Below are 51,684 nucleotides of genomic sequence, written 5' to 3'. Positions count from 1 at the left end.
ATGGGTTGGTGAGAAAGGTAAATGTGACAATTGACGTGAGATGCCCAAATGTTGTATCCATTAGAGGCAGAGTGAATGTGATAAAAACAAAAACGAAAAACTACATGAATTGAAGGACCATATATATTCACTTTAAATGTGACCGCACTCCCATGCTGAAACTTGCAATTACTTCTCTCTCCCCCACAGACATTACACACCCCCTCCCCTCCCCTCAAACAACCAGAGAGAAAATACAAGGAAAAAGAACAATATGGATGGCATGGATCATCGTGGACACGGAGATGCCGTGTATGTCTGCGCATTGAAAGCTCACCATCTTAAATTAAATCGTTTATTATTTAATTAATATTCGCATTTTGTCAAACACCTCTCCTGCATCTTCAGACAACTTGCCGACTTTTGCCCCCCCATGCCGTCATCGCCATCGTCAACATTAAATTTCCCTCCCCCATCTCTATCTCTCGATCTCTGAGTTAAGTGTACCTTCTGTTTGTCGTACTTAATAGATAACCTCCGCTGCAAATCCATGCCCTAGTTTTTTTTTTTTATAGAAAAACCAGCAGTCATGAGCTTTTAAATCGTCATCGTTGGAAAGCACCGATGGATTCCCTTTGACTAACATTGTATTATATTTCCGCTTTCTCAAAACCAAACCCAACCCATCACATGTTTTTCAAAATATTTCCAACGCTCACAACTTTAAAACATGTTTTACAAGTTTATAACACGTTCATTAAATCTTTATAAGTTTAGCGTTGCAAGACTTTGCCGTCACATTAATTATTAATGAACCATTCCAATTCCTTCTTCTTATTTGGTTTTCCTTTCAATATTCTGTAAGGGTTTTTTTTTCTCTCTTTGAATTTAGGGTTTCTTTTTAAAGACAATATACACAAGCTAACACATTTGCTAAAGCTAAACTGTAATTATAAATTGTGCAGAGGAGAATGTCCTTCTCTTCTTTCTGGCTTTTGTTGCAGATTTTACAGTAGTACTCTTCTAAAAAGGCTATATCAATCATGGTTGAATCATTTCGATCTTTGTTTGAATTTTGATTTCAATTCACTGGGTCCTCTGCACAAGAACTTTTCTTTTTATTAAAGACTAGTCTTTTCAATCACTGGAACCTATGAACTTGACAAAACATGCAGCTGATACTGTATATATATTTCTATATAGTATATATACTATTCTACGTGCGTTGATGATTTCAAATCCACGTCCAGGCTTTTCTGGCTCCAGTCTCTATGACATGCGTACACTTGATTAGTTATAACAAAACATGAAATATATACGTACGTCCTTTTCATTTATGATGACTAGACTAATCTTTCTGAAATCTATTAATTTATTAACTAGAATAATCATCACTGTCTTTATTTGAGACTTCTTGGCTAGGTTTTTGGTGAAGTAACTTCAAAAGAATTGAGTTTAACTTGTCACGTTAATATCATGCAACTTGTGTTGATATTTAATGTGTGGCTTTAGCCTAGCGGTTATATCATCGGGCTTAAAGATGAAAGATCCCTCACACTAGACGTTCAAATCAATGAAATGTAATTCCTTGAAGTTTTTTGGGTTTCGGGGCTGAGGATCGGGGTTAAGAGCCCTATTCTGGGCCTCGGATAGTCTCACTTGCACACTGAACTTCAGTTCAAAACTAAATTGATGGCCCTCAATGAACATGTGGTGGTCTTTCCGAGTTTAAAACTGACCTAGGAGTCACAAGGAAGCCATTGGGTTAGGACCTTCCTGGTCACCAAAAACGTATTGCTATTTGCCAGATAGGTCACACCAAACACTAGAAATTATACAATGGACATGGCATACCGTGTCATATATATGTTGATATGGTGTAACATAATCAACAAGATGATGCTAATTCACCAATAGTTGATGACAAAGCATGGGTAGATGAGAATGAAGATAGGTAATTTGCAATTCAAATTTCAAAAAAATAAAACAAATATAACTGCCTATAAATTGGCAACGTTTGACTGGTTCTAATGCACCACATAATTAAGCATATGACATGTTATACCAAGACCACTAATAATTTCTGTCATTTTTTTTATTTAAGATATAAAAACTCAACTTGACAGTATTTTTGGAACATATATGAATACATGTCAAGAGTTTATAATTACCATGGTCAGTGTATTTGTAGTATGATCTCATATATATTCTCATGACATAAACGGTCCTCATGTACTATACCTCCAGACTTTGTTCTTCCTTTACTTGCTCCGTTTTCTTGCAACACTCTCTCCCCCCTCCCCTCTCTCTCTCTCCAAACCTCCCAGATTTACCGTGAGATATCTCCCACCACGCCTAACATATATCATCACAGATCAATCGAACCACCAAATAAAAGAGAGTTGATGGTGATAGTTTAGTCCTTTTCATATTTACTCCTTTTTTGCCATCCTTGTCGTTTCCCTTCACAATTCACATCTTTCTTATTTTCCCTCCTCAATCACAAATTTTCCATCACTTTCCAGGAAAAATGGGTGATAGTTTTTCCGATTTCTTCGACGACCCAGAACTCGCCGAAGATGATTTGTTGAGCATCTTTGAGAGTTTGGAGAGTTTTGAACAATTTCCTCCAGTGACACCCTCTGAAGAAATCAATCAAGTGGTGGGGAGATTGGAGTCGGAGACAGAGCTCGAGGGTGGCAGTATTTCCCCGAAGAGCAAGAGACAGAAAGTTGCAGGTAATTTGGATAAAGAAGGAAATTACCAAGATGGAGAACAAAGGATGTCTCATATAACTGTGGAGCGTAACCGAAGAAAGCAAATGAGCGAGAACTTGTCGGTTTTAAGGTCACTCATGCCTTGTTTTTATGTGAAAAGAGTAAGCAATTCTAGATCTACTACTACTTTTAGGTTACTCATCACTTGCATGAAATGTAAAATTCATTCTAAAAACATAAATTATAATTGCATAATCCTCAAAAAGTCTGTTTTTTGGCTTCATTACTCAATAAGAAATGTAGCAATCATGTGTATGTGTACATATTGGCTCTTTTGTCACTTTGTCTTATATCTTCAATACTTCAAACCATGGAGAAATACCTCAATTGGTTATATCTCTAAGCTTAGGATGGACGGTTGCTTTGTCATGTCACTACGGTCGGAAGTTCGAACCAACTGAAAGTATTTTTCAGAGATTTTCTTGGTCTCGTGGGCTTTAGAGTTGTCAACTTCTGGGTAGGGGTTAGGAGCCCTATTTTTTCCTGCGCATGGGATTCAGTTAAGTTTTACTTGTCGCAAGTGTGGTGCGGGATGCTCTGATGGCCAAGGGTTTACGCTCTCAGTTGTCCGAAGGGTATGCTGAGCTTAATGGTTCATTGGTTACAAAAAAAATCCTTATATCTTCAAGCCCTAAAATGGGCATTACACGAACAATCACTTCATCCTTCAATGGCAAAAAAGACAAAAAAAAAAAAAAACAAAAACAAAAACCAAAACCAAAATAGTGCTGCAATCCGCATAATATATAGAGATGATGTTTATACCTAACACTAATATGGTTTATTTTGCATATATCCTTTTTAGGGAGATCAAGCATCGATAATTGGAGGAGTTGTTGACTACATCAATGAGTTGCAACAAATTCTACAGTCACTTGAGGCCAAGAAGCAAAGAAAGGTTTACAATGAAGTTCTAAGCCCTAGAATTGTTTCAAGTCCAAGAGTTCCCTCAGTACCACTTAGCCCTAGAAAACCACCATTAAGTCCAAGACTTAACCTCCCAATGAGCCCAAGAACCCCAACACCCACCAGCCCATACAGGCCTAGGTTGCAACCCCCAGCTGCAGCAGCAGGTTATAACCTCTCACCAACAACAATTTCTGGTCCTAACTCTTTTTTAGGGCTTGAACCATCTCCAACTTCTTCTTCTTCATCTTCCTCCATTGAAAATGAACTTGTTGCAAATTCCAAGTCTGCCATTGCTGATGTGGACGTGAAGTTCTCTGGACCTAACCTTGTGTTGAAGACAGTCTCTCATAGGATTCCTGGTCAAGCTGTGAAGATAATCTCAGCCCTTGAAGATCTCTCACTTGAAATCTTGGATATCAACATTAACACTGTTGATGAAACCCTGCTCAACTCTTTCACTATCAAGGTAAAATTCCATTTCATTTGGAGCATATAAAGGTCTTAATTATTATTTTTCATATACCCATTTTGGGATATATATAATTAAAAAAATTTAAATTGATGCATTGGATTCATCACTTTGGCGAGTTAAGGGCCCTGCATTATAAGTCGCTACACGGAAGACAAGTCTATTTACCAAATTTAAAATATGTGATTAAAACTGCATCAACTTCTACTACGTAGATCCTCGTCCGCGTAAAAGTTGATTGCATGTTTTGAAAAACACAACATGTGTGTATGAAAAATAGGGTATCTTTTTGTCACAGTGTTCATTAAATTGAATTTCCTTCTTCCTTTTTTAATGTGTTGATTAAATTAGAGATTTTAACGAAGCTAATGGTGTCTGTTTCTTCTTTAACAGATTGGAATTGAATGCCAGCTCAGTGCAGAAGAGCTTGCACAACAAATCCAGCAGACATTCTGCTAATTTTGTTTCAAAGTTCCAAGTGATGATCCCAATCTAACAACTGAATCTGCCGACATCTCACCATTTCTTTAATTTCTAGTCACTTAATTGTACCAATAAAATAGGATGCACGAGTACTTGAGATTCAGTCCTCCTAGCTAGCATTCCTATATCAAACTAATGTTTTAATTTTAGATCGGATGATCTGGGATAGTGAATTGCACAGAGTGTACAATTTTCATCTAATGGTTTGGGAGGTGCGTCATATCACACCATACGTAGTTTCCACCGTTGGGTAAGAATGGTAAATTAACTTTGTGTAATTGCGAGTTCCTGCATTGTTTTAGATCAGTTCATCATGACTTGTTTTAGTAAGTGTAACCCTTCTTGATTATATATTGCAATTGAGAAGTTTCAAAAGTTTTCTTAATTTCCACCAATTATGCATTAGTTTTTCTTTCCAGTTCCCCCCAAAATTTCGATTGATTTATTCTCTCTTCGACAACATTATCAAATTTCTTGATTTTATTTCAGAAATTAAGGGTTCTGTTACTCTTCCTGAGATTTCGGAATTCAGACATAGATCGCCCACAAAAAAATTACTCCAGCGCCTTAAATTCGGCCTGGACCAGCAAATAACTTCTAGGGTAGTTTTACTCACACCTCGGTTTTTCTAAAGACATCATGTCAATTGATTTTACAAGGGGTGATCAATTTAGATTGAAGTGTCTTTAAAAAAAATCGAGGTGTGACTAAAGCTACCCTAATTTCCATTCTGGGAGTGGCTTCAGACTTGGGCCAGGCTTGTGCCTAGAAACGGGCTTTTGAAGCCTACTTGGATGGCCCAAAAATAATAACTTTTAGTCTTTTACTTAGAACTAGAGTCTAGAGGACTTGTCTTGTAGTTTGGACATTGGACCTTCTAGCTATCTAAAAGGTCTGCATCTGTATTGGGCATTCAGACAAGGCTTGGGCCAAGAACTGTAAGTCATTGGGCCAATAAATGGCCTAAATTGAAATTTTTGTTACCTTGGGCCATTCTGCACATGGGCCTTTCTTCCTGTCTAAGTCCACTTCGGGTTAATTTAAATTTATTTTGGCATGCAGAAACTAAAATTTAAGAGATACAGAATCCTGCTTGTGTTCAATCGAGTAAATTGTCGTAGAACTGGAATTTGTAATTAAAGATTCGACCTCACATTAATACAATTGCTATGATTAACAGGGAGAAATTCTTGAATGTTAACAAGATCGATCAAAACTTAATTTCTTCCAAACACTTAGTGCAGAAATAACGTTAAATCGCGTCAGAATGGATGTTAGAATGTGTGACCCCCAACGAACATGCATTAAGAGGTTCAAACTACTAATTTAACCATCTGAAACAATGATTTTTTTTTTGTTACAATTTATTCACTTCCACATACTTTGGATTGAATTAGGAAAAGAATCCAGGATTGTCAAATGTGAAGTGGGGATCAAACTCATGAGCATTCCCAAATTGGAAATCCAAATTACCAATTGTGGGAGAATTAGTACCTGAAGTTGCAGCCGATGAGGAGATTATCTCTGTCAACTGATCACTCTGAAAATTCTGGTAACTATTAAACCCACTTGGAGACGCAGAGAAATAGCTGGTCCCAGATGTTGCAGGAGACAGAAATGGAGGTGTGAAATTCTCAGCCAGATTGTTTTGCCAGTTTTGGATATTGGAGGAAGAAGGGTAGTGGAATGAAGGGATTACTGTGTTGTCTTGATGATTAGTGTGTAAGTCATCTGTTAGGACTTTGAGGCCTGTCCGGAAGTAGTTCATGAGAAGCTGTTCTTCCGACTGGTTTTGTTGAGTTGGTTGTTGATGAGTTTGATCAGCTGCTGGTGGTGGTGGTGCTGCTGCTGCTAATGATGATGAATTATTGCAAGTGTGGCTTCCTTTGTAGGAAACATCAAGGATTGTGGGGTCTTCATCTGATCTTTGCACTTGTTTTGTGGCTAGACAACCTCGGCCGTGTCGATGAGTGCATCTGTAGTATCCTCTGAAAGATACGCAAAATCCAATAGAATCTTTAGTATAGTAACGTAGCATTGACTTCTTTCTTTCTTTTTTATGCCTAATAAGACATAGAGTTGCTTCTACAGTTGAAGCAAACACTTTTTTAATGTAATTGGGAACAATTCAACAATCAAACGTGTTTTTTGAACAACTCACTAAGCCCAAACTCAAGTTGGACTAGACACGTGTAAACCCATCTGAAAAATTAATTGGTCTAAAACTCAATGCAAACCACCTGAAAATTGAAAATTAATGCACCAATTTAATTAAACTCTCACCTTCCCATGAGATTCTTTATGTTCTAAGTTCAGATAATCAGTTAGGCTAGCAAGTGCGTTGTCAAACACCCACTACCGATATATACATGCTCTTTTAGCTTTCATTCATGAACGACCATAATGATACGTTTTACCAATGACAAAGTCAAAGCATGCATATACAATATTCCTATGACTTATATTATTGGAATCTGTTAAATAAAAAATGTATTTACTTAATTATATGGTAGAAAGGGTCGTACCAAATTAAAGAAGAGATTTTGAGTTACCTTGGATGTTTGGCTCCAAGAATATCTTTCTGGCCATATTTTCTCCAGCTGAAACCATCCTCCAGAGGCCCTTCTATTCCCATTCCTGGGCCAACTCTCACTTGTTTAGTCCATTTTGGCATGCTCTTTCTGCAACAAATAATGCACATCAACAATCAAAATATATTACATTTATATGCACATAAATATTGTAGTGTATACGTATATATAGGAAAATACCTCTTCCCCAACCTGGTATTCCGGTGCTCGGGATCGGAGTCTTGATCGCTCCGGGGACTTCCATTTAGAGAAGGAGGTGATGAGGTACCAACACTGCAGTTCAGCATAGAAAGCGCCTTCTCATACGAAGCTATAATCCTCTGAACTAAAACTTCTTGAGTTTCATTAGGCGAAAATGGCAGATTCAAATAGCTCTGAAGTTGCTTTGCCAGCTCTCTTCCTTCTGCAAGCTCATTTATCAAATGGTTCTTTTGCTCCCAATCTCCCATTTTGTTCTTGATGTGTATAGATAGAGTACTATAGAAGGTGGTTCATGTGATGCCAAAATTGTTTGCCACTAAAGAAGTTGAATAATTGAAGAACTTGATCAAGAAGCAAAACTTGAATCTTGGTTTGCTGGGAAAATCCAGGATCATAAACCAAAACCAATGTAAAAGGAAAAATGGGTTTGTTTGTGATTGATGATGAGTTTTCTGGGTTGTGGCTAGCTATGTACAATTGGAAGAAGCTTTGGAGTTATATATACATGGGTTGGGTCTTTTTGAATTGAAGAAACTAGAGAGAGAGAGAGAGAGGGAAAAAAAAGTTTGACCGAGAAATTCTTAGTAAGACTGGTCGTTGGTCAGACGAAATGAGATTCAAAGTGATATGGGAAGGTCCAATTGCTGACCATTTCTCCTTCAGTACTTCACTGCTACATGGCCAGTGATTATTTAACCCTATTGATCACTATTATTAAACAATGAAACTAATAGTTATTAAAAAAACTAATCTTTCTTGACTTACTCGATCCAATGTATTAGCCTGCACACTCAATCACTATTTAACTAATTATGGGCATAAATCTATAATAGGCTTTGTTTTCACCCGACTAATTCATTTGACAAGTGAAATCTTTTCATGCTTATCCTTCGTACATCCGATACGAATCAAAGTCCAATGCATAACCACAATAACATTGATCCTAGTAGTAATTGACAATTCGAGGCCATACGATTACAGTTTTTATAAATGGTATGAGAACTCACATTCATTACCTTTCGTATGTGTACTAGATAAACCCATTGATCCGCTTAATATCTCTCAAATCACATGTACCATACAAGAACATGCTAATTCTATATACATATTTAGTAGGAATCGAACCCACAATGACGAAAGGATCCTTCTTAACAAGTTAAGCTAGGACTTAGGAGTTATTCCTATATAAGTTGAGACTAACAATTTCAAATTTGAACACGAGGGCGAAGGCATATCAATAAAATAAAATAAAATGTAACGTGTGTAGAGGAAAGGTTTTTTTTTCTCTATATTTGTGTTTGGGCAAGACAAAGAACCCACAGAAGTTAAGATTAAAATTTTATTTTAAGAAAGAAAAACTAGAAAAAGTTGCAATGAATAAAGGAAGGTGATCAGAAGAATCATGCATGGTAAGAGAGGAATCTTCAAACCTCGTTACAAGTTTGGGGTATAAAATAAGGAGATCATAATTCATACGTCTGATCAAAAAGGGATGACGTCAATGTGATGACGTATTGTGAACCATTTCTTACGTAGACACGGATGGTTGACCTATTTAATTCCATGCGAAGCGAGATTCATGGCCCCAAGTCAAAACGACGCGCTTCCGAATGTACAGATCTAAAGTAATGGGCCAGGGCTACTACCGGGCCCAAGCCCAAGACCGAGAAACAAAGGATCAGGTGGTGGATCATGCCACTGAATGTCCAGCTAGCACTTCTACCTACATTTTTATTCTATCATGGACCAATTCAAATTCAATGATTGGAAGAAGTGAGGAGAAAGAAAGGAAAAGTGTAGGCGTATTTTGTGGAAAAAAATAGGACGTGAAAGAAGAAAGTTGCGTGATCTCCCAAAAGAGAGAGTGGAATTGACAGGGTTTACCGAGTCATGGAGAAGAAGTAGCGAAGCAATTAAATGGAAAGCCACCACAAAAAGGGGCTTCTAGTTTCTTTTTTTGAAATAAGGTCTTCTAGTTTCTAGATGGTGTTGGGATGGTAGGATTCATGGGCCATGGTAGTTTTTACTAGAGCGGTTCTCATTTTAGCCATCTTGGGGGTTCAATTTTTTTTTGATTTAAAATTGTAAGTGTGTAGTATTCGGTTCAATGAATCGAATAATATATTTTTGTTTGAAACAAAAATCGAACTCATCGTTGATGTCGCTCAAAACTAACATTGGTTTCGAGGACGTCACAAGAGTTGAGACTAAAGATCGGATGATCTTGTTTAAGCTTAGAGCTAGCCTGTACAAAGAAACACGTAAGCTATGGGAGGTCCGAGGGTGTGTTCAAGAGAACCTTTCCGACGCTCAAGTAAGTATAACAGTTAAAAAAGGGATAGTGCTTTGTGCTCGAAGCTCTCTTCTCTCAAATTGTTATTAAGCATGTCTGACTACAATACTTGGAATTGCTAACCTCTGGTGGAGGGTCCCCTTTTATATTAGTTTGGAGGCGTCAGTTACGAGAGATCATGAGTCTCTCCTCATTAATAGGTTAATGGGTGAGAATGTTGGTTAGTGAACCCAACATTATTTACTCCCCTAGTAACTGATCTTTACACAGGCCCTTTGCCATGGGGCATGCTCTTCATACCGAGCATTGCTACCTACATTTTTGTTATATCATGGACCAATTCAAATTCAATGATTGGAAGAAGTGAAAGGAAAGGAAAAGCGTAAGCGTATTTTGTGGAAAAAATAGGACGTGAAGGAAGAAAGTTGCGCTATCTCCCAAAACAGAGAGTGGAATTGAGAGGGGTTTACCGAGTCATGGAGAAGAAGTAGCGAAGCGATTAAATGGAAAGCCACAAAAAAACTAAAAAAGGGTCTTCTAAGTTTCTAGATATTGTTGGGATGGTAGGTCAGATTGTGGGATGTCCGGATTCATGGCCCGTGCTAGTTTTTACTAGGGAAAATGTTATTTATCCCAATACTTTTGGTCCCAAATCTTCCCAATCCCATGTGGCATTGCCACCTAAGCTTATGACATGGAAAGCATGTTGACATGGATTGACACATTTGAAATTTAAATTTCTCTCTTTTCCCTCCATTCATCTTTTGTTCAAAATTTGAAAATTAAATACTCCATCCATATTCTCCCACACTTTCATCTTTTATCTCATGTCTTTTTGCACACTGTTTTTTGATCATATAAATTTAAGATTACATTATTTTTTCTCACACAAACATGTTATAACATTGTTTTTCTTTCACACAGACCTGCGTTTACATTGTTTTCAAAATAATGTCATTTCCAGAATAGGTAAATATATAATGTAAATTGTCAAATTTCCAGAACAATGTAAATTGTCAAACACATTGTAACACTATTTTCAAAACAATGTAAATTGTCAAACACATTGTAACACTATTTTCAATACAGTGTAACTTCCAGAATAGGCAAACACATTGTTACACTGTTTTCAATACAGTGTAACTTCCAAAATATGTAAAAAAATAAGTGAGAAAACAAATTACATTGTTGCTAGAGGTGGAGGTGGCCGGAGATATTGTTGAAGGTGGTTGGATGCACGGATCGACTGATACATTGTTTTTAAACAATGTATGTTCCACTGGGTTACCGGATTCCGACAGCAAACTGGCCGGAAGATGGGTGAGTAAGGTGTGCCTTGACGTGTGGAGTCCCGATATGTGGTCGGTTGTCGGAGATGTCGCCGGAGGTGGCCGGGTCGACGCGATTTGTGTCTCGGTGACCTCCTCCTTTAACTGCCTTTTTCAGACGATATGGGCGACGATGGGTGGTGTGAAGGGTCGGAAAATGACGATTGTGGCTGGGCGCTTCCTTTCGGTGAGTCGACGGCTCCGATTGGTGGCCGGACGGAGGAGCTCCGGTGAGTGGCAGTGTGTGTGTCGTGAGAGTGAGAGGGAGAAAGAGAGAGATGAGATTGTTTATATAGACAAAAAAGCCTAGGTGGCATGCTGATGTGGATTGTCATATAGGATTAGGAACAATTGGGACAAAAATTGTTGGGCTATTTAGCAAGGTTGTTTTACTAGAGCAATTCTCATTTTAGCCATCTTGGGGGTTCAATTTTTTTATTTTTTTTTAAATTTAAAATTATAAGTGTGTAGTATTCGATTCAATAAATTGAATAATATATTTTTGTTCGAAACAAAAATCAAATTTATCGTTGATGTCGCTCAAGAGGATCTCACAAGAGTTGAGACGGAAAGTAGGATGATCCTGTTTAAGCTGAGAGCTTACCTGCACAAGGAAGCACGTAAACTATGGGGGGTCCTAAGGGCGTGCTCGGGGGAACCTCTTTGACGTTCAAGTAAGTATAACAGTCAAAAAAGGGAGAGTGCTTTGTACTCAAAGCTTTGTTCTCTCAAATTGTTATTGAGTATGCATGAGCACAAGAGTTGAAATTGCTTACCTGTGGTGGTGGGCCCCTTTTATATGAGCTTGGAGGCGTCAATTACGAGAGATCACGAGTCTCTCCTCATCAATAGATGAGATCGTGGGTGAGAACGTTGGTTAGTGACCTTGGGCATTGGGCATGCTCTTCATACCGAGCATGTTTGCTTGGTGGAGTACAAAGGGTGGCTCTTTGGTTGTACCGAACAGCTCTTCTCCTCGCTCTCTTCGTATGTTCACTTGATGGTCTCCTTCTCATCATAGACAATGCTAGAGACCCTCAAAATTGGACCCCCAAATCTATGTGGCATTAAAATAATCATTGATTAAAAACACACATGTAGAGCCTATTTCACATCCAACACTCCACATTAAATGGGGGTTTTTTTGGGGTCTCAAGCACTATCCTTTGAGTTTATATCCGATGGTCTATCATTGTTATGCATTTTTTACGTTGAATTTGATTTTTTATTTCAAATAAAAAAAAATATATGGTTAGATTTCGTTGGGATAAATATATTATAATTTTTAAATGTCAAAATGTTATTACAGCGGCCACTCTAGATTGTGGACCTTAGGGACCCGCAAATCTGATTTTTTTTTATTTTTTTTTTGAAATCCCTTTTTGTTTTCAACTAATAAAATAAAATGGACTTGGTCAAAAGGACAAACGTGTGATTTTAAATTATGAAGTATTTGTCATTCAATTTCTAGGAAACCATCAACTCCAACACCATTTCTCCATTACCGGACAGTGAACAAGGATTCGCTAATTGGCCTTTTTCGAATGATATAAAGTGCTTGGGCCTTGCTGAGTTGTGGATTTGTCCATTGGTGAGCCTTGAGACTTGAGAGGTCTAAGTGAAATGGTTTTTGAGCTTCATGTGAGAACCAATGTGGATCTGGCCCATCTACCGCAAAAGGGAATTATGGGCCGGTTCATCAAGAGCAAATAGAGCCCAGCTCCGTTAAGCTGATGCCTCTAGTCGGCCCACCGCCCACACTTGATGCCTTAAAAGACGACAACATCATCAACTGGGCTTTTATACCAAAATTTTGGAATCGGTTATATGAGTTTATGAGGTCATCATCGGAAATCCATCACTGCTGCATTAAAAGGGATAATAAAAGAGTTCCATTAATGAATAATTAAACATCAGTTAATACAACTTGTAACCATTGAAAGATAATCAGTGTTTCAATTTGACCATCGAACTTTCAGATCACCGGAAGTTCAATTTGTTCCAATTAAGATACCGGACAAAATTGAGCAATTTTCGTCAATCAACCTGCTGAGATGGCAAGTTGACCATTAAACAAAGTTAGAGATTGTTATTTGGCAAACGACGTTTCACACGTGACAAACGTTGCTGTAACGGGTCAACTTGCCACCTCAACAAATTGACTGACCAAAATTGCCCAATTCTGCCCTAGTGTCTTAGTTGGAACAAATTAAATTGTCGGTGATCAATTTGGAACAATTGAAAACTCGATAACCAAATTAAAACACTGACCATCTTTTGATGACCAAAAATTGTATTAACCCATCAAACATGGTATGCATGTGAATAAAACAACTGCAGGCTACAGTTGATGCTTCTGTATAAAATGTCAAAAACAACACAGGAAGAATTACAAGTCAATTCATCCATGAAGAGAAGCTAATACAGACGAAACAATATGCAGAGATCCTGTGACAACAATAATGCTGGATTGGTTGCCTGATCTTCTTCTGAGAATCTGGTTTGCAGTCCTCATACAAACTTCTAATGATTTTTCAGTGGCCAACACTGTTCTTCGATCAGAATCCTTAGCAATGGAGTGCAGTTGCTCTTCTTCGTATTCCATCATTCCATCGTGAAGAAGAACACTGATTCCCAATTCTTTAGACGCTTGAATCCAGCAATCTCTTAAGAATGAAGCTGAAGTTGTTCTAGATGTTCCTCCAGCAACCTTAGCCTCTGTTAAAAAGACAGCCTCTAATTCTCTACCTGGAAAATCACAGAAAACATAATCAGGAACCACCACGTATCAAGATGACCAGGACCCGGAGAAACAACAAGTTAAAAACCTATTCACCCCATATCGTTGATGATTTGGTGTAGGATATTGAAGTGGCAAGGAGCAATACCTGAAAGAAATTCTCTGGCAAAGCCTAAATGGTCCTTGTCACTTGCCATCGCAACCACAAGGGCCAATCGTGCCTCTGGAAATGTCATCCGTATTGTATCTACTAAAGCTTTGGCGGATTCTCTAGTGTGAGCTGACAAGCATTAAAAAAAATCAACAGAAATCCAATTACGAAGGTTTGCATAACAGCAGCCATATGATGGATATGCCGGTTGAGGAAAAGAGAGATCGGAAATCATCTCCAATGAGACCAGAAAAAGTATCCAGCCTAAGAACATCTAATGGTTCCCTATTCAAATTGCATTCCTTTGAAAGGATTTATGGCCTCTAAAGCTAAAAGAACAGGTGGGAAAAGAGGAAAGCTATCAACTTAATCACACATGGAGAGTACATTAAGTGCATAGTATGAGCATGTGCACAGAAATCTGAATACGAGGACAAAGTAACAAACAGAAACTAAGAATTGACCTCCATCAAGTAATATTGTTGCTCCAGGGAGTCCTAAGTCCTCCGCATCCTTGGATGATAGGAATTGGCTTCTTCCAGGCAAGCTCGTGTTTTCTAAGCCAGCCCTTATAGACCCATCAGACATTTTCCATCCTGAATTTCCATTAAAAGCATGAAAAGTAACAATAAGAGATCCAATCAGAAAGGCTATCACACACTAATTGCCAAGCAAGAAAGCCGACAATATTTTTCAAAGCTGGGTATAAAATGAAAGACATCTCACGCCTGCCTTTTGGCAACAAAGAAGACAACAAAGATATATGATGCAACTCCAGAAACACCGTGAGACAGCTAAGGCATGAAAATGTAATGAAGAGACGGCTGCGAAGACCATTGATTCAATGATAGAATGTTTGAGGCCCAAAAGCAGCAACCATAATAACAGTTCCCATAGTGACTTATACATTCCCTGTGTGCTAAGTTTATTAATAACATGGGCCAGACTCCAGAGGAAGGAACTAAGCATCCACAAACCCCAAACTTACTTTAAGCTTGTTCTGGAACCACACAGAACTCTTCAGCTTTTAAGAACTGAACGAAAAGAAATAAAACAGTTTGTTTACACAAAAGCGATAGAGGCCATCATGTTGCCAAAGTTTTTATCACACACCCTGATCACGAAGACACAGTGCTGCCAGTGTTGCAGTTGCTGCATTTCGAAGTTGGTGACTTCCAAGCATGCTGAGTTTCACATCATCTAGCTCCACGTGCTGCATGGATAATACAATAAACAATATAAGAAAACTAACTGTGTCATGTTACCTCTAATCAGACAAGAAAAAGGAAAGACAATATAGCAATATATTGAAGGGTGCACGGTGTACCAAATTAACATCCCTCTCAACCTGTATCTTTATGTCAAAAGATTGGCAGGGTTTGCCGTCAAAAGTGTCAATGCCTTTAACATCCATTTTAATTCCCGTATCAGATGCCGATAGCACTGGTGAGCCCATTGATGAAGCTTTCTCCCGCAAAATACACTCAATATGGGGAAGAAATGGTCCACCCAGAACCACCTGAAAATTTAACCCACTTAACTGAGTAAGTTACTTGCTACTAACTGGAATTAAGAGAGAATAAATAAATTCCAGGGGTTATGGCACAAGTGAAGCCGAAACTATTGTCCTGTGTCATTAGATAGGATCCTAAGCATAATAAACTGCCAGGTATGTCTAGGCACAGTTAAGATATTAAAGGCACAGCCACATCAGAGGCAATAATCGTTTAGATTCCGAGCCTATGCCTCACTTGACCATATAATGACTCGGTAGTAACTTTGCAGTTGGAACATGTAAAGACAGGTAGCAATGCCATAACATCAAGATAGAATTCGAGTCCGCAAGGACATGGCTCTTACGCTACATTGAAATTAGTTCACATAGTAATGACTAATGAGGCCCAAAGAAATGTAGGAAGAACCACTTAACTGGGCGACCATGTTTAATGATTCCAGACTTCGCCATTGTAATGCTTTCCAATGAACCCCCTAGTGCTTCCAAATGTTCCTCACCTATTGTTGTTATTATCGATGATGCAAGTTCTGGAGCACTGATAATATTTGTGGCATCCCGTGCACCACCTAGACCAGCCTGTCACATTAAACACAAACAGAGAAAATGTTTGGGTGGTTATAAGTTCATTTGCCAGGCAAGTAAAAGAATGCCTGATTAGAAATCCAAACACATAAAATATGGGCTTGACAGCTAGTTCAAATGGTCTGGAAACTTATTCTAAGCAGCAAGACCACTCACTCAGTAAGTAATACCCGACTGTGATCATGAGAAAATATTGTTGCAAAAACAAGTAACACAAGAAAAAAATACATAACCTCAATGACTGCAATGTCAACATTCTCTTGAGCAAATAAGGCGAGTGCTGTCGCAGTGAAAACCTGAGAAATGTATTACTGAGTTTTTTTTTCCTTCAAAAGAGGCAGCTGACCCTGTGCTTAGAAATTGCAATTCGCAATAATCCCATGTATTGCTATAGAGGGTGATACCTCAAAATGAGTCAAATGTCCATTTTCAAGCTCGATTGCCTGGTCAAGAGTATCCTTAATCTTGCGGAGGAAAGAATTCAAGACCTTTGCAGATACTGGCTCGCCTAACTTTCCCACTGACACGCGCTCCCTGATACTAAGAATATGAGGGCTGCTCCGAGAAAGACAAACCCACTGTCAGAAACTAAAGGATGAAACGCTGACAATGAATCAATAACTATCAGCAGAAATATTATCTAGAAATAATTCCAAAGAAACATAGAATTCATATATACAAACATATACCTACTATAGCAACCAACAGAATACCCTTCTGCCCTCAGCATATTCGAGAGAAAAGCAGCAGTTGACCCTTTCCCTTTGGACCCAGCAATATGAACAGCCTACAATTGCTGTATTACTAATTAAATTTGCATTTAATATCATAATCAAACACGCATAAGTATATCAGAAAAAACATAAAAAGCGTTGATTTCCTTGGCATTGAAAATTCTAGTTTACTTGATGAAAAGATATATTAATCCACTGAACATCAAAACTAACAAGAGACATTTATGCTTAGATTGTATCAGTAGCCAAACATTAAAAAAAATGTAGGAAAAAGAAAAATAGTATATCTGCAGATAAAGCTCAAACCTTGAACCTTGACTGAGGATTTCCAAGGCGGTCCATGAGGCGCCGCATCCGACCCAAATCAAACCCTTCATCTGAGTCTGTGCCCGCGCCTTTGGGGATGCCGGATTTCTCGTAGTTCTTGAGAGAATCCATATAATGAATGAATTCCTCAAGCTCCGGATCCTCCATGAAAGTAGTGAAGAAACTTTGGGATCCTTTTAATCTACTGAAACTTAACCCAAGAGCAGCTGCGCTAGTTAGAGAAGAAACTCTGCCTTTCTTATGCCTGAAGGCGAGGCCTTGACCGAAGAATCTAACAGAATTCATCGGATTTTATCGGGAAAGCTTTCGCGGCGTCCATGAAACATCCTTTCAGACAATATTTCGCTAATTGGCGCAGCGGACTTTTCCGAATGATAAGTGTAAATAATTAAATTACAAATGGTTTTATTAATATCACTTCATTTTTCAGCAGGCCCAAAATTTGTAGCCCATGTGAACACCAATAGCAAATTCTTGCAATAAGCACAGTCTGGCCGGGCCTGGATTCAAATGGTCATGGATAGCCCAGACCTGCCGAGCCCGGCCCAAAAACTCAGACCTAGGCCCACCCATATCTCTTTTCTGACTGCCGAGGCCTGATGTTATTTCTGACTTGTGATGGCCTTTGGCCCTCGGACTTGGGCCGGCTTTTGGCCAACGGGCCCTTTGGTGACCCCGCTGTGCCCCAGCAATTCATCAAGCAGTGATCAAAATGAATTGTGGTTTGGTCCGGTTGGTCTCTATTGGGCTTGGTGTTTTAGTTTTTAGTATTTGTGCTTTAGTTTTCTCTTGTTGGGCTTAGTTATGTTCAACTTCAGCCCACTTTCATTCTATATTTCTTTAGTTATGTGTTAATGTATATTAAAACAAATTTTTTATTATTTATTACTTGTCATCTCAACACTACCGTTGAGAAAAGTATTAGTGTATTACAGTATAAGCGAATTTAAATGTACTCATATACAAGTTAGTGGCTCTTCGGTCGTTGGAACACAGTTTTACAATTAATGAAAGCTTCTTCTTCCTTTCTCTTCTTCTTCTTCATATGCTTACTGTAACTTAAGGCTGGGATCTTCAAAATATCTCTTGCCGTCGGAGCTTCCAGATCCTTCAAACATGTCTGTGGCTAATGGTGTTGCAGCTATGACTTTGTAAACATTATCTGAGGTTTATGACTTGCTCTGAGGTGCCCGGAGCCAGAAAACAGAGCATAAAACAATTAATGCAAGCCATTAATGTTCCCCCTATATATTGTTCCCAGTCATCACATCCAATCCAATGTTATTCTCCTTTTCCCTCAATTTTGGTGTTCCTACTATTGCATTATATTCTCTCCTAAAGTTGTTGGGGATGCCTTTGATATGGAGGATCGATGATAATGTTGGAGTAGAAGCACCATCCAGATTACTTGGCCTCATGTTAGAAGGCGGAAAAGAGCCTCTCTGATGCGGAAGCTGTTGCTGCAAACTCCATTTTTGGTGGATTACTGATCTGATAGTTGATATTTTGTTGAACCGCGTCACTCTCCTATCTCCTCTTCATCTTCATCCTCTGATTTTTCTCCACGCTCTATTTTCATAGTGTATAATTATTTATGAGAGTATGTATATATGTATTTGTAGGATGAGATAACAGTATGCAATTCTGTAAGTTTATATAGATATAGAGGTGTGTTGAATCTAAAATGTATGATAAATGCTAGGAATAACAAAACCACGTTTATCAACCCATTGTTTGGCCGATGGTTGAATGTAGGAATAACAAAACCACGTTTATCAACCCGTTGTTTGGTGGATAATGAAGTACATTCCACGTCATAAAAAAAAAACTCATTTACTAGCCCGTTGTTTGGTGTGTTGTTAATTGGATTTCACGTCACAAAAGAAAAGAAAAAACCTTCGATGCTGCAAGTAAAACAAAAACTGTGGGCGCTCATTAAATGAGTTACATATCGTTAAATTAAGAAATAAAGTAAAAAAACCTAGGGTGTCTATTAGGCAAGTTTTGATAATCCAAACCCTTGTAATTTATGTATAGTAAGGTGACAAAGCCCAATCCATCGTGTCCAGCAGCCCATGACCAAGAGAGGCCCATTTCTTATAAGGCCATTGTCAGGCCCGCATTCCAAATCCACTTGCAGCCCGTGAAGCCATCATTAATCACCCAAGCCCACCTTTATAAGTCCATCACATGCAAAGCCCACTTTTACAAGTAACCATGGTCAACCGATGATGTCATTAATTACATTTTTTATTAACTGTCATGTAGGATAAATAAATGTATATGCTGTTCTATTTAGTATTTAGATTTTCATGGTTTACTTACTAAGTTCATATATTTTACATTTTTATAATTTGGTTATTCAAAAGAGAGGAAAAAAGATGATAAACCTTATTATATTAAGTTACCCAATAAAATAGGTAATTGAGACCCCTAAGCACTCGAGCTATCATAAAGATGGAGTATTACCAGTAGGATTGAATTTTTTTTTTTTGAAAAACACAAAGACGACCATCGCAGAACACTCCCGGATGACAAAGTATTACACCGAAAATCATCCGACAAATGCTTCCATACTTCACCGATCTAAGTCTAGTAACAACTAACAAATACTGAACATAAAAAGCAACACATAGATTACAACTTAGATATACAGTAAGGATCTTAAATTCCCCTTCAACAAGGGAGGTGAATCTCCATCATATATGAAAATCTTAGCCCTAGTAAATTAATTATATGTTGTCAGAGCACACCAGAAACATTGATGATCGAATTTCCGCAACAGATGGAATATATTTATAGCTGGAGAAGATAAACCTTACAAAATCCTTATTCAACAAAAAAAAAAGATCCTACAATAAGAAAGGGCAGATCAAGCTCATGGGAGGAGGAGGAGAGTGTTTTTTTTTTAAACACTAAAAAGGGACACTTATTGCATAATTGTTAAACGTATCTGCTTTTTAAAGAAGACATATTTTAAACGGAAGGACTACACATCCATAAAATTTCATCCATAAACTTACATAATCTAGGTGGCATGCCTATGTGGCTTCTTTAATAAAGTTTATTTGTTTTTTTTAATCTATGTGACATGCCTCATAAGCATGCCATCTAGATTATGTAAGTTTATGGATGAAAAAATTATGGACATATATCATTTTGGTATTTTAAAGCCCTGATTCCAATAACATCAATTCGCGATTTTAAGTTCGCATTTACAATTTTTATGGTGTTTGAAATTTTGCTCTTTATTGATCATTAATCTTATATACAGGAAAAATGTAATTTGTTTCCTATTTGTACATGATTTGTAATTTTTTCTTGTTCCAATAGTGATTTTGTTGAATCTTTTTTAGTAAATACCGTGTCTAATAAAATATATGAAAATTGTTACTTAAAATAAAGGAAAATAGAAGAATTAAAATGTTAATCAAACTTTAGTTCGGTGCTTGTAGTTTTCAAAACTTTTTTTGTGACGTTAAATTTAATGGTTGTTATGATATTCGTAATTTTCTATATTACTTGAGTGACGTTAGGGTTAATGTTTACCATCATGGAATGAATTGATGAGATTTCAACATTTTAAAAAAATGTTAATAAAATTTCAACATTAGAAGAAAAGAAAGCCGAACAAACTAATTAAAAGTTAATTGTAATAATTTGTAATTTTGTCATAATTGAGAATCCAGCCTTCCAGCCTGTCTCACTCTTCGTAATCATCACTCACAGCTCGGAATTACAAGGAGAGAAAGAAAGAAAAAAGGAAAATTCGATTCTTGAGGTTGGTCACATCACATGGGCTTTATGGGCCCCGACCAATGCGGGTGGACCCTACATTCTGCATTCCCCTCGCTCTATCAGACGCTAGATATAAGGAGGAAGTGGCATGGCATCCATCCCATCCCCCACGTACCGCAATAGCCATTTTTACAATCTCAAAGCGTTCTCTCTCGTTTCTCTTTGTTTTCTCTGAGAGAGACTCTTTTTTGGCAGAAGGAGAGAGAGACGGCGAGAAATGGCAGTTGCTAGGGTTTCGTTTATTGTGTTTGCGGTCATTGCGGCTTTATACGGCATTATTTTGCCGGCCGCACATGCTCAATCTCCAGCTCCGGCTCCTGCGCCTACGAGCGACGGTCAGTAATTTATTTCCCCATATTGTGCGCTTTTTTTGAAATTTGTATCAAGAATTGCTTCTATCTCTTTTTGTATGTTATTTCTTCGAATTCCTTCGTTGTTTTTGGAGAAATCGATAGGATTCATCGCATTTTCAATCTCTCTTTAGATATTCAAGTCTAAACTCAGATCATCAAATTAGCGCACATAAATTTTCCACCGATAGATGTCTAATAAGACCTTGTGATTATGTGGTTGCAGGGACGGCAATAGACCAAGGAATAGCGTATGTTCTTATGCTAGTGGCATTGGTGCTGACATATCTCATTCACTAAACTCCTCCACTTTGTCTACATTGCTGCCTCGAATTTCTGAAATTTTTTGGAGCTTGATCATCATAGTGGTATATTAGGGGAAGATGAATGGTGGTTTTGAAGGAAGTAGTTTGTATTTGAGTTTGTGGAACAAGAGTAGAGATTTGATTTGGATATATTCTTCTATCAATTTCAAATAAAAATCCCATAACGCAGTTTGCCTTCTCTGTAAACTCTTTAAATGTCTTTTATTTCTAATAGCTACGGATATCAACCTGTTTTTTTTTTTGTTTTTTTTATGTCAGGTATAACTCTTGCACATGCAAGATGCAAATATACTGTCCACAGGTTTTGAACTTTAAACACCGCACCGTGAACAGAACTACACAAATAGTTAACCAACTGAGCTAAGCCCCGTGTATACACCAAAGAATACTTCTATTCCCTCCAAAGTGTCTATCATTTCGGATAGCCACAAATATACTGCCAATAGGGTTTGAACTTTGAACGCCGCATCGTGAACAAAACTACATGAATAATTAGTTAGCTGAGCTGTACCCCGAGTATGCGCCAAAGAATACTTCTTTTCCCTCCAAATGGCTATCATTTCGGATCACCAAAAATCCAACAGTCCGTTATTCAACACAAAATTACAAATGGCTATGATTTCGGATCACCACAAATCCAACAGTTTGTGCTATTCAAAACAAAACTACAATAATTCGACGAAGCAAAAGCTTCTTTTTCCTATTGCCCTCTGGCTTATGCTGTTTTGAAGAATTTGAACTGATACCATACATTGCTATCAATCCAACTGTCACTTCGTTGACTTCCAAAGTTCCAAGATGATATGAACAGAGAGAAAGAGACACCCATAACCAGATAACCTAGTATAAAACCTAATTTCTTCAGTCTTATCCCTTGCATTCCTAATAAAAGCTCTTGCCACAATCTAAAAGTAGCCACGAAAGACTGCAGCCTCCACACTAACCAACTATAAAGATATAAATGCGAAAACTGAGATTCATTCTCAGGGGAAAAAAAAAAGGATCTATTAGAGAATTACTCAGAAAGATACAAAATTTCTGCTCTGCTCTCGAGCAATAACTTACAAGGAAACAGAACAGCAAAACTGGGCTTGGGGAAAAAAGGACATCTAGTCTGCAATAGCAGCCCTAGAGAAAAAGATGTATGATGGTATCTGTGCAAAATGTGATTTGGGTTAAAGCTTCTATTTATTTATTTGATGTCAAGTGTTGCCCTACGCCATCACCAAACATTGTTCCAAGTGTAGAAGGAAACCCTTGTATTATGAAGTTGCAAACTGGTGATGTAGAACATATTTCATTACTTCATAAAACGAAACCACGATCCCAACTGAGGGTCCCGCACGAGCAACACGGGGGCCAACTCCTGTGAAAAGTCTCCTCAATCCTCCATCTCTGCAGCAGGAAGAATAAAAGTTCGTGAGTCATGTTTAAAAAGCAATTCACTTGGTCAAACTATCTCTTGTAGACCAAATGACGTGATCCAAGTAACATATTTGACAGATAACAAATCAGGTGGGCAAAAGAAGGTAGAATGTACGCAGTTTATGGTTACAGGCTTAAAGCGATAAATTTCATTGCTTATGCAGAAAAGACACTAATAAAAGTTGAAAAATAACATGAATATATGTGCCTGCAACTGATATTGAAATAGACAGTCCACATTTGTGATGGTGTAGACTTATAAAGAAGATGATTACAAGTATATGAAGGACAAGCCACATTTCAGTCGTCGTTTTCCTTTCATGACATAATCTTCAATTGTTTCAATCCAGTGGCTATTGTGAAATAAGTAAAAGACTTCCATTTGTCCACTGTGAACACTTGATATATGTGAATGCTAAAATTCTATGGGTACATATTGGCAGAGAGAATAGAATAGGTTGATTCACAAAAGAAAATGCAACCACATGAATAAAGCCAAGAAATACACCTCCATATCTCCAGCAATGTTTGTCGTGTTGTCATCCTCAATGCCCTTGCAGGATCCTTCTGAAAACCAGAAAATATGAGAAAGTATTGTAAGGTACAACATCACTATCCTTACTCTGCTCGCCCGCCCCACCCCCAAATATTTTTATAATGACAAATGTTTAATATACTTTTTTCTGCATCACCAGATGAAAAGAAAGACCACATCTAGATAAATGACTGCAATAATTAACATTCTACGTTCTAAAAGTAAAAGGTAAACAATTCTAATTTGTTTTTGAGAAGAAACCTCTATCTGCCTTCGAGTTTTTGCAACATCTAAAGGACATGTACAAGCAGCAGCAAGGCTTCCAGCTACAAAACCAGCAGAAAAATTTGCCCCAAGGACACTGATTGCATTGGCTTCCTCACCAACCAAACCAAGAAGTTTTCTCCTTATCTGTAAAAATGAAGACTTATGAGTATTGAGCAGAAGGACACCCATCTAAATTACCTCTAGAAATCTATTGACAAGAAACCTAAAAAGATTGATAACATACCGGTTCAGCAGTTGACCAGCAAATGGCTGAGAAAGGTACGTCACGAGCAAGTTGTGCTCCCATGCCAGTCCACAAGATTCGGTAGCCTGGCACTGTTACAAGGAAATCACACCATCAGAACTATAAACTAAAATAGCCAATATTATCAGCAATAGATCAACAAAAAAGACTATTTATACATGAATTACAACTCTTTACTTTTTTCAACTGACTACTCTTCCCTTTTAATCTAAAATGAATAATCATGTTCTTTTAATAAACCGCCTCATATCTCTACAACATTCAAGAGGTGTCCATAGAGTTTCATTGCAGTTTGTCTGCAGCCCAATTTTGGGGAAACAATATCAGAAACAAACCATGTTGCTTCTCCGAAGAAGCCAAAATAGCTCATCCATAACCCCCTCTTAACATAAGCTCTAACGGCCACGAACATAACAAGAGCTCCTAACTCATCATAAACTTTTATTCTTATGAGTGAAGACAGATTTTATAATAACCAGAAATAGATATCACACATAGCAGGGCCATAAACAGGCTTTACGACCCATTAGTATAAACAACTGCATGAGAAACAAGAAAAAAAAAAAATTCTCATGCACAAGGCTCCCGCAGTGGACGGGGTAAGGAACGTGCAAGATGTATGCTGACCTAGACAGCACCCCTTGAGGCCAGAGATTAAATTGTTAGGGCAATATTAATAAAACACATGCATTTTAAGAAGTATCATCCATACAGAATTCAAGTTGCCAAGTTTCTTCCATCCATAACTTCTGACAGATCTAATTCCAATAGAAATACCATTAAGCTTGGTTTAAGTAACCATACAGAAGAATCAACTTACTGTGGTTTTGCAAGTTATTTGAGCTATTGACATTAGAGATGACCCCACTTAAAGTTCTCCATACTCCAGGAGGCTTCTTACCGATTTGGGTATCCTTAAAAGCCTGTTATGGAAACAAAAGGCAGAAACTACGATAACAAAAGGAAATGCAAAAAAAAAAAAAAAAAAAAAACACCAGGGACTTCCATCCGATAAATAAATTTAAGAGCACAGCAGAAGCTACTTCATGTAATTTCCATTAGCAAAGTAACCCTAACAACTAACAAGCACATAAAATATAGAACCGAAAAGCACAAGAGCAAATATCAGAATACTGCCAAAATGAACAGCATTTCATACTAGTTAAAAACAAACTTTTGTATATAAGTTTTACCTGCATGCGTGTTCTGGCAAGTTCAATAGGGTAGCAAATTGCACAAGCTAATGAACGTGCCAATGAGCCTGCGACAAGAGGGACATATGGTGTTGCAGCTTGAGCATTTTGGGTAGTGAACTCCTCCAACCAGTTGCGAAAGACGTCATAAAAAGGCATGTAGATTCCCACCTGCTCATAAAAATGCCTTACAAATTTATAATCACACTTCTCACAAGGTCATGCAACCAGAAAAAAAATAGTTCAATGCTAACTAGGAACTACCAAAAAAACCTAAAAAAACCGACACTGAGAGAAACCTACTGTTGGTACAGCAAGTGCCAGCCCTGCATTTGTGCCCCTCCACAGCCTCGCGAATCCCTCCTGCATCCCATTCAAAAATATTAATCCTACCACATTTTCCTCCACTCTCATCCCTTTTTCTTTAAATTCTTTATCTTTCTATTTCTCTCTTCAGGGGAATGAGGGGGGCGGGTGTTTCCTACCCTTTACAATATGAACAAGATGAAGAAACAAATTTTGACTAGATACCAACCTGCCTTATGATCTTGTAGAATACATCTAAAGTTCCTTTATAATGAAAACAATCAGGAGGGCATATTGATACTGTGCCATGAACTCCTGCTCGTGCGCATGATGGAGAACACCTTAGATCAGCAAACATCTGTTACGAAAAAATTAAACTCAAAACACAATGTCCAATATTGTCCATAAATAATGACATTTTTAAACCGGAAGAGAAGTCTTTTCAATATGTAACAGCAATTCATGCTTACCATATTTGGTCCAAAGTATGCCATACGACTTATGATATTACTCAGTGGATGAGAGTAAGGAACTCCAGCAGCCTGAGCTTGCAACCTTGTCTGATAAATCATACACTAATTGTTAAATCCCATACACAATATGAAATTAATATTGAATAAATTCAATGAGCAAATGAAATTGATTGAACGCAAGACAGTAATTCCTTTTAGTCTTCAAGAAACCTAAAACAAAATAGAAGAGATGACAACTAAGAACACATTCAGAAAGTTATTTCACCATGAAAGCAAATAACATTCATCACGATTCTCGGGATTCTATCACATATTTAACAAACTCCAACTCACAGAGGTAAAAGCACCTTCTCCTCCAATCTAAAATACACAACATTGAACCGTCCATTATTTGAAACCCTAAACCAGAAAGGGTCACAAACATATAGCCTTCATAAGAATCATAACCTTTTCATTATTATTATTTCTTTCCCACACTTTCTAATCAATCATGCAGAAAATCTCCAAACTGTAGAAAATCCCACGATGGCACAACCGGTTTGGGGGTATTTTGTCACAAACACCCTTCCAAAAATTGGCGTATGCCCTTCAATGCAGCGCGCACACGGTATTCTTTAGTAAAAGGCGAAAGAATAGTTCGCCTTGTGCGCTCTACAGGGCTGCAGACGTGCAGAAAGCTGTAGAAAAAGAGTTTGAAATGGCTTTGCAGGATCGAGTAATGGAAGAAACTAAAGATAAAAAGAATGCTGTTGAGGCTTATGTTTACGACATGAGAAACAAGCTCGGTGATAAATACGAGGAGTTTGTGACGGATTCTCTGAGGTTGAGAACATCTATTTAGTCAAATAAGTCACCTAACTATTGGTGAAAGATGAGCGTTGTTGGTTTTGACTGGGGCAACGAGAGCTGCATTGTTGCTGTTGCTAGGCAAAGGGGCATTGATGTTGTGCTCAATGACGAATCAAAGCGTGAAACCCCTGCTGTTGTTTGCTTTGGTGACAAGCAGCGATTCTTGACTCTGGTGCGACTAATCATATGACCTTTGATGCGTCCTTATTACATGATGCTTGTTTACCAAATTGCTCTACTGTCACCAATGCCAATGGTGTTTCATATCCGGTTACGGGCGCTGGAAGGGTTAACTTAACTCCTTCATTATCCTTGGAGCACACTTTATTGATTCCTGCTCTTTCCAATAATCTTTTATCTGTGCCACAAGTTACTACACAACTAAATTGTTTAGTATTAATATATCCTACTTTTTGTTTCCTTCAGGATCTCTGCAGCGGGGAGATAATTGGGCGTGGTACTAAGAGAGAGGGATTATATTATGTGGAAGATGTTAGTATAGGACGATCTCTATCAGCAAAAGGGTCATCTAGGGCATCAGAAGATCAGATTCGGTTATGGCATCATCGTTTGGGTCATGTCTCCTTTGGGTACTTGAAATATTTATTTCCTACTTTATTTTCTACATGTGAACCTTCCAATTTTCAGTGTGATACATGTGTTTTGGCCAAGAGTCATCGTGCTACTTATTCTGATAGTACTAATAAAAGAGTTCTGCCTTTTGCGTTGGTTCATTCGGATGTTTGGGGACCTGCCCCTATTACTACTTCTACTGGCTTTAGATGGTTTGTATTATTTATTGATGATTGCACTCGTATGACTTGGCTTTACCTTATGCGTCATAAGAGTGATGTGGCTGCTTGCTTCCGCACGTTTCATACCATGATCAAAACACAATTCTCTACTAATTTACAAGTTCTTCGATCTGATAATGGTGGTGAATTTGTAAATCAGGAGTTACAAGCTTATAAACTAGACACCAAGCCCCTCAACAATCGATGTGGGATTTTTATCCCTTTAACACCTTTTCAACACTCCCCCGCACTCGTGGACTGGGTATCAAAGCCCAAAAAATATTTTAATCCTCCCAAATCCTTCATATCAAATTCAGTTGACAAATAGTCTCTCAGTTTACGCATTTCTTCAGAATCATTGCCTGTCACTACCATGTCGTCAACATAAATAATGAGAGCCGTTAATTTATGACCAACTCTTTTCAAAAATAAAGTGTGATCTGCATTACTTTGCTTATAGCCGAATCTTCTCATAGCAAGTCGGAATCGACCAAACCAAGCTCGAGGAGATTGTTTCAACCCGTATAAGGCTTTCTTCAGTTTACACACGACACTTTGATCACCTGGAGCTTCATATCCTGGGGGCAGAGACATATAAACTTCTTCTTGTAGCTCACCATGTAAAAAAGCATTTTTTACATCATATTGTTGTAGAGGCCAATCAAAATTTGCAGCTAGGGATATTAGGACTCGAACCGTATTAATTTTTGCAACAGGAGCAAACGTTTCTTGATAATCAACCCCATACGTCTGGGTGAATCCTTTAGCCACAAGTCTAGCTTTATACCTATCAACCGAACCATCAGGCTTGCACTTGACGGTGTACACCCACCTACAACCAACAGCTTTTTTTCCTTTCGGCAACTCCACCAATTCCCAAGTTTGATTTTTCTCAAGTGCTGTCATCTCCTCAGTCATTGCAGTTGCCCATTTTGGATCCAACAACGCCTCTTGCACTTTAGTAGGAATATCTATGACAGTCATATTACTGACAAAGCTTCGGCATTCCTTTGACAGTCGGTGAGTGGATGCATACTGAGCAATAGGATATTTCACTTTTCGCACAACCTCTGGTGAAAATCTATCTGGTGGAACACCACGAGTACTTCTTGGTGGGAGTACGTATCTGTCAGTTTCAATCGAGACACAAGTATTATCACAAATATTGTTAGTATTAACATCAGACTCAATGCTTACCTCAGGAGGATCTGTACGAGGAGTATCGGGAGTGGGTACTAGCGAAGATGAGAGAGAGGGAGCTTCAGCAACAGTATCGGCAACACACAGTGGATCAGGAAACAACTCCATCCAATTTGGAGCTTCAACAACAGTATCACCACTCGGGCCCGGAAGCGTGGAATTGGGTGAAGAAAAAAACATTTCATGTTCAGAAAAGGTGACATCCATAGTAACATAGAACTTACTTGTAGGAGGATGAAAACAACGATAACCCTTTTGTGAAGGATGATAACCGACAAATACACACTTGAGGGCACAAGGATCAAGTTTCGTGCGGAGATGTTTCTGTAAATGTACAAACACAACACAACCAAACACCCGGGGAGGAAGTGTGAGGTGCGATGGCAGTGTTACATAGGATGCCAATTTATCAAGTGGTGTCTGAAATTGTAGAACACGAGTGGGTACCCTATTCAAAAGATATACAGCTGTGGTAACAGCTTCTTCCCAAAAACGTGGTGCCATGTGGGCTCCAATAAGGGCAGCACGTGTAATCTCCAAAATTTGTCTGTTTCGGCGCTCAGCAACACCATTCTGTTGTGGCAGACAGAAAGGCGGCACCGGCTGCAGAGAAAGCTCTCTCCCCGAAACTCAACTTCCAATCAGAAGCAGCGTTCGATTGCTGTGCCTCCGGCGCAGAGAATACCCGTCCATCAGTCTCCAGAATCGAAGATTCGTGCCCGTCGATTCCCACTCTCGACGGTTGCTCTGTACTCATCCATGGATTGCAGCTTCGCTCTGCCTCCACCATCCCTTCTCTGAGATAAACGAGAGATCAATCCAACCTCAATTTCGAGTTAGAAAAAAGAGAGAAATAAAAGTATTTTAAGCTTCAAATACGACTTTTATTAGAAAATAAGGCTGAAAAATGCAAATAATGTCAATTTTCGGCAGGAAATACAAGACTTTCCTCATTGCGTGGAGGACAAGAAGGAAACAGAAGCAGCGTTTGCGGAAACGACCCTCCATCAATAAAACCTAGTAACTCTTATTTAGAACACAAAATATCCTTTTTTAAAATAAATATATATTTATATCATGGAATAAAATTAGTCGGTTTCTTTCTTATAATTTTTCATTTTTTTCTTCTTAATTTTGAAGATTGAAAAAAAATAAATTCCTTAAATAAATTTGGAAAGAAAAAAAAAAAGGAGTCTGACCCGTTTGTCATTGTTTCTAGGGCTTTCTATTGCGCTTGTTACGAGGTTAGATTGCTTCCGTGGAACTTGGGAACACCACGGAAAAAAAATGAAAAAACAAATAATTCTAAATTAATACTTAAATGTTTTGATTTAAAGTACCATTGAATGTTTTCTTTCTTAATTACAATGATATTTAATTTAATTTTCAACGTTACATAAAAGATTATAAGGTAATTTATTATGCTCTTATTTTGAATTATATAGTTTCCTTGTTGGGATTATTACAATTTTTCGAAAAATGTATTTGGTTCAACCCTTTTGAAGGTGAATTACAGCTTATAATCTATATGAAATGAGCTGGTTTACAAGCAAATTTGCAATTTTAACTCCAAATATATTTTGCTTAGGAATCAATTTATAAAATATTTTTTATCGCTAGAGGATGTGAACTTCTACTAAATACGTATATATGATTTTTATGTGTTTGTCTATCACGTTTGTAAATTATTATAACTGCCCATAAATATAGGGGAATTGATTTGCTCAGCCTATTAATGCCGCCATTAAAAGATAAAGTAACCCACACCCGAGCCACAGCCACGTATCAATTTTTTCCCACAAAAGACTTCATTGTGTAAATTATATATTTTGTTATGATTGTACAAAAAGCTAATTTAATTTCGAAAAAACTTGCGGCAGCAATCATCTGATAATAAGATAATTCCAAATGGTAGAGTTTTTATCCAAAAATAATAATTTTGTTTGACATTAATAAAACCTCAATAATTCGTGATTATCATATGGAAGCTGCAAAAAGAATCGTGTCTCTGTGACTTATAAGTTGGTTTGTGTTTCTGTGACTTGTAAGTCGGTTTCCTAGAGAGAACATGGATCCACAGACTATTATAGTTTCTTAGGGCTGGCTTCCTCGGCCCGATAGTTTAGACCTAATTGAGCATAAATGAGGCTGTATCTTAACCTAAAAACACGGCGCCGCTGTGACCTGCTGTACCCAGCATTGCCTGTAAGTTGAGAACATATGCTCCATATCCCATGCAATGATGGTAAGAAATCGAACAATACCATTTAGAATACATATACACTGCAGGGGAATGATGAGTTGGGAGAGAGATTCCGCTGTTCAAAAGTCACACTATCCATACAACACCACAGGGTATCATGTTTTCATGTGTTTCTCCATCAACCAACATCATGTTATGGACCTCTTTTTGGTCCCTTTTAGGATTGCAGAGACAGAACAATCATGCATAAAACTTAAAAAGGCCGAAAGAAACAAAGGAAAATGCCCTCCCTCAAACCCACCACAAGCAGTTTTAGCCCATCGCATACTTCTGGGTCCAGCTCCGCGCTGTAGTCTCATATTTGCTTCTGTCAGTCTTGTACATATGAGCAATTTCCGGCACCAAAGGATCATCAGGGTTAGGATCCGTCAATAAAGAACATATCGACAGCAGCACCTGAGAAAATAAAATTGAACCCCTAAACAAATTAAACGTAGCAACTCTAAAGGAAGAAAACAAATTATTATTACACATAGTAGTATAATATTTAACTCACAAGTAGTTAAGGTGGGTATTTAGCAAGTAGAAAACAAGTGATTTGGCTAAAATTTAGAAGTCCGTAATTCCATATTATGCAGATTCATGCGAAGGCAACCGGAGATCATGATGAACAAGGCAAAAAGGCCACACCATACATAAATTATGCTCAACTATAAACTCTGAATAGTTAAACTTCATTGGCAAAGAAGGGGAAGTTATAATGACAGTATGGTAGTGTTTTATGATGATTCTCTCTTTTGGACAAGGGAAAATTCTTCCTTATTCTACCAGCAGGGAGAAAAGAAAGATGTAAATGGGATAGGTGGCTGGACCACACCAGTTCCCAAGTCATATGAACTGTCCTGTCATTGTATTCACTGAGAGAAATGCTTGTTTTGAGTAACCAAATGTGTGCTAATATGCTATCAGAGTAATAGAAGACCATGAACCTTGGAAATGGTCAGTGCCGGGCTCCACTGTTCCTTCAAAATATCCAAGCAAATGCTACCATTGCTATTGATATTAGGGTGGAATACCTTTGTTCTGAATGCCACCTGTAAGAGCCATCCACATATGAATCAACAGCTAATCAAATTACACAAATGCGCACGCACACACCCGCACCCCCATGAAGTATGAACACAGCATGTTTATATTAACAAATGAAACTGGAATGAAAAATGAGTGGCCATTAAAAGATGGAATTTTCTATCTTCTTCACTAATAGCAATAGGTATCCACATAACCTAGGGAAGAAAAAGATAATTTTATAGGAAACAAAGTATCTAGTTTAAATAACTTAATTTTTCCAATGGAAAATCATATTTTATTGTGGAGGCACCAAGTAGGTGCCATAGGTTGTCCCTAAATGCAGCAAAACATGCCACAAAATAAAAAACATTCAGTAATTGAGCATAAGCATGTTTGATAATCTAGCACTTGTTTGAAGGAAATTTTTAAAAAACCTGCAAATAGTTTACTTTCGCAGCAAAAGAGATGGCCAGTCCTGAAACAAGGTTACATTAGAAGTTTCAAATGGAATTAAGATAAAATCTCAGTTCGTCGCAGAGAAATCCAACATAGACCCCCTGCATAGAATAGTTGGAACGGGGGATGGTTCCCCCTAACCATCCCCCATACCGACAACGATTCGAAATTACAGTACTTAAACGTGGCACAAAGAAGAAGTGGTGCAAGGTACCTTTGGGGGCTTAAAAGGATAATCTGGGGGAAAATGGATGGTAACTAAGAAAACACCCCCAGCATAGGGACTGTCTGGAGGACCCATGATTGTTGCTTGCCAATGGAACATGTCTTCAGCGACAGGACCTGCAACATTCCAAAGAAAAGCAAGGCAATGAAATCAACATAATGGGGCACACTAAAAATATTGTACAGTATTTTCTGCCAGTATAGATTACAAAAGAAATAAGGATCATAGTGTGATGCAATTGCATTCACTAATGTTCTACTGTAGACCTTAAAAATTCCCCCTTCAAATCCTTTTGATTGCACTATGCCTGTCAAACACGATATCATATACGTAGAGTCCATTTCAAAGCTTACCACTTGATTTCCAGGCGAATCAGTAATGGGAACTTTACATACATAAATGACAAGACCAGAGACTCATCTTCCAGAGCCAAATACTCATTCGTAAACTGGAAGCAAAGCACGGTTCTGATTACAGATACATTGCAAAGTTCTGGATATATTCAACAATACTTCAAAATTTTCATTGTCAATCTCTCTAAGAATCATGAGGGACCCAAACAATTATTCCTTCCTCAACGAGAGTGTCCATCAGAATCCAACAACAATACCAGACGAGTAGTGCAATCACTACATCAATCACCCTTATCATCCAATGAACATACTTAGCAACATAAATACATGGTGCAAACCGCAAACAGAGAAACCGTACACGATAAAAATAAACGCATAACCAACAGGGACCATCCAGTCAAGCATAGCATGAAAGGTAAACAATAAAAAGGAGAAAGCAATACCAGCGCTGCAAGACGTAGGAGGATCCTTCTGTAAATCCTTCAGTTCCTTCAAGATCCGCTTCGACGCCATCACTTGACCTACGGATTCTCAGATAAAGACCAAATCACACACAAATTCACATAAACGCTGCGCACACGAGACGGATACACAATATACAAGAGATATACAGATCATCTAAAGATATCAATACCTGAGAAGAGACAGATCGAAGATCCTCCTTGACGCCTCGACGATGCCTTGTTTGTGCGGGAAGGGAAGGGAAACTGGAGGAGAAAATAGAAATTGGTGAGGCAAAGACGATGTAATTGACGGGTAGAACCGTGTTTTTGGGTGGATTATATCGACGCTCTGATTGGGTTATTCTGTGGACCCTTAGTTAGCGTTATCTGTACGCTATGACTCCCATTTTTCGCCGAAAGTGCACGCTAAAAGATGAATGAATACATACTTTTATTGGCTTCTTTTGGCGGTTATTATTGCCTTCCCAGGAGCTACACCTACATCCTCGCTGTAGCCCATTTTTTGGTATTTTTTTTTAAAAAAAATTATTGGTGTATACATATTTTCTAAATAAAAATTAAATTCATTACGAAAAATACATAAAAGGTGTTAAGTTTATGTCAAACAATCCATAATTACTGAAGTTACAGGTCGAATAGCGAGCTTCAACGGTAGAGAGAGGAGCAGCTTGATTTGATGAGACGGGATTGTTTCGAACAAAAAATATATTATTTAATTCGTAAAAATTATCAAAATATAAATATAATTTTTCAAAATAAAAATAAATATATAGTTTCGAACAAAAACTATATTGTTATTATTGTTATGCATTGTGATAATACAAAAAATATTGCTCTAATAAAACCCTGACACGTATCACCACATAGAATGAATGAGGAGGAGATTGGGGAGCATCTCAGTCGACTCAAATCTCACGTCGATTTGTACTCATCGGTATTTGAGTAAAACCCTGACACCTATCACCTCATAGAATGAATGAGTCGACTCAAATCTCACTTTGGTATCTGAATAAGCAGTGAACACTACCATACCGATGAGTACAAATCGACGTGAGATTTTAGTCGACGGAGATGCTCCCCAATCTCCTCCTCATTCATTCTATGTGGTGATACGTGTCAAGGTTTTATTGGAGCAATATTTTTTGTATTATCACAATGCATAACAATAATAACAAATAATCTATGGCAGCCACTGTCCTAGTTTCACTACAGCTGCAACTACATATTTATTTTTATTTTAAAAAATTATATTTATATTTTGATAACTTTTACTAATTAAACAATATATTTTTTGTTCGAAACAATCCCGTCTCATCAAATCAAGCTGCTCCTCTCTCTACCGTTGAAGCTCGCTTTTCGACTTGTAACTTCAGTAATTATGGATTGTTTGACATAAACTTAACACCTTTTATGTATTTTTCGTAATGAATTTAATTTTTATTTAGAAAATATGTATACACCAATAAATTTTTTTTAAAAAAATACCAAAAAATGGGCTACAGCGAGGATGTAGGTGTAGCTAAGGCAATAATAACCGCCAAAAGAAGCCAATAAAAATATGTATTCATTCATCTTTTAGCGCGCATTTTCGACGAAAAATGGGAGTCGTAGCGTATTGATGAGTATCCCACATCGAAAAAATAGGGTTACCAATTCTAGTTTATAAGAATCAAAGGCACCCTCACCTGATAAGTCGATTTTTTGGATTATAGTTCTACCTTGGACCTTATGGGCCGGTGTGGGTAGTCGTATTTGCAGAGAGGGCTGCCGTCTGGGAAAGGGATACCATCTGAAGGGCATGCGGAGCCGCCAGGCTAGCGTAGCCACCGTGAATGTCGACTGTCTAAGGGTGTGGTTTGATGAGTATCTCATATCGAAAAAATAGGGTTACCAACTCTAGTTTATAAGGATTCAAGGCACCCTTACTTGATAAGTTGATTTTCTGGATTGTAGTTCTACCTTGGCCTTATGAGCCGGTGTGGGTATTCATCACGTACAGATAACCCTAACTAAGGGTCCACAGAATAACCCGCGTCGATATTGTGGGTGTTTGGCAATGCGTTTGGACTGCGTTCAGTTGCAACACACCTTTGTGACACACCAAACAGCTTTTGCGTTCTAACTCACCTCACAGCACCATAACTTTTTACCTCACAGCACCTCACCACACCTCACAGCACTCTCAAACGCTTACAATGTATGTTGAATTGTCCTACCTAATCAAATTAGGTCAATTATTTTATTTTAGATTAATATACAATATAAACATTAAGTGATTTTATATTAATATTATTAGTCATCTAATATAACCGTAATTTAGATAAACCAAACGCACCTCACAGCACCACACCGCATCGCACCACAGTTTTAAAAGTGATGCGCCAAACAGTATTTTACGTTTCAACTCACCTCACAGCACCACAATTTTATAACTCACAGCACCACACCACACCTCACAGCAGCTCACAGCATTCCCAAACAAAAAACCCGTCAATTAAATCGTCTTTGCCTCGCCAATTCCTATTTTCTCCTCCAGTTTCCCTTCTCTTCCCTTCCCGACAAACAAGGCATCGTCGAGGCGTCAAGGAGGATCTTCGATCTGTCTCTTCTCAGGTATTTATATCTTTAGATGATCTGTATATCTCTTGTATATTATGTATCCGTCTCGTGTGCGCAGCGTTTATGTGAATTTGTGTGTGATTTGGTCTTTATCTGAGAATCCGTAGGTCAAGTGATGGCGTCGAAGCGGATCTTGAAGGAACTGAAGGATTTACAGAAGGATCCTCCTACGTCTTGCAGCGCTGGTATTGCTTTCTCCTTTTTATTGTTTACCTTTCATGCTATGCTTGACTGGATGGTCCCTGTTGGTTATGCGTTTATTTTTATCGTGTACGGTTTCTCTGTTTGCGGTTTGCACCATGTATTTATGTTGCTAAGTATGTTCATTGGATGATAAGGGTGATTGATGTAGTGATTGCACTACTCGTCTGGTATTGTTGTTGGATTCTGATGGACACTCTCGTTGAGGAAGGAATAATTGTTTGGGTCCCTCATGATTCTTAGAGAGATTGACAATGAAAATTTTGAAGTATTGTTGAATATATCCAGAACTTTGCAATGTATCTGTAATCAGAACCGTGCTTTGCTTCCAGTTTACGAATGAGTATTTGGCTCTGGAAGATGAGTCTCTGGTCTTGTCATTTATGTATGTAAAGTTCCCATTATTGATTCGCCTGGAAATCAAGTGGTAAGCTTTGAAATGGACTCTACGTATATGATATCGTGTTTGACAGGCATAGTGCAATCAAAAGGATTTGAAGGGGGAATTTTTAAGGTCTACAGTAGAACATTAGTGAATGCAATTGCATCACACTATGATCCTTATTTCTTTTGTAATCTATACTGGCAGAAAATACTGTACAATATTTTTAGTGTGCCCCATTATGTTGATTTCTCGTTCCGAAAAAGGCTGCTTTGAGGCTTTGAGCCCTGTGGAGTTGAGTTTGGCGCATGGCACTTTGCTGCGATTTCACTACAAACACACTTCTGGTGTCTTCCGTGTCAGGATGAAGCATTCCTCCATTCTTATTTTCTTATGAAGCTGTACTTCAATTATGCATCTGCGTGAGATCTCTTTGATGGGAAGTATATGGAGCCACATAATTTCCTTTGATATTTGCCGCCAGAAGCTTAGAATTTTGGGATGTTATTAGAAAGAAATTAAGGTTGCCATCATTCAACAATTGTTTAGCGTAATGTAGCATGGGAGACTTTAATGATGATGATGAATGTGACATGAAAAAATTCCACTAAAATATTCCATATGTTTTTTCGCAAAAGAGATTCAACAATCACGTATGTTTAGATATTAAACTCTTTTTTTTGTTCTGCAGGTAACAAGCACGTTCTCTTCGCTGATAAAGTGTTGAAATTCACTGGCACTGGGAAGATTAAACAACGAATCCTTTTAATTACTGATGTTGCCATTTACATTGTTGACCCAGAGACTGATACACTTAAAAGGAGGATAGCACTGGTAGCTGTAGAGAAAATGTGTTTAAGTGAGTTGACTGATAACTTCTTTGCAATTATCATTCCAACAGAGTATGATTTACTAATGGCCAGCCCTCGGAAGACTGAAATTGCTACTGTATTGAGTGAAGCTACCAAGACTTCATCTGACTATGAACTGGAGCTGGTTTTCTCCAATAGGTAAATGAGGTTTTTTGCTCGTCTCATGCGTTCTTTGTTTCTTATTTTAGTGGTAATGCTTTGATTCGATGCTATTTTATTTGGCAGCATTCTTGCCTATGAGTTGAATGGTCTTCTGGATGCAAAATTTCTTTGATTTAATGGTCAAGCCTTCTTCTTGATAGCACGTGAGTTTCTACTTTGTCACCTACCTAAGCCAACATTCCAGAAGAAAAATCTGTTGTCGTGAGCTGTCAATGGAAAACTAATTGGAGAAATTATAGGATCAGTTTTCTTTGTATTCTCACTTTTATTTGTAGAGTCATTTTTATTTGTAGAATCAGTTTTTATTTTAAGATCCCTTCTTCAAGGGTCAACCACGATATTAGCCTTAGAATGGTAGTTGTTCATTTATTGTTCTCATTGATGTTGTATGTAGAGGTCTTATTTTCTCTTTTTCTTTTCCCAATTTCTTAAGAATGCTGAATGTTTTCCTCCTGAAAATTGATTCTACTGAATAATTATTTTTTTCCTGATATCTTTGATTCTTTGTAGTTTTCAGTATAACACAGCTGCTGAAACGGTTAAGGAAGTTCAATTTGAGGAAGTTGAAGGTCAGTGATTCATTTCAATGAGTTGTCAGCCAGACAGTATCATCACTTGAGCTATAAGAAAGCTTAAGCACTCACTTACTGTTTTCCATTTTAAAGTGCCTCTGAACCCCTTTTTCCTTTTACATTTGGATTTCAGGGGGCGTTAAAACACGATTTGTGAGGAAGTGAGTTGCATTCTTATCACACACATATTTGTTTGTAAAGTATATGGGGTGGTGGCAACGATGAGAGAGTCGAAAGACAAAACAGTCGTACATTTATTATTGGGCAAGGTTCTACTCTGTCATGGCCAGCCCCATCAAGAACATCCCAGGAAGTGTAGCTTATTTTATTACTTATTTTATATATCATGTAATTGTAATGTAATTTTTTTTCCAACATCAAAACTGCTTTTCAAGTTTCCAGGAAATAAGACTTGTTCAATATGTATGAAATGTGATTATTTTTGTATGTTAAAAATTGATGAATGGGATTTTATACTCAGATTGTGATAAGAAATATTTATCAGAACTGGTAGTGAGACAAAAAATAAGAATATTATTGTGTACTCTGTGGTGGAACAGCAGAGGATCCGATGTCTCTAGATTGTTATCAGGGCTTGGCGGGTATACATTATCGACCGGCCAGATTTCCTCCACCATTTTCACAACATCGGCCATCTTTTGCCTCTGCTCTGGCATCCTCACCGCACAAGCCATTCCTATTTGTAACATCTCTACCATTTCCTCCTCCATATTGGGATACCTTAAAAGCTTTACGTCAAACACTTCTGCAGTGCTGTCCCCTCTTCTCTAACTACAGAGTTCACCCACCTCGCCAAATGGACTACCTCGTCACCACCGGTGGCATGTACAGGGGACTTTCCGGTGAGAAGCTGAAGCAGCAAGACCCCAAAACTGTAGACATCAGATGCACGCGTTGCCTTCCTACTTCTGGGGCACGATACTCTGCTGCCCGCATCAATGGTGTTCGCACCGGACTCATAATTGTTGCCAAACCAACATCAGATATACAGCCATATCCTTCAGAGTTGATAAAAATGTTTCCATGGACAAGTTTTGAACCTCCTTGTGTGTGAATACGAGAAATGCCTCTAGCAGCACCAACGGCCTGCAATTCCTGGTCTAATACACCTGAAGCAACCACGACCGTGCATGTTCGTATTTAATGGTAACATGATTTGGGCCATCAAAGCAAGACAAGGTTGAGGACCATTTCAAGCTCAATTGAAATTACACTTCATGTTCAAGCCTGTGATCGGCCCATTAATTTTGCATTAGAGCAAACGAAACCAAACAGAACTGAGGGGAGATTTTTCAAAGAATTTAATTAACATAGTGAGAAGAACTTGAGTTTTATTCTATAATCAATTTAGATAATATTTACTGCTAAATTTTATAATTTAGGCAGCCAAACACAAGTAAATTACCCTAACCATGTACGGAATAAGACAAAACCCGGAACCAAACCCACCTCATTCCACGGTCTTGAGCCTTAACGCGGGATCTTTTTGAAGAGTCGATATAGGACTCCTTTACATAATTATATTTGTTTTTCTTTCCCTCTTCGTTCCCTCTCTCTCTCTCTCTCTCTCTCTCTCTCTCTCTCTGTCTCTGTGTGCGATCGATGGACTACGATTTCAGGAACCGAGCGAGCTCACCTTACGATTCGCAGATCCCGATGTACAGACAGTCGGCGGTATCATCAGCGCCTTCTAGCCACCCGATGGACGGGCAATCTATCTATCCGAGAGTTGGTCAACCGGGACATAACGTGTTCCCTCCCGTTGGTCGCCATCCTTCGCACTACCAAACATCTCCTCTTTCGTCTTCTTCGTGTAAGTTGATCTGCTTTGATCCCGAGATAAGCAACATAAATTATATCTTATATGATTGATGTGTTGATGTTTATTCATGTGCGATGAAGGTGAAGGGACGGCTAGGGTTTCGTTTGAATTGTTTTTGGATCATAAGAATCTATCGAGCTAACGTTTCTATTTCTAGTTGAAGTTTTTGAATACTATATGTGAAATTATTGTGTGGATTTAATTTGCATTGTTGCTTGACCTTATGCAGCAGGATTGGGGATTAGAGTTGCTTTGAAGCCAGAGTATCGTATTTTGCTTCCGGTATGTTTTGATAACTTCTGTTGCTAGGTTTTTTTATTTTATCGGTTTTGATGTTGTAGAGCAATTGGTTTTGAATCGTTGTCTGTTCTAGTATTTCACATTGTTTTAATTGTAATTTCAGAGCTATTGTCACTGGCGGGAGTGGTAGCGTAATATGGTTATTAATTGTTGCAAACCTGCAGCCATTTTCATTTATAATGTTTTTGCATGTGTGGTCACTGAAATAGATGCGAAGAGCCATTTGATGTATGTTTTGGTCTATTTTCCTTGCATTGGCGGTAATCTTTACCAAATATGATGGATGCTTTTAGACAGTTTAACTTGTTTAACAACTCTGAATTGATATAGTTACTGAACTCACGAGTCTCTCCTCCCTTTGTGTCAATAATTCTCTACCCATGATCATATGTTTTTGCATTGTTGATGTCTGACTTGTTTCTGATGCTGGAGTCTATGTATTTCGTTCAGACCGGGTTTGAATGGTGTGAGAAATGTATTCAAACCGAAACTATGTTGTAAAAAGTTGATGCTCAACATTTGTTCAAACTCTTATTGACAGATTGTTTGTTTTTTATACTATATCTAACTTCTGTCTCATTGGGTCTGCATTTTATGTTTGTTTTGTAGCCCCAATTATCACTACAAGTTGGAGATATACCCAGGAGCAATTTCCGGTTTGACTTTGAACTAGAGAGGAAAGTTTTGGTGGAAGCAGGGAAGGAAAGCCAGAATTGGAGCAAGTTTGGGCTGGAAAATCTTCCCTCTAGAACTCCAGAGAGGGCATCGTCGGTGGTAGGTGTTGTGTTTATAAATTTATGTATTCATGGTTTTTTGTGTATGGTTATGTTTGCTACTTTTGCTTGATTGCCGATTCATATGTTATGGACCTATGGTGAAAGAGTTAGCTTAAAATGCACGAGTTGGGTAGCTTTACATTATTCCTTAATATGGCCATTTGTGAGTGGCATCTACAAGAGGATATGGAGGCCTTCAGAATGCTCGTGGAAATGCTAAGTGTTCTGTGTGTGTGTGTTTCAGTTTCTGGTTTGAGGGGGAAATCGGGGGTTGGTGGAAATCATGATATCCAAATTGGTCAGAAGCAAGGAAGCATAGTAGATAATAAGCCTGACTGTGGTAGACCATTGCAATACAATAGATTTTTCTGTTACCTTTTCTCATGTGGACTTAATTTGAGAAATTTCACATTAAATCATCATTTTTCAGAAGCTATATATAGAGAAGCAATGCTAGGATGCTCTGTACTGTCTGTCCTTCATTATATACGACTGTTTTTTTGAATGATTTGGGTGTTTCTTTGTGAGAATTTAAGTTTTGCTATCGAATTGTGATATGGATGTTATCTATGCAGGGTTCGCCTGCGGATCCTGTGGTGAGCAAGTACATTGCATCCGGACTCAATCGAGAGGCAGTTCCTATTGCATTTGCTAATTATGGAGACAATCCAACTAAGGTATTTTCTTGAGCTCATACACGCATGTTGATCCTTTTCGAAATACCCTTCACCTGGAACCTGATTATATGCACTGATTTATATGCTGCTCCTGCTGTCCATTAATTTGTTGAAGTCCCTATGCTCACCTAGTTATGCAGAGTTCTTCTGTAGTATTTGATGATGATGATGATGGTTTAGTTACTGTTTGAGCTCTCTTGTAATGTATTCTTGCGTATGATTCTATGTTTTAGTTTCTTTAGTTTATTGCTTTTTGTTGAATTTTTCAAAGCTAGGACTGATGATAAAATAAATTGGAGTAGAAGGTACATATTTCAGCTTTCATGTTGTGGCTCTTCATCTGAGAAATTAATTGGTGTTCTAGTTTGCCAGTTGATTGGATTGAAGTAATATTTGTGTTATTTCCATTCCTTGTTCAGCACACTGGTTACTATGTAATAAATAACGAGTACGGGGTGTGGTCTTCTTGTGAGAATTGCACTCTCTGAAATTATATGTAAACCAGGTGGTCTGCTTCTGCTACTGGTATTTCTTCAAACTCTTCAGTTAACTAAAAATAATGGGTTTGTGTTTTCTTACATTCAGGTTCAAGAATTCGTCAAAGGCTACACTCTTCTACGAGAAATGGGGTTCGCGTCGAACAATGTTGCTGAAGCTTTACTCATGTATGACAATGATACAGACAAGGCATTGGCTCATTTCCTCGATAGTTCGTGAGCGTACTGATGTAGCTAATACCGGATATCAAGAGAGGTATACTACCATTATTGGCTTAATTCTCGTTGTAATTAAATAGCCGGCATGTTAGATTAATTAATTTTTAAAAAAAATGTGTCATCTAATTGTGCTCTGAAAATTACACCATGCTGTATATAATAATTAAAACAGTAAAAATTGACCATATTAGTTTTTGCACATCTGGATGAGATTTGGAGGTATACCAAGAATCTTTGCTCCGTCACCTAATTATAGTTCCCTAAGCTGGAACCTTTTTATATTGAAAGAACAGAGGAAAAGGTCGTTTTCTAATCTTGTTCATGGAATAGAAATGGACTTGTTGACATTTGTTTTTCCATGATATATAGTTAAGATGGATGGTCTTACTATTCCTCGAAAGAAGGCATTTGCCACTGGGCTGAGCGGCTATGGGGTGGGTCGGTGTCATATGTCGAGACTAGCCCAATTCATGGGCTGTTTATCTGTTCAAGTCCAGCCCATATATCAAAAGATTATGGGCCCTGGAGATTGGGCCACCGAATTCCCTTTAAATCCTCAACTTCGTCCAACATACCTATCGGGCTCTATTTTATCAGGCCAGCCCACATAATGGCCCAAGCTGCTAACTTTAAGTGGTTGGCCCTGGCGACATAAATGACCCTGAAATTCATTGGGTTGGGCCTGGAGACTTAATATAACTTACGAAGGTCGGGCTGGCAGGTTATGCCGTTATGGGGTGGCTGTGTGAAATTGGGCTTACCCAAATTAGTTGGGCTATATTTGTTTAAGCCCAGCCCATATAGATCCTTAAAAGATTACTAACCAGGAGGTGGGACAGGCCCAAAGCTAAATTTTCCAAACATTAACTTCATCCAAAAATACTGATCCGGCTCTAAGTAGCGTTAGTCACACCCCGATTTTTTCTAAAGACACCCCAATCTAAATTGACCACCCCTTGTAAAAATCAGTTGACGGAGTGTCTTTAGAAAAAATCGGGATGTGACTAAAGCTACCCCTCTACTTATCAGGCCCAGCCCAAGTGTTAATGTAACGGACCAAGCCCGTTTTACTCGGCTGGACAAGCATGGAGTACATGCGCCTGGTAGGCCAATGACTATTTATGCGCGAGTAATAGCCTTCATCGCAAAAAAATAGATCGCCAAACAGAAACATGTTTCCCCTCCTTATGAATGAATGAATTAGCCTCTTTACACATCGGTTTCACAAAATTATCCTATCAAATTTGCCTATCTGTATAACAGCTGTACCATGCCTCCGGTGAACCATCTCCTCATTTTTTAACTATATGTAGCATATCCACGAACCAAACCCGGTATTTTGTCCAAGAGACGAGAATCAAATTTTGTATGAACATCAAAATTGATGTCCAACAAACTCCTGTGATTGAAGAGCAAAGCAACGACTTCAAAATCATGTCAGCATTTTGTTCTGTTGCAACTCACGATTGGGTGAAAAACCAGAAATCATACTCCGGCACAGATACCTCCTGTAAAACAAAAACTATATTCAATAACCTCAAGCAAATCATTTAAACCAACCAGTTTTGCACATAATTTTGATTGTAGCGCATTCACCCTGGAACTTGGCTACCCTTCTGCTGTTTGGTCATGAGCAGCAGCCCTTTTGAGACCACTTAAGTATATTTGAAATTAGGGATGAATCTTTCATTTTGGATTTCATATGTTCTGTGAGAAATTGACATTTGAACACAGCTTTTCCAAATAACCAGTCATCAACTAGTATACTATCATTGAGTGCGTTGGGCTATGTGCACGAGAGAGAGAGAGAGAGAGAGAGAGAGAGACCTGATGACCAAGATGAGCAGCAAAACTTTGATTCATCAACGTGCTTGACATCAAGCCCAATGAACCAGGATCCAACACTGACATCGTCATGTGCATAAGTGCGGAGCACAGATCTGCATATTTCATTAATCAAAGACCAATCATCACTGTGTAAAGGAAAGAGATGATAAATTAAAAAACATCATAGGAGAAAAAAAACCAACCTGTTTATTGATATGAACTTGGCCAAAGCTTTTGATAATACATACATGTCTCCCGAAGCATGGCGAAAGTACCTGTCGGATTAACCATGCTAGTTTTTCAGTATCAAGGCAAGCACATCTTCAGAAAAGGAAATCAAAATAAAATTCAGAGGCTTGTTATTTTCCCTTTTGAAACTGTGAGAAAAGGAATTGAAGCAATGCAAAACAGAGTCAAAGTTGTAAGGAGCTGAAGCAATGAAATAAAAAAGTTGAAGCAGTGGAATAAGGAGTTCAAGCGATGTATTTAAGAGTTCCAGTGACTGAACAAAATTGACACCATAACTGTACATCCATTTTTCATCAATTTGACACAATATATTATGCACCACGACAAGATTCAAGTGGGATCAGGAAACATTAAAAAGCAACCAAACCAAACTACAAAGAACAGGGATGGAATTCGGTTGCATTATTTTTTTCCAAAATGCACAAGCTTAGCACACGAGTCAAATGAAGCGAGGCTGAATTTGCAAATGTATCTAAATATTCAACTGAAATCATACAGGGAATGAAATAGCAAACACATTAGGGTAACGAATACACCATCCTACGATTTCTGAAATTAACGTTCAGAATCAGAAATAACACTAACAGTAAATCTTCTCTCACATTTGAACTATAAATAGATCTAAAGGTATAACTTACGATTTCTTGTCACCAAACTTCCACCAATCAGGTTCATACCACTTGTGGCTCCTGCAAAGGTCCAACAGTTACAAGAATGAGAACAAATAAGGATGACAATCAACTTACAAATCCCTTCACAAAACCATTTGAGAATCATTTATTTTGAGGTGAGGAACTCACGGTTCAGAGAATACTTCGCCTGATTTCATACACCCAATGTAAACACGAGGGTTGTTCAAGTGGGTCGCCAGTGTAGCTCCTAGGGTATCTGAGAAGAAACCAGGGATAGGCTATGAAACCCTCATAGTTAAAAGGTAGAAGACTAGAGTACGTGAGTTTCTTTACCAGCATTCATCACCCCCACCCCACAAATCCCCTTTTTAACAGAAGCAATTTTCTAGGAATAATGTAGCATAAAAGTACTGTCATTTGAAAACACTAGATATCATAAAATCTTTTGAAACGAAGAAACACTTGCAGGATGTAACAAATACAAACGAGAACAAAAAAAAAATTCAAAATTAAAGTTACTCATGTGATTCCAGTGAAGGGAAATGGGGGAAATTTATCAACAACATTCTCAAAAGAAAAGTCACTTAAGTGATTCAATGAAGAAATGAAAAAAAGAAAGACAAGTGAGTTTGAATGTAATGTGTTATTTCAGCATCAATGAAAGTCACCTCTGTCCTTCCCTCCGTCTAGCCCACCCAAAAAACCTAACCAAGGAAGAAAACAAAGTTTTTGACTGCAATTTTCTGTTTAGGCATTTGACTACACTTGATTCCATTTTTTTCATAAAAACTTTTAAGTTTTAACTTCATCCTTCCCCATGTGGCAATTATTTACAGAAAGTTTGTTTTCAATGTCCACTCAAAATATTAGTTCTTCGATTGAATCTAGCCTCTTTTCATATTGCTCACAATCACAATCACATAAAAAATCACAAACACATCATTATAGATTATGCACAAAATACCCACACTGCACCAAGGGTTTGCACTTGACAATTGAATGGACTGATAAGAGAAACAAATTTAGGAATTCAATCTCATATAAAATAAGGTTTAGGTCTCTTGACAGTTGAAATCTCAAGTAAAATAGATGGCCACACAAAATAATTGGACAGGCAAAACAAGTTCACACATAGTAGTCCTTGATAAAGTGCCAAAACATCCATGATAAGATAATTTCTTTCTTCTGTTTTTTTGTTCTTTTTGACAATGAGATAATTTCAAAACAAATTGTCATGCAAGATTTCTCATATGGATTCATGTGGCTGACCCCTATACTTTTTAAAATGAAGACTGTGACGACGACAACAAAGATGAAAATGTAATGTAGAGTCCCTGGCATAGATTGCTGAAATCTATGACGATACTAACCAATATTCACATATATATCATCATTGACTTTAGCATAGAACTCAGCATCCCATTTATCTGCAGCATAAGCGAAGAATAACTTGGCCTTCTTTGGAAGCTCCTGAACTGCCTCTACATGATCATCCTGTCAACAGCAATGGAAATTATCAGATGATTAAGCTTCAGAAAACCTTTTTAAAGGCCAAAAAGGAAACAGAGTACTGGTAAACATAAGAGAAAAGGCTAGAGCTACAACACAAATGCAAAAACCAAGGCCATCTTTGGCTGAACTAATATAAATGGAACTATGCCTACTCAAGAACCACCAACTAGGTTTAATCTGTCAAACATTAAAGGCAAGATGGCTATAGCACTTTCAGTCTTTCAACATAAACGACACCCACAGGTCTGGAATTCTGTTGTGCCCAGCAATACCAGAGGTGCCAGAATCATAAACCGTGAAACGGCAGTCAGAACAAAGCATCAATAATCCCGAAGTGTAAATTCAAGGGTTAAACTAGCATGTCAAGCACATATATACATACATCCTAGCATGTCAAGCAAGCAGCCACATAGTACATACATAAAGTCATTGTCAAATTGATTTTTGGCAGGTAATCGGTTCCTGAAATAAAAGGAATGGTCAGAAGATAAATTAAAATGAGATCTAACTTTGCTGGAGCTAATTTTTCAATGGTTATCTTGATAACATATTATAACAAGCTAGAAATCATTGTTTGAAGAATTGCAAGTTATTAGGGGTCAGATGGGCAGTGAACTGCCCTCTCACAAAGGATTTAACAGCCTGGAAGATTTTCTCTTCAAACAAAGATAAAGATAAGGAAATCCAGCTCATTGCCTTGCGATTACTTGGCTAATGAAAAGGACTCTTGTTTTGAACTTTTGATACTTCCATAGATAAGTGGTTTTGTATTTTAAAGGTCGTGATGTTAAAACTGAGTTGTGCTAACATTAACTGGGCAGAATCCTAGTAGGACAACACCTTGTATACACTCTCTATGGCCAAATCATCAATGTCATCTACGTATGTGTCTTATATGTTACATATACCATAATATGAAAAATCAAAATCAACTCAGAATAAGGGGTTTTTGAGTGCAGGGAAGAGTGCATATAAACAAATTAGCCATAAAGCTTACAAGAATGATAAAGTCATTATTCTGTTTGTTTTCGCCGTCAATACCCCTGTCCAGATTGTCACCACGGCTTGCACTGCAATGTGATATATATCAGAATAAAAAATCACTAACAACCTCAAAATAATTTCAACACTGAACGTAAAGAGGGAAAAGGCTTAACAGCGCATGAAGAATAAAATTAACCTTCTTCCAATAACAAATCGTGTAACTATGCCTTTTTCATTCTCCGTCTTTTTCAAAGTCATACCTGCAGGGAACAATTCATTTGGATTTCAAGTATTCAAGACAGTGACATTAACAGCAAACACATGCTTACTTTTAGAACATCAGCACAATAACTGTTTCAATGAAAGTACGTCAAACATAAATGATGCCAGAATGCAAAACATATCATGCACAAAAGAGAAACAACTAAAGCTAATCCCATGTATTCCTATTTCAACGAATTGTACAATCAAGAATCTCATCAAGAGAACCTTATGTTTCACATGCTGCCAGAAAACAAGCCCAAGATAAACTCATCACCATAACAATAACCTAGGTTTTCAAACCACATATTGCGAGAGAGGGTAAATATGTCCATATTTGCAATAATAACACCAAATAACCGCTCGAAGCTATTTAGCCTACTTGATTTTACCACTCACAGAGGCATTCTTTCATATTTAATCAAAATCTTGATAAAAAGGGCATTTAAAATTTGTGCTTTACTAACCAAAAAATACTTTCCTAGTCCCTTTGCAGTTCAGAGGCATCCAATAAAAGAGTAACTTTCCTAACTTTAGTTGTTCAAGTTGTTGCCTCAAGGTAGTTTCACTTTTACCGAGATCAATCAGCCATGCAGTTCTTTTTGAAAACAACTTGTAGTTTATAGCTTATACTCAATTTGCAAAGGCAGTAACGTCATTCAAATCCTCAGTATAGCAACATCCACAGAACAACTATATTACTCCCTTAAATCTTAATTGGCACATGCATATATTGTTCGAAGTATACTTGGGACTTTTTGACATCTATAGAGAGACAACCACATTTCCAGCAATAAAATCACATTCAGCTTAGAAAGTAACACAGGCAAACCCACACAAAAAGGTAATCAAACTCTTACCAGAACCCATCCATGCTTTTCGGATTGCGTCTCTATTGTTCTTATGTCCAAAAGTTGTTAGTATACCTATCACTACCAGTGGCTTCCTTCTTGAATCAGCCCTATCAGTCCCTTTCAAGTGCTTTGAACTAAAACCTTCTTGTTTAGCCGCAGCCAACTCTGTCTCAAGGGCTGTTAACTTCTTTAGTTGTTCCCTAACAAAATCATTCCACCATCAACATTCATAAGAGGAACTTAAACTTCTCAAACACATACATATAACCTTTGATTTTAACAAATAACAGTAACAAATATCTTCAACAAATAAAACCTGGAAAGTAATTAGAAGACAGTTATCTTACCTACATGTTATGATTCTCAATGTATCATCCACTGAGATTGCAGATTGTCCCTGAAATAGAAAAAAGGCAAAGTGAGACGAAAATCAGCCGAAGCAATCGGAACAAAAATGCCAAAAGTCGTAGTTGAGATTGACATGCATACATTAGAGTTTAGAAATCAAGCTCTTATTTATCACGCAAAATTTACGGAAGTGAATCGTCTTGTATGGAGAGAGTGACTCACCTGACCAGTTATCCTATCAAGCTCTTTGATCAAATAAACCCTATTCTGTGCGTCCTGCCATAACCTATCTCCCAGATCAATAAAAAAAAAAACAAAAACAGAAGAACGAGCATATTTACATCAGATACCATCCAATTCCATTCACAAACATAAATGCGACTAGAAAGAAAGAGGAATAACCGTCCGGCGACGTATACAGCAGCGAGAGTGGCGAGCATGGAGAACAGTAGAGTCGCGATTCGGGATCGAAACACCATACTTCGATATCTGGTTATTCGATCCCCCGAGCACAGATCTTCAATTCAGATCTGCGGCCAATCAGATCGATCTTCGAAATTCAAATGCGTATGAGTTGATGACGATGGCTACTTCTCGTCGTCGTCGTCTAGTCTCTCAAGTTTCTCCTCTGTTCTTCATAGAATTGAATTTATGGGATGTTTTTACTTAAATTTCCAAACATAAAAAGGAATGCTTTGTTTTGTGACTTGGGCCTCGGAGGTTACGTTGGGCCCGCATTTGATATCTCATTGGGCTCAACTGTCCAAGGCTTCAATCAGACTGCTGTTGGCTGGTGTTGGGCCTGTTGGCTCCACAGAAAGCCCAACAAATAAAGTCCAGAGATTCGTATTCCCAACTTGGGCAACTAGCTATCGGATAATTTTTTAAAAAACGAAAAATTGTGTTTTTGGCCAGGTATTATAAACACTTGTAGTCTTACATTTACATTTGATTGACATAACTCAATTAAGTAATAGATAAATAAAGGTCAAGCTCCATTCACACGTGAGTAAGTAACGCATTTTATGGGTCTAAGTATTTCGGAGACGGCCCAAGAAATAAATCCGTGTGGGTCTTTGGCATAAAGTGATGTTTAAATTTTCCATTCTACTAAGTATCTTAACAAATCATAGAGCATTACTTAACAAATGGTAGAGGATTAAGGTAGAGACTAGAGAGAGTAGAACTTGAGTCCTTCAAATGTTAAAAAATTTTATTTCTATACAAGTCAGCTATATATTTATGCACTTTCTCAAAAATATAAACAATCGGAACCACACAGTTGTCAAATTAAGAGCATAACTATATAAATTTATATTTATATTGAATAACACTAAAGAAGTCGTGAAATTGATAAAAAAAGAAAAAAAAAAGCTTTAATTAGGAAAAAAAAACTCATTAGTCAATCGTGATAGGCTATGCGTTAGGTTTTTGCTCAAATCATCATCTTGTTGTTTAATAAAAAATTTATTTATGTGGGTGAGAATCTGACGATCTGAATTTAAATTCATATTGAATGTCTTGACAAATTTTTCATTTTAAATATCATTAAAAATTTTATTTTTTATTAGAATGAAATATTTGACACATATATATCTACCCTAGTTGATATCGTTTCGCAGTTTTAAAAAATATATATGTCAATTGTGAGGGGCACGTTGGTTTTAAATCACCATCATATATGGTGCCACAGCTAGTACGATTGTTTGGCATTTTGTAAGTGGTTCTATCAGATGACGCGAGTGGTGATGCTGGAACATTCTTTTTTAAAGACACAAATAAGTGGTGATGCTGAACTTTTCCTTTTAAAAGAGAGGAAAAAGTGGTGAGATGGTGGAAAGTCAAAAGCAAAAGCAAAATCAAAATCGTACTGGTTAACAAAATTCCATTTTTTGAGGTAGTTGGGGGTGGCTGTTTCTGATACGCCAAGGGCCCTTGTCTTTATACGTACTCTCTTTAGAAGTATTATTTATTTATTAAGCAAGAAATATGTCACTCACTCACCTCATAGAATTAATCCATTTTTGGGAGACCCTAAAGTTTTCTAATGTGGTCTACCTAACAAGTGATTTTATATAGATATAAACAATAATCAATTGTTGGGGCAGAATAGGGAGGATGGTTGACTGACGTTTGTGTCAAACGTAAGGTATTGTATATTTTATTTTTCTGTTTGAATCAATGACTGTTTAGAAATGAGAAAGTGAATACCCAAATACCATGTGACACATACATCGATCATCATTCATATTCCATCCTCACA

At 37.8% G+C, this 51,684-nt stretch overlaps 9 protein-coding genes and 1 non-coding gene across 14 annotated transcripts; 4 read left to right on the top strand and 6 right to left on the bottom strand.

Moving 5' to 3' along the window:
* The first annotated feature begins 2,354 nt into the window (after window positions 1-2,354).
* On the top strand, window positions 2,355-4,935 carry LOC119986252 (transcription factor SPEECHLESS-like). Its single transcript, XM_038830827.1, has 3 exons — window positions 2,355-2,857; window positions 3,562-4,131; window positions 4,528-4,935. Exons 1-3 carry the CDS (start codon window positions 2,510-2,512, stop codon window positions 4,591-4,593), a joined length of 984 nt encoding a protein of 327 aa, XP_038686755.1. The 5' UTR covers window positions 2,355-2,509; the 3' UTR covers window positions 4,594-4,935.
* Window positions 4,936-5,729: 794 nt separating this feature from the next.
* Window positions 5,730-7,874, bottom strand: LOC119985248 (probable WRKY transcription factor 30). 2 transcript variants are annotated; one of them, XM_038829487.1, is made up of 3 exons: window positions 7,401-7,874; window positions 7,170-7,298; window positions 5,730-6,605 (listed from the first exon to the last, which is right to left on the bottom strand). In XM_038829487.1, the coding sequence occupies exons 1-3, from the start codon at window positions 7,655-7,657 to the stop codon at window positions 6,011-6,013; spliced, it is 981 nt and encodes a 326-aa protein (XP_038685415.1). In that variant the 5' UTR covers window positions 7,658-7,874; the 3' UTR covers window positions 5,730-6,010. The 2 variants fall into 2 exon arrangements, with proteins under 2 accessions (XP_038685415.1, XP_038685414.1); XM_038829486.1 differs by having other exon boundaries at window positions 7,389-7,657.
* A 5,414-nt stretch (window positions 7,875-13,288) lies between these two features.
* LOC119986087 (dihydrofolate synthetase) lies at window positions 13,289-17,488 on the bottom strand. 2 transcript variants are annotated; one of them, XM_038830638.1, is made up of 10 exons: window positions 17,060-17,488; window positions 16,709-16,806; window positions 16,424-16,574; window positions 16,253-16,315; window positions 15,852-16,013; window positions 15,249-15,440; window positions 15,035-15,134; window positions 14,386-14,517; window positions 13,919-14,050; window positions 13,289-13,778 (listed from the first exon to the last, which is right to left on the bottom strand). In XM_038830638.1, exons 1-10 carry the CDS (start codon window positions 17,363-17,365, stop codon window positions 13,432-13,434), a joined length of 1,683 nt encoding a protein of 560 aa, XP_038686566.1. In that variant the 5' UTR covers window positions 17,366-17,488; the 3' UTR covers window positions 13,289-13,431. The 2 variants fall into 2 exon arrangements, with proteins under 2 accessions (XP_038686566.1, XP_038686567.1); XM_038830639.1 differs by having other exon boundaries at window positions 15,270-15,440; window positions 17,060-17,484.
* Window positions 17,489-20,971: 3,483 nt separating this feature from the next.
* LOC119986313 (arabinogalactan protein 41-like) lies at window positions 20,972-21,734 on the top strand. Its single transcript, XM_038830895.1, has 2 exons — window positions 20,972-21,213; window positions 21,455-21,734. Exons 1-2 carry the CDS (start codon window positions 21,096-21,098, stop codon window positions 21,526-21,528), a joined length of 192 nt encoding a protein of 63 aa, XP_038686823.1. The 5' UTR covers window positions 20,972-21,095; the 3' UTR covers window positions 21,529-21,734.
* An 803-nt stretch (window positions 21,735-22,537) lies between these two features.
* LOC119985170 (mitochondrial carrier protein MTM1-like) lies at window positions 22,538-29,886 on the bottom strand. The gene is made up of 12 exons (XM_038829372.1): window positions 29,811-29,886; window positions 29,431-29,658; window positions 26,674-26,677; window positions 26,016-26,120; window positions 25,775-25,903; window positions 25,543-25,602; window positions 25,240-25,410; window positions 24,867-24,969; window positions 24,026-24,117; window positions 23,776-23,925; window positions 23,488-23,546; window positions 22,538-22,949 (listed from the first exon to the last, which is right to left on the bottom strand). Exons 1-12 carry the CDS (start codon window positions 29,867-29,869, stop codon window positions 22,817-22,819), a joined length of 1,293 nt encoding a protein of 430 aa, XP_038685300.1. The 5' UTR covers window positions 29,870-29,886; the 3' UTR covers window positions 22,538-22,816.
* LOC119986364 lies at window positions 26,566-26,679 on the bottom strand. Its single transcript, XR_005465252.1, has one exon. It is a non-coding gene; the product is annotated as a U5 spliceosomal RNA (small nuclear RNA).
* A 1,203-nt stretch (window positions 29,887-31,089) lies between the features above and the next one.
* LOC119985876 (ubiquitin-conjugating enzyme E2-17 kDa) lies at window positions 31,090-33,964 on the bottom strand. The gene is made up of 5 exons (XM_038830324.1): window positions 33,805-33,964; window positions 33,614-33,691; window positions 32,806-32,933; window positions 32,054-32,158; window positions 31,090-31,520 (listed from the first exon to the last, which is right to left on the bottom strand). The coding sequence occupies exons 2-5, from the start codon at window positions 33,681-33,683 to the stop codon at window positions 31,377-31,379; spliced, it is 447 nt and encodes a 148-aa protein (XP_038686252.1). The 5' UTR covers window positions 33,684-33,691; window positions 33,805-33,964; the 3' UTR covers window positions 31,090-31,376.
* Window positions 33,965-36,113: 2,149 nt separating this feature from the next.
* On the top strand, window positions 36,114-38,873 carry LOC119986325 (unconventional myosin-Ie-like). 2 transcript variants are annotated; one of them, XR_005465228.1, is made up of 6 exons: window positions 36,114-36,247; window positions 36,361-36,438; window positions 37,528-37,846; window positions 37,934-38,013; window positions 38,381-38,439; window positions 38,576-38,658. XR_005465228.1 is itself a non-coding variant. In XM_038830911.1 (5 exons), the coding sequence occupies exons 2-5, from the start codon at window positions 36,369-36,371 to the stop codon at window positions 38,605-38,607; spliced, it is 480 nt and encodes a 159-aa protein (XP_038686839.1). In that variant the 5' UTR covers window positions 36,114-36,247; window positions 36,361-36,368; the 3' UTR covers window positions 38,608-38,873. The 2 variants fall into 2 exon arrangements, 1 of the variants encoding a protein (XP_038686839.1); XM_038830911.1 differs by lacking the exon at window positions 37,934-38,013 and having other exon boundaries at window positions 38,576-38,873.
* Window positions 38,874-39,991: 1,118 nt separating this feature from the next.
* On the top strand, window positions 39,992-42,999 carry LOC119985304. Its single transcript, XM_038829562.1, has 5 exons — window positions 39,992-40,276; window positions 40,515-40,567; window positions 41,195-41,359; window positions 41,937-42,038; window positions 42,624-42,999. The coding sequence occupies exons 1-5, from the start codon at window positions 40,066-40,068 to the stop codon at window positions 42,753-42,755; spliced, it is 663 nt and encodes a 220-aa protein (XP_038685490.1). The 5' UTR covers window positions 39,992-40,065; the 3' UTR covers window positions 42,756-42,999.
* Window positions 43,000-43,907: 908 nt separating this feature from the next.
* Window positions 43,908-50,070, bottom strand: LOC119985033 (hydroxyproline O-galactosyltransferase HPGT1-like). Of its 2 annotated transcripts, XM_038829190.1 has the most exons (12): window positions 49,824-50,070; window positions 49,644-49,707; window positions 49,421-49,470; window positions 49,080-49,273; window positions 48,155-48,218; window positions 47,972-48,044; window positions 46,833-46,956; window positions 45,631-45,718; window positions 45,469-45,519; window positions 44,785-44,856; window positions 44,582-44,694; window positions 43,908-44,262 (listed from the first exon to the last, which is right to left on the bottom strand). In XM_038829190.1, exons 1-12 carry the CDS (start codon window positions 49,898-49,900, stop codon window positions 44,240-44,242), a joined length of 993 nt encoding a protein of 330 aa, XP_038685118.1. In that variant the 5' UTR covers window positions 49,901-50,070; the 3' UTR covers window positions 43,908-44,239. The 2 variants fall into 2 exon arrangements, with proteins under 2 accessions (XP_038685118.1, XP_038685119.1); XM_038829191.1 differs by lacking the exon at window positions 49,824-50,070 and having other exon boundaries at window positions 49,425-49,470.
* Between the last annotated feature and the right edge of the window lie 1,614 nt (window positions 50,071-51,684).

The sequence above is a fragment of the Tripterygium wilfordii genome, chromosome 19 (assembly GCF_013401445.1).
Source record: "Tripterygium wilfordii isolate XIE 37 chromosome 19, ASM1340144v1, whole genome shotgun sequence".
NCBI lineage: Eukaryota > Viridiplantae > Streptophyta > Magnoliopsida > Celastrales > Celastraceae > Tripterygium > Tripterygium wilfordii.
The sequence above is the reverse complement of the archived record's forward strand: the minus strand, read 5'-3'. Positions and strand labels throughout refer to the sequence as shown.

Excerpts from the sequence above, each read along its gene's own strand:
- LOC119986252 (XM_038830827.1), top strand. The coding sequence starts at position 2,510 with ATGGGTGATAGTTTTTCCGATTTCTTCGACGACCCAGAACTCGCCGAA. Across the intron at positions 2,858-3,561 it reads CTTGTTTTTATGTGAAAAGA|GGAGATCAAGCATCGATAAT; the intron begins GTAAGCAATTCT and ends TATCCTTTTTAG. Across the intron at positions 4,132-4,527 it reads TCAACTCTTTCACTATCAAG|ATTGGAATTGAATGCCAGCT; the intron begins GTAAAATTCCAT and ends CTTCTTTAACAG.
- LOC119985248 (XM_038829486.1), bottom strand. The coding sequence starts at position 7,657 with ATGGGAGATTGGGAGCAAAAGAACCATTTGATAAATGAGCTTGCAGAA. Across the intron at positions 7,299-7,388 it reads AATACCAGGTTGGGGAAGAG|AAAGAGCATGCCAAAATGGA; the intron begins GTATTTTCCTAT and ends TATTTGTTGCAG. Across the intron at positions 6,606-7,169 it reads CTTGGAGCCAAACATCCAAG|AGGATACTACAGATGCACTC; the intron begins GTAACTCAAAAT and ends CGTATCTTTCAG.
- LOC119986087 (XM_038830638.1), bottom strand. The coding sequence starts at position 17,365 with ATGAATTCTGTTAGATTCTTCGGTCAAGGCCTCGCCTTCAGGCATAAG. Across the intron at positions 16,575-16,708 it reads TCTGTTGGTTGCTATAGTAG|CCCTCATATTCTTAGTATCA; the intron begins GTATATGTTTGT and ends TTCTCGGAGCAG. Across the intron at positions 15,441-15,851 it reads TCATTAAACATGGTCGCCCA|GTGGTTCTGGGTGGACCATT; the intron begins GTTAAGTGGTTC and ends TTAAATTTTCAG.
- LOC119986313 (XM_038830895.1), top strand. The coding sequence starts at position 21,096 with ATGGCAGTTGCTAGGGTTTCGTTTATTGTGTTTGCGGTCATTGCGGCT. Across the intron at positions 21,214-21,454 it reads TCCTGCGCCTACGAGCGACG|GGACGGCAATAGACCAAGGA; the intron begins GTCAGTAATTTA and ends ATGTGGTTGCAG.
- LOC119985170 (XM_038829372.1), bottom strand. The coding sequence starts at position 29,869 with ATGGAGGGTCGTTTCCGCAAACGCTGCTTCTGTTTCCTTCTTGTCCTC. Across the intron at positions 24,970-25,239 it reads TTGCCAGAACACGCATGCAG|GCTTTTAAGGATACCCAAAT; the intron begins GTAAAACTTATA and ends TTTCCATAACAG. Across the intron at positions 24,118-24,866 it reads AAATAACTTGCAAAACCACA|TGCCAGGCTACCGAATCTTG; the intron begins GTAAGTTGATTC and ends TCCTTGTAACAG.
- LOC119985876 (XM_038830324.1), bottom strand. The coding sequence starts at position 33,683 with ATGGCGTCGAAGCGGATCTTGAAGGAACTGAAGGATTTACAGAAGGAT. Across the intron at positions 32,159-32,805 it reads ATCCTTTTAAGCCCCCAAAG|GTGGCATTCAGAACAAAGGT; the intron begins GTACCTTGCACC and ends TGGCTCTTACAG. Across the intron at positions 31,521-32,053 it reads CGGCACTGACCATTTCCAAG|GTGCTGCTGTCGATATGTTC; the intron begins GTTCATGGTCTT and ends TTATTTTCTCAG.
- LOC119986325 (XM_038830911.1), top strand. The coding sequence starts at position 36,369 with ATGGCGTCGAAGCGGATCTTGAAGGAACTGAAGGATTTACAGAAGGAT. Across the intron at positions 36,439-37,527 it reads TCCTACGTCTTGCAGCGCTG|GTAACAAGCACGTTCTCTTC; the intron begins GTATTGCTTTCT and ends TTTGTTCTGCAG. Across the intron at positions 37,847-38,380 it reads GAGCTGGTTTTCTCCAATAG|TTTTCAGTATAACACAGCTG; the intron begins GTAAATGAGGTT and ends GATTCTTTGTAG.
- LOC119985304 (XM_038829562.1), top strand. The coding sequence starts at position 40,066 with ATGGACTACGATTTCAGGAACCGAGCGAGCTCACCTTACGATTCGCAG. Across the intron at positions 40,568-41,194 it reads AGTATCGTATTTTGCTTCCG|CCCCAATTATCACTACAAGT; the intron begins GTATGTTTTGAT and ends TTTGTTTTGTAG. Across the intron at positions 42,039-42,623 it reads ATGGAGACAATCCAACTAAG|GTTCAAGAATTCGTCAAAGG; the intron begins GTATTTTCTTGA and ends TCTTACATTCAG.
- LOC119985033 (XM_038829190.1), bottom strand. The coding sequence starts at position 49,900 with ATGGTGTTTCGATCCCGAATCGCGACTCTACTGTTCTCCATGCTCGCC. Across the intron at positions 48,045-48,154 it reads CGATTTGTTATTGGAAGAAG|TGCAAGCCGTGGTGACAATC; the intron begins GTTAATTTTATT and ends ATCACATTGCAG. Across the intron at positions 46,957-47,971 it reads ATAATGACTTTATCATTCTT|GATGATCATGTAGAGGCAGT; the intron begins GTAAGCTTTATG and ends TGCTGTTGACAG.